Here is a 71,097-nt window from a genome sequence, read left to right as displayed (position 1 = left end):
CACTATTTGTTTGTTGTGTGTTGCATCACTCCCTCCAAGAGTTGCATCATCTGCTGCTTATTTTTCGCTTGATTACATAATAATAGCCCAGGACCAGGCTGCTGTTCCACATCTGTTTTATGCACATATTCCCTCTTATTAAGCAGATGGAGCGAGAGCTTGCTTTTAGGAGCATTTTGCTAAGAGAGCCTGTGTAGTCCCACACCTCACAGGGAGGGGTTTGGGTCCTTTCTCTTTTCCTTTTTATTATCTCCTGTCCCCACCCAACGCTCCTCCCACCTGCTTCATCTCTGGCTCTCGCTCCCCTAGCCTCTGCAATGCAGAGAAAGCCCAGTCCCACGCCAGCCAATGCAACATCTCTCACGCCCCCTGGTGGCTAACTTAAACATGGTATAAAACAGTGGGGACTCAGCATCCAGTTCTGCTGTCATATATTGGGAGTCCATGGCAGTAGCCTTAACTTTCTGCATCAAAAGAAAGATAAAGCAATGCACTGCTACTTTTTAACTTTAAAAACTGTATATTGTGTCTCCCAAGTGGTTGAAGTCTGAGGAGATCACCCAAACCAGTGGGACAGCCATAAAGATTGAGAACCCCAATCAGTTTGTGCCACTCTTCACCAATCCAAAGGAAGTACTGGAAACAAGGAACAAGGTTGAGAGAAGTACCATTTAATAAACAAAAAAAACAGTGCTCAAGATGTGCTTTAAGTGAGATGTGAGATTTGTACCCTCTCACTGCGGACCCCTCGAGGCAGTGTGTGTACACAATTTACTATCTGCTCCTTCACTGATATTGTTATCACTCATTATTCAGATTCGGCAGCAGAATCGCCAGGACATGAAGACAGCTGGACCCCAATCCCAAGTACTCGCAAGTGTCATCACGGACAACAGTCCACCAGTAAGGAATCGCACTCTGGGGAGGGAGAAAAGACAGCAACTATCTGCTAATGTGCTATATACCACAATGATCCATCCTCAAAGGGTAACAGCTAAGTTAAAGCTAACCTCTGCTCCTGGTCTCTTCTCCTCCAGTCCCCAGAGCCACTACCGGAGCCCAGCACCCCTGAGCCTGAGCCCCCCAACCCTTTCAACGAGCTCACGGACGAGGTGCTGGAGGATTATCGAGCGGAGGTCCAGAAGAAACAGCAGAGTGGAGGAGAAGGTATGACTGTGTGCGCTCACTAAGAGCCTTGCTGAGAAAATGACTCACTCACTCACAAACTACTCACCATGCACTAACACTAATTAAGTAATGGTCTTATGTTCATTTCTTTTCTAACTCTCCCACGCACTCACTGCTCACTGACGATCGCCCAGGCACACACTCACTCGCTTGCACTCTCACTCTCTTGGCTGGTCAAATGTGTCTACTTGCCCCACCTTTCCTCTGTGTGTGAAGGCCTTCTGTAACTGCACCTAAACCAGATCACAGCCCTGTCCTGTAACATGCACATCCCTACCTCTGCGCTCACACTTACATCAACACACACTCCAACTCAGTCACACGCATACGCTCTCTCTCATAGTCACATATACACACACACACACTCTCTCTCTCTCACACACACACACACACACACACACACACACATACTTTCTCTCTCTCTCACGCTTTGTACCCTGGCTCCTTACCCACTGTCCTGTGTCTCCCTTTGTTCCTCTGCTCCTCTCTCCCTGTTTGTTCTGTGCGTCTGTCAGACGGGGAGGAGGCCAAAGAAGCTGGGACTCCCCCAGCTTCCTCCCCCACAAAGGTCCCTTCCCCCAGCAAACCCCCTCCTGAAGGTGAGACCCAACACCATCACCCCCTCCACTTACCCCACCCCTACACCCACCACTTCCCCAAACTCGGGTGCATGTTGTCAGGACACGTCAGCATCTGCGCTCCTCTGCGGAACATTCTGTGGGCTGCATCATGATTGTATGTAGAGTAAAAAAAAAACACACACACACACACACACAAGACTTGCAGTTCAGCCACTTTTAACGTGATATTCAAGTTTGTGAATCATGTTTGACTTAATCAACATTTTAATGTTATCAGAATAAAAAAGGTTCACGTTAAAGTTGCTGCACAACCAGTCTAGTGTGTGGTTCTCTTTCTCTCTCTGTCTCTCTGTCTGTATCTCTCTTTTGTATGAACATTTTGAACAAAAGTAAAGCCAAGCACCAACCAGAACTGGTGTGTGTGTGTGTGTGTCAGTATTATTTCTTCATATTGCTCCATGCCTGTGCCTTATCAGCTATTGTGTTGACAACCCTGCTACATGTGCTGACATGTATGTGGTATGGGATATATAGGATGTCTTATATATGCGTATATGTATATATATTGGATGCTTCATGATCTGTCTGTCTCCCTATCAATGTTGGCGTGAAACATTTCAGTGCTCTTGTGTCATTCATCTGTCTCCACACCTGTGTACATGTCTCCCTCTGTTTGTCTGTCTGTCTGTCCTTGTTTATGTTTGTCCGTATTGAATTGTAGGGGTGTCCCCTGGTACTAAGATCTTGTCTGACTAGTAAGTACTGAATAACTGTAAGACCGTTGCACACAACTCGATAAAAGCATGTTTGACAACAGCTGCACTGCCTTGAGCACAGATGCTGTGTTACACAGAGATGTCCAAGTGATTTAAGCTGGTCCTTCATTGCTTTTCCATTCCCCACATGCTCATTTGTATTTATTTTTTTTGGTTTCGCCTCCAGATGGCTCGAAACCCTCCGAAGCCAATGAGGTGGTGAAAAACGGCAGTGCGGAGGACGAGAAGCAGCAGCAGGAGGAGCTGGAGAAAGGGATGAAGGCTCTGACCACCAACGACACCGCTCCCCCCACCACACCCCCAAACAAGCCAGCCGGCATCACCCCCGAGGGCTCGCCCTCCAAGTCCCCCTCGAAGAAGAAGAAGAAGTTCAAAGCTCCGTCCTTCTTGAAGAAGAGCAAGAAGCAAAAGGACAAGGAGAAGGTGGAGAAGGTGGAGACCTGAAGGGAACTCACAGACAATGACACACACACACACACACACACACACACACACACACACACACACACACACACACACACACACACACACTCACATATTCACATGCGTCATCTTCACATTGAGAATGTTGTAAACTCACTCAGTCGCACATCTTGGTATTCACCTCTTTCTTCATATTACTTCTTTCTCACACATACAGCTATTCATACAGCAATTACTCCCCCCTAAAGGAATGTTTGAATTTTGAGTTGACTTCACAACAAGCACGAAAAATAATGCAAACCGATGCACCAGGCAAGAACCATGTACACGGAAAACAGTAATGTTCCAAATTCACATTAACCTCTCATGGCTCAGCATAACCATGCACCTAACACTTATATTTTGAAAGAAAACAAAAGAATGTTAGAAAAAACACTCATTGTATGTCCATACTACTCAATCACTTGATGGTCACAGACTTAAGATGTGTGCTATACACAGGTCAGTGCAGGTATTATGCAGATGTAATCCTTTGCCCTTAAATGATAATTGAATTTCATGTCTGAACTGCAGGGAAAGTACAAATGAAATGAAATCATAATCTTGGGTTTTGTTTTTGGTCAAAGGAACAGAAACATGCAGTTTGAAAATGTCCTGAATGACTGAAAGCCCAACTCTGAAAGGCACTATACATTCCACTCTCTTTTCTTTTTTTCGTAAAGATGTATGCAAAGTGCTCCTCACAGCTGTAATTATTTTTATTGTCTGTTACTATTATTTAAATGCTTTTGTGTCTATATTTGCTGGGATAAAATGTTCATGTCATATTAGAATGTAAAGTGGTTACTGCTAGGTTCAAATGTACCAACCATTAAAGATGAAAGCAATCCAAACCGAGCTTGACTATCTGCTTCTGTTGTATTGATTCTTCAGGTCTCTTCGTGTAATCCCAGGGGTTTGTGCCCATTCTGAGCAGATGGCCTTTAGTGTTTTAATCTCAGTTGTCAGTTATCTACAGTATACTACATGATCTAGACATGATGCTGATGAGGTTTTGTTATTTTCTGTCTCTGTGTTTCACTAAACATTGGCTACTTCTATTTTTGGAAAAGATTATTTGAAAATATGAGTATGGTATTTCCTATGGACATCATTAAGAATACTGTAGAGAATGAATCTTAAATCTTAAAACTGTCTAAGACAAGAGTTATTTTCTACAGAATTCTTAATAACTGTTATTTTCTACAGAATAAAGAAAATAACAAAATATTTGTCTTAGTCTCCAAGACAAGTATTTTGAGACAAGTGTTAAAACGTTTGCCTTCTGTATCTTGCCCTCAAATTGATGGACAGAACTTTCTGATACTCTTGGATTACACACTAAATTTTCTTATATGGACCACTGGCAGTAGCATATGAATTAGTTTGAATAGTAGGCCTATTCCCAGTTTCAATATATCAGTGACTATGTAAACGTGCTTGCTTTCTTCAGGCAGTCATCTTTATAGTTTTCATTTACATTCAGTTACAGTGGAGCAATTATGGATTGTGGATGACTGGAGGAGCGTGATATTCAGAGATGAATCACAAATCTGCATTGGGCAAGGAGATGATGCTGGAACGTTTATTTGGTGCCGTTTCAATGAAAAATATAAAGATGACTGCCTGAAGAATACAACAATGTTCCCACAGTCAGTGATGACATGGGGTTGTACAGTATGTCACGTAAAGGACCAGGGGGGGATGGCAGTAATAACTTCTACAGTTAATGTACTATTATACATTGAAATTTGGAAACAATTGTCATTCCATTAATCAAAAGAAGTTTTGGTGACGAGGAAGTCATTGTCCAGGATGATGCTGTATCTTTCCATAGAGCAAAAAATATTAAAACCTTTCTTTAGGAAAGACATATTAGGTCAATGACATTGCCAGCAAACAGTCTGGATTTCAATCCCATTGAAAATGTATGGTGAAAACGGAAGAAAACTGTACTTGGTGTAAGGGCAAAATGTTACCAACGGCGGAAAACAGCTGACGGGAAGGTTCAGGTGTGTCAGAACTTTATGGGCCAGTAAGATGCATTAGACATCGTGAATATTGTAGAAAACGCTTGTAATCCGACTCCAGAATTAGTAACCAACCTACAATATCACTAAACCGTTTAAAAAACACCAAACGGAAGGGCATGGCACTTCAAGAGTTATATGTAGGGTAGATCAAGTAACAGTTTAATATTGCAATACACGGTAGCTTAAATGTTACATTTTTTAAGTAAACACAAAACCAAACCTGGGATGAAGTGAGAGAAAAGGGGAATGGAAGACAGAGACAAAGAGTTTGAAAGAGTAGATGAGCAGGGCAGATGAGAAGCCAAGCTCTCGAACACTCCCACGTGTTTGGTTTTATACACTAATTGCTATGCATTTGCCAGTGACCAATCCCTGTGAGACAATAAGATAACACTATAGCCTCATTAATCAAGGCCCAGCAGAGATCACATTGGACTAGTTGGGCTATAAAACTATGGCATATATTTCAGATTGTAATGAAACCATGATCAGACTGCTGCCCATTGGATCAATATGAATATTTTACATTAATACACAGTACACAAACTTGAAATACCACTCATCTTGAGTCTCTCTGACCCTGGTAAAGGGCTGGGTCAATATGATCAAAGGACACAGGATAGTGATCAGGCCTTGGGTGCCTCATATAAGCAGTCCATGGAGCTGGGAAGCTGTGGTGTGACTTGCCTTTTTGGCTTTCCCCAATTGATGCCATTGTCAGTTCATCTATGTAATCATTCTCAGAGTGGATTTTACCTTATGGCAAGGCTCCATCCTGCAAAGCTGATCTGTCAACTGCTATTTGACAATGTTGGAATCTGATTGATCAAGAATATCTATAGATTAGTGAAGTCCATGCCTCAGAGAAATCAAACCAAAGCCAGAGAAGGTGTACTAATTATGTTGTTTTAGGACTGTAATTCCATATTTTTCCCTCTGCACGATCTGCAAAATAAATTGCCTTAAATTACTTTTTTTGGTATTTTTCGTAGCTGTTTCACAAAGCCAGAATGTTCATCTGTTACAGAAAAAAATATTTTGAGGTATCTGTGGTCTGAGTCTTTTTTCTAACAAATAAAACAGCTGAGTGAACATCCTCCAAGAGAGGTGATTCCATATTTTGAAGGGGTTGTAGATCTGTAGTAGGCTCCCAAAGATTGTTAGCTCCTTGGTCCATCTCAGTAGATTTACCAGTAGGTGGCGGCAATACTACTTGGAAAGCCTAAGCACCGTTACAAAGAAGGGGGAACCTATTTTAGCGTTACCATTGTTTCCTAGTGGGACTATTTTAATGACGAAGGTCCGTCCGAGGGATCATTCTTGGAATTTCTTTTCGTCGTCAAAAACAAACACAAAACATTTCGTTCTAATATAATCCTGTTTTATAAAGGCGGAGCCATGGGGCGAAGCAGAAGCAGGACGCCTCCACGACGAGGTTTGTTTTAACGCTACATTACTATCGGTGTGAAAATAATCACCTGTGTTTTTGTTGCTGATAGCTAAGTTAGCTAGCTAATCGATCGTACGGCTTGTCATTGATGTTACTGTATGTAGATGTTTTATAATTAGTGTTAGACCAAGTATTGTCAATAATTAACCGTCACATCTTCCAACGTATTCTAATGTCACTGTTACTGTCCATGTGCGAAATCAAACAGCGTGTTAGCCAGCCAACGTTAAGGTTAGGCTACGTTTTCATGTTACGCATGGTTGTAGGATGCCATTTACGTGGTCATAATTCGGTTGTGGATAATGATGACAATTTAGTTTATGGAATCTATCGCGTAGTTGTTTGGTCTAGAAAATGATGAAAGAATAACGTTATCGATTAGTTTTTCTCAAACTAAGACCAGAGATGACGCCTTGTTTTACGCACACGCAAGTCTACATCACAGCAGTATCATAACATTTAGAACTACACCGAAACTTAGCACCGCCGTCTCGCTAGCCGGAGAAATAATCTTTGGTCACCGCTATTTACCAATTTCCGGCTCTCATTGACCTCCAACATGTAAACAAAACGTCAACTATGTGGTGGTGCGATTTGTAGGATTGTTAGCGAACGTTCTGTTGGCCAAAATCAAAACACTGGTGAACGTTCTCAAGACTACCAGACGCGAGCCTCTTCTGGGTTGCCAGATGTAATGAAGACTTAGCTAACGTTAGTTGCAGCTGCTTTAATGTTTCTCCAACCATGACCCAGCTACACATTACGGAAACAGTGAAAACAAAAAATACCTCTCTAACCAACGTAACATATTTAGCTGAAGTTAGCGATGCAGATGAAGTTTAGCATAGGCTAGCCTACCTGTTGTGGAGAAATATGGCCAGCTCGGCGTCAGACTTGATATGAAGACGTCACCATCTCAGGATGGAAGCTCCTCCGATGTCCACTTCATTTGTTTCTTGTTTTAATTTTGGAAATTTGCCTGCCTCTCGTAGGCGTTCATGACTACAACTGACAGCTGTTGACAGTTGGCCTTTGCTAATTTGGCAACCCAAATAGGAGGACGCGCTAGCCCATTATTAATACGATATTCTAGAATTAACCGTTCAAAACATAAACGAAGATTCCGCCCCGTAACTCATTTTTTTCATTGGTTTTACAGGTTAGAGTAATGTTGTCAAATAAGCCATTACTTCAATTTATCGTGTTTCCTTACTCTCTGACAACATATGGTGATCATTTTTGGAATGGTCACAGTTTATTTTCCATTATTTCCTACATACTGGTCCTAACGCCGCTGACTTATGCCAACAACCATTTCACTTTGATAATAAACTACATTTTGGTACAACATATATAGAGCAGGAATAACAGAATTTGGCTTAAGCAGTGAGGAAAAATGTTACGCAAAGTGTCAAGACTGCCCATTGCCTAAATTTGTGGTCGTTTAATATCGAATGTCAGAGTAATTACATTCCAAAACGTACTTGATACGCCACAATTTATAAAGGAACGAAGTTTAAAAAGAAAAACACAATATATCAGATGGATTACTCGAATAATTGACGAGGAAATACACGATTATTCGACGGTCGCTTCTTTTCTAATAAACATAATGGGCTACATTACATATTTCAGGCCACTAGATGGCGGCATTTCACTGCACTTCGGGCCTCTTTTGAATGTAAAAGCAAGCAGTGAAATGTCATCTGGTGGCCATGCAGCGCAATAGCGCTATGAAATATTTTTAACAGGAAATTACGGTAGAAATCTTGTAAACTTCGTTCATTTATAAATTGTGATGTAATATGAAGGTATGTTATTGAATGTATAACGGACGCCAAGGTAACCTTTTATACGTCAATTTCCTCCACGTTGCTTGATACAAAATCTGTTATTTTTGCTGTATATATGTTGTACGAAATGTAGTTTGTTATCAAAGTGAAATGGTTGCTGGCATAAGTCAGCGGCGTTAGTTATAGCAGAGAATGTCTAATAAGGGCTCTGGTTATAGCACATAATTGACGTTTTGTTTACATGTGTGGAAGTCAATAGCCGCAAATCGGTAAATAGCGGTGACCAAAGGATAGGATTTCTCCGATAGCGAGGCGGCGTTAAACTTAGCTGCAGTTAGATAATTTTTAGTTGTCTTCCTCCCCGAATTATTTATTCCAACCGTCGAGTCTTTGTCACTCGTTTACTAAAATAGTCGATTGTTAACGTTAATTGTATAGTTGACGACAATGCCATGAATGTACGAGTGGCTAAAATGGCTAATTCCAGAGATGCCATTGGTTTTGCCAACTACCAGTCTTTGCCATCTGTTTTGTCGCCCACAGTTACACTTGCTAATAAGTAATTTTATCAGAATAGATAAGTTATCTTCTTTCAAACAAGCAAGGATTACACCCTTTGCTCAAGAAAAGTGCACTCAAATCAGCTGATCTGAAAAACTATAGATCTCCCGTCTTATCGAAGGTTCTTGAGAAAGTGGTGTTCAAGCAAGTCTATGATTTCCGATCTCAGAGCAACCTACTAGATCCGCGAGCATGAGCGTTCATTCTTCTGAAACATCTCGTTTGTACTTATATACTGTATATCTCTTCTAGACAAAAGCAGGCTTCCCACGGTCATGGAAAACCAGAAAAAGTAATGGAATTGTAAAATCCCATTTTCCAGGCCTAAATCATGGTATTCAGTAAATTCATTCGAAGTTTGGGAAAAGTCATGACATTTAATTTTGTCATACCTAGGACGCATAGGCTTCGCTAGACGGTGACCCCCCCCCTTTACCGAACTACTGTGCTCCAATACAATCTCAAGTTCAGGTTCAGCTAGTTCCTGTATTTAGCAGCGACATTGTATTTAGATAATAACAGGAACTTTGGGAAAATAAAGGAATGTTGTCAAATCCACTAAGTCAAAGCAGTAAAAGGAGCAATGCAAAATTTAAACAGAGAGACAGATGGCATCCCAATTGAAAGAAATTATGTGAGTGCAAATAGTATGAGAGTCTAGAGTAGGCTTGATCTACACATAATTTAACAAATGACATAGGTGAACACAGGTCATTTGAAATGTTGTCAGTGAAAATAGGTGGGAACCCTGCAAAAGTGTCTGCCAGAAGCCATAAACATACACATAGTTGATGTTTATATGAGAGAAGTCAGTTTCATATCATGAGTTCATTGCCATGTGAAAAGCTTATGGTGAACTGTTCAGCTATTTTTAAAATCAGTACTTGTGTTCTGTGTTGGGATTTATAGAGAGGCGTCGGTCACGTTCAACTTCACGGGACCGTGAGAGACGACGTCGAGAACGAGAACGTTCCAGGTCTCGAGACAGGGACAGACGTCGCAGCCGTTCGCGGTCTCCACACAGGCGACGCTCTAGGTGAGTGTTACATGAAGTTGAAAGCATGTTACATGACTTAACTTTGGTAGCCAGCAAATCATCGTGGAGATATCAGTTTGAATGGTGATATGTCTATGCTGTGAAAGTAATGACCTCTGTAGCTCCACTATGCCACTTTCTTTCTTACTTAGGTCAAACAGAACTACCCAAGCCTTTTATTGGCCTGACTTTGCACTAGTATTTTATTGACTGTCTATGCACAATTTCAACCAAACTTTGCTGCTCTTATTTTTTCATTATTATATGTGCCCTCTTATTTACTTACTTTTTTGTTTACTTGAATGTTATGTTTGTCTGTGGACCTAAATTGGCAAAATATGTCTTGTCTTCACCGTGGGATAGTGAGAAACGTAATTTCGATCTCTTTGTATGTCTGGAACATGTGAAGAAATTGACAATAAAGCTGACTTTGACTTTGACTTTGACTTTTGAGCTGCGCCTGTGCTCTTTCTGAACAGGTCCCCTCGCCGCCATCGTTCCTCTTCCCTCTCTCCACAGCGAAAAGATAGACGTGACGATGACAAGAAAGACACAAAAGACAAGCCTGCAAAAGTACATCAAATATCAGGTGAGGAACTGTTTTCACTGAATGTGGTTTTTCTCAGTGTCGAGCAGAGCTTGTCCAACCCATATTTGAAATTCTCTTGTAAAGGGTCTACTTGGTTTTTATTTTATTTATTTTTTCACTCTTTCTGCACAGAGGAGGACATGCAGGGCAAGACCGAGGAGGAGATCGAGATGATGAAATTAATGGGATTTGGATCGTTTGACAGTTCCAAGGTGAGATGTTGATCTAATGAATGCTTTCTGTGATTTCAGCTACCGCACTACACTCTGGGGGCATCAACATGGGGGCTCACAAACATGCCCCCAGAGTGTAGCGCTGTAGCTGCCTGGCTGCTTTAGCTGCTGACTGCAGCAACTTGAGTAAAACCAATTTTTTTTTTTTTACTGGACGGTACTCCGTGACCTTAAGAAACTGAGATCAATGTGAACAATTTTCAGAGTTCTCCTTTAAAGCAACACCAAAGAGTTTTTTGTACCTTAAAATAATGTTTCCAAATGAATAACGTTTCCATCGTTTCAGTGGTTCATCAACTCGTAATAGGGTGAACGGCACTTTCTGCATTCGCTTCGCGGCCCTCTAATCGGCTATAACCGCACTATGTAAGTTTGCCGGATCGGGTAGCGGATCTGTAGTTCGATGGAATGAGACACGAGAAACTACTAATTTGATTTGCATCTGATGTCGCAATACATCGTACTTTCATAAAATCATGCAACATATTCTACTTGTCTGTGGAAATTGTTATTTGCAAAGCTGGTGCTGGATAAACAAATAGTGAGTGCGACAGAGGAAAAGTTCTTTGGTGTTGCTTTAAGTTGTAACTTGCAACATACTGTCTTTCGACTAGCCACATGGTGGCAGAATTAGTCAGAAGTAGAATTGTTTTGCCCTGCACTGAAGTATGTTTTGGGCTATGTGTGGACTATGCCATGCAAGGATAAGAAAATGTCTATGTACTGACTTAAAGGGAATGAGGACAATGCAATAATTGTACAAGCGAGGATGTGAAGCAACATTAGATGCTAGTATTGAACTGATATTTTGTTTCTAACTGAGCATCTTTTTATATTTTACAGGGCAAGAAGGTAGATGGATCAGTCAATGCCCATGCAATCAATGTCTCGCAGAAGAGAAAATACAGGTCTGTTACACCATGGCTTATCTTTTTAAAATCTGTCTTTGTGGAGTAAATCAAGAAAATCGGCTCTTATTCGCAACTGTTAGGCTGGCTAACACCAGAGAGTTCTTAATAGACAATCGCAGTTCAACAAAGTTTTGTAGGCACATAGCATAATATTTGTAAGCAGTGGTAGAGGGATGCCTGTAAACTAGCAGCATAGCCTACTACATTTGGTAAGATGAAGGCAACTGTCAAGGACAATAATATTCTCCTATGGCCATCAGTAAAATGATCAATGATCATACTCTGCCAGTGCAATTTGCTATAATGCCTATATTACCTATCCATCATAGCAGAAACACTCCTAATAAGACCACTATTGTTTCCTAATACTAATAGCCCAGTAAATAGAAAAAATTGTATGTCAAGCATTGAAACTATCAAGTACATTTTGGAGATATTGATTTGAGGTCTAATTCAACAATTTTGTTAACCACAGAAATCCAATATAACAAAGAAAGTTTGTTCGGTAGTTAAGTTTAGTTAAAAGGAAGGAGCAGCACAAATCATCTTGCTATAGGACTACATACAATAAATATATGAAATGTTTTTAAAGCAAGCATGAATAAGCATTTCTCACTTGATGTAGTCACAGGAAATACTGTATGCAGTGGATTGGGGAAAGTCCTTGTAAATCACATTGTGTTCTGTATGTCTCAGTGCAAGCCCTTGGGCTAGTTGCCTTTTTGGATGGTTTGACCATAGCCCACATTATATATTTAGTGTTATGGTTTTTCTGTTTCACGGGAGCAGGCACAGATCAAGTGTAAATGTTTTTTTGTTTGGAGAGCTCATGATGGAATGCTGAGCACTGTAGCAGATTTCTGGTTTAGGATATGTGTGTATTGGCGGATGTGCCTTGCCTTGGAACCGACCAATGCAGCTGTTCACTTCTAGATATCAAAATCATTGTGCAGGTCATCTCTGCACCCATCTTGCTCTTCCCAGAATTTGTTTGCATAGAGCAGTGTGGGTTTGTAATAATGTGGTTCTTTCCCTGAAGGGGGTTTAAAAAAAGTGGTAAATTCTTTTTGAACATACATGGGGAAGGGGGTGTATTTTCCTAAAATAACTTAACAATATGTCTGTTTTTTTATTATCTAATGAGCTTATATTTAGTTACTGGATGTGAACAAAGATTTGCTATTAGTACTTAGACCCACATAGTAATTTTTCCAATTGACAGGAGAAATCCTGAATCATTGGTTGTAGTCTTTAGATTGCCCCCCTGTTAGCCTTGAATATGGGATCATATGCCTTTGTTTACATTAGTCTTGTCGTAATATGAATTGCAGATAACATGAGCATGCAGATAGATTGAGCAAGATGGGGTTCACCTTGCTTTGTGGTACATAAGTATTGTCCAAAAGCTAGGTTAAGTGTTTTGCAGACTGGTTAAAGCGGCTGTATGTGCAAAAGTTTATTTGATACCTGACTAGACGACAGTCTTTATCACTGTAGCCAATCGCCTCAGCAGGTGCTTAAAAACTCCAGCACTCGGCATTCCCATTGGTAGCTGATGATGTAATGTATTGGTGCAGGGAGGAGATCGATGATGTAATCATATTTTTCTTTTTTATAGGCAGTACATGAATCGGAAAGGTGGATTCAACAGACCACTGGATTTCATCGCTTGAGCCTCTGCGGACAATGATTGGGTGTTTTTCAAATGCTTTCCAGGACTTATGAAAATGGTGAAATTAGTTGTATTTAGCTGTGTTTTATACTATTGTCTGTAGATATCCTCCTAGACCACTGAACGACTTGAACTGTCTGTACGGCTTAAATTCAGAGGCATGCAGGTGCAGCAGGAAGTTTTGTTTTCTTTTAAGGAATGACACTGCAGAGAGTCTCCTGTGCTGATGTCAACATATGTGCAAAGTTCATAATACAAATAAACCTAAAATCCTTGATTTCTTCTGTATTTTCTTCTTTGATATACTTCACATATGTATATTTTGTTTGCAGCCCATTATTTTACCCTTAAAATGTTTGCTTTGCATCAAAACTAAACACTTTACATCAATACTTTCCTAACCTTAACATGCTGCATTCTAATACTTCAAAACTTTTGTGAGGTTTATGAAGTAAGAATAATACAATATCTTCAGAAAAAGACAATGCTACCTCTTATATGTTAACCTGTTATAATACTTCCATCAACCACTTTCCCCTGATCCAACACATTATTGTTTGGTTTAATAGGCTAAGTTCAGTAATGCGACTTAGACCTCTCGAAAAGAAAACATTTGAAGCCACGAACCTAACACTGCTCAAATTATATATAATATCATATATCAAGATATTGATGTACTTGTTACAATTAGATTTTTCAGCAGACCAGTGAGCATAACAGAATCATTATCAACCAGCCAGCACACCTAATGCAGACAGGGGCACACTGAGAACAGGTAAATTGTAAAGATTGGGGTTTGCACATGTTGGGTGGAAATAAAAACCTGCAGCATCATCAACGTATGTAGGCCTGATGGACACCAGTTCTGGACTACTCTTTATAATTGGGTATAATTTCATGCGTAAAGGAATACACACAGCATGCGAATTTGACCTGCCGCTGAGCACAAAAAGTGTAGGGACAAACAGAAGAACATTGAAGGGGGCGTGGTCCTAGAAAACTTTATGGGTGTTGCTTTTATTAGCCAATCCCTGGTGGTATACAATGAGGTCTCACCTTAATCAAATTACGTTAAATAAATTGATAAAATAATTTCAATAATTGTGAGGATTTGGGTCGTTATTTCACTCTGACTAATTCGATTGCTCCTCAGCTTCGAGTCAATCGTGTTATTCCTCTCATGAACATGACAAGTAGAAGTAGTTTCCCATTTGTACGACACCGATTGGGCCACTTCTCCAACATAATAAGAGAAACTGACTGTGTATTTGGCCAATTGCGAAGCGTCTGACTGTCACTGCACCAATCGTAGTTCACTCCACATAGCCCATTGAAAGGTGTAAATTTCTCGCTTGCATTTCTGCAACCGGTCGACAGTGTAGGCAGTCTGTTGAGAAGCTTACCATTTTTTGATAAACAAACCGCTTGCTTGGTTGCAGGTCGCCTGTGCAGCTCGAGACCAAAAAGAATGTAACACGTTCGAAGTCTTGCATGCGATTTTATACCAGCCAGGATAGCTAGTTAGCTTCAAGTTAACGTTAGAGTTTTCCTCCTGAAATGACAAAAAGAAACGAATCTTATTTTCACCATTCTACCAGCTAGCTAACGGTAACTAACTAGCTACGCGTCTGCGACCAATTTTTAGGTAACGTCCAATAAATAACTGTAAAAGCTGGTAACATAAATAGTATAAAGCTAAATAGATCTGTTTAAACTTCAGCTGACTGGTTGTCTTCAACACTGCGAAAATTATCGCGTACATTAGCTGGAATCATTTGATATTCCAGAGACAGCTAACATTGCCTCGCTATCCTAGCAGTCTTCGGTAATCGTTTTACTTTTATTTCATTGACAAAAAGTCTGAGTACACGAGCAGAACAATTTATAGGTTACCAGCCGTTTCTGCCTGAGAATATCTTGTTTACTGAACTGCCTGAGTGATTGGCTACCTAGCCGGCTAGCCTGCTAACCACTCAGTCGAAGGAACCTGGCAATAGGTTGCTGCTAGCTCTCTGTCACTAGCTAACGTTACTCATTTGACAGTTCACCTAGGCTACCTAGCTGAGAAGAGCCAGCTTATATCAGTTGAAACGGTTTAAGTCTAACGTTAGTGAGCAAAGACTACTAAAACTACTTCAAGGAAGTTACTTTGGAACAACTATTCAAAATAGATTTAACTTGGATATGAACATTTCCTTTTTTCCAGGCACATAAGCTTGTCGTCGTCTTTTTTATCTTCCAAATCGCCAAATTTCCTCTTAAAGAGCTAACATTGTAGTGCAGTGGTTAGGTCTTGGTAACACTGTAAGGAATAATAGTTGAATGGGAATTTGTTCAGTTAAAAAGGGCATTCCCGTAGCAATCACTTCAAACCAGCAGAAGCTCCTAGGGAAGCGAATCAGCTAGCTTGTTATTAGCTACTTAATTTGACCGTGCTGTTTTCCTTATAAGCTGAAGCAACACATTGAAAACCCTGCTTGGTAGGCTTGAGACTGTATCTCGAAGCTTACATATCTATCACTTGTCACTGTGTGGCAGAAATAATAGAAAACATTTTATTTGTAATCCCCTCTAAGCGGAAACAGAGTGGCGAAAAAGCACAGTTGTTTTCTCAATTCTGACCCGGATTGTCATTTTATCGGTGTTATTGTTGAAAATGGCGGCGATTGGAATGGTGCAGATGTTGATCGAAGCTGCAGAATATCTTGATCGCAGAGAGAGAGGTACAGTAACTTACATACATTTTGCATGTTGTGTGTTTGATTATTGCTCATGTTGATCTCAAAATTATGGACCGAACAGCTCAGATAAACTGTATGTCTGCCAGCCATGAAACGACTCGTGTCACTCAAAAGAAGATTAATGTTAGACTGTCCTGCACTTTTTTTCTGTTTCAAACCCTTAAAACCATCAAGCTTTAGCAAGTAGTAATAACAATGTTTAGAATACACCCCCCTGAGCAGAGAGGCTACCAGCATTACATCCACCATCAACCGTGTTTTTCTGCAGGGGATTCTAACATGTTGTTTTGCTCAGCTTTCAAATCTTTTTCCAATTCATGAGTGATGCTCTTGCAATAAGTACAATAGAGAAAGATGGATGTGTAATGCTTTTCTTAGTTATTCATATTCAAATCCTGTTGCAACCTCTGTTTATTTTTTCCTGGACGAGACTAGCGCATCCCCCTCCCCTCAATCTGTTGTGGTTTGGCTGGCTAGCGGGTTTACTCCAGTTCATATGACATCATTGACTCGTGAACCATATATTCCCTTAAAATGTGTTATTATATGTATCTAGCAAGAGTGAACCTTTGAGTATAATTGTATTCGAATTGCATGTAGAGTTCATGTGTTCAGTGCACAATGCAAAGCCATCAGGATCTAATGCTGCTTTCCACCCTGCTGTTTTCCTTTGCAGAAGCAGAACATGGCTATGCCTCTATGTTACCCTTCACCAGCAACAAAGACAGGGACAATCTAAAGAGGAAAAATAAAAGCAAGAAAAACAACAGCAGCAGGTACTTTGACCTAATTATGCAATGACAAGCTGGGGGTTTCTTTGGAAATTCTCCTCCCCCCTCAGCACACTACAGTGACAGAATATCATACAACATTCCGAAGATGAGAGGTTCAGCTGGGCAACACCTATGTGCCGGATATGCACCGCACTTTGTTTGTGCAATGCATGGTTTAAGCGCAGTGTCCTTTCTCACAAGTATTCTGTAATGGTGGATCTGTGTAGGCAGTGTGGCACCCTCCATGGGCTTGATTTTCTGTGTTTACTGGTCTGCTTGAATGGGCAGTACCCCAAAAAGCTTGTACTTAGTAAAAGTTATCAGGTTTCATGTGTGAATAAGCACAGCTGAAAATAACTGTATTCATATAATACTATCAATTTTACTGAGTGAGTTACAGTGAGTCATCCCTGCTACAGAAAAAATAGTATTGGCAAGAAAAGTATCGCAAACCCAAAGTGTCAAGATGACTTCAGAGAGCTTATTGCCAGAGTGAAGGCCTCTTGAGAGTGTATGTGCCTCAAAGGACAGTGTTGTCGGCTGTTATCCAGATTAGGAAGATACCTAGCGGTGAAAGCAGCCACCATCATAATCTGTGTCAGGGTGTCTCTGTGCCCTGTAACTCTAGATAACTGGATATTAAACCTAAACCAGGGTGAAGGAGGGGTCGACCCTATTTATGTCTGGGCAGTATCCAAGGTACCCTCCTCTGTCTTTTGAACAAATCCAGTTTGGGTCGCTCAGTGAAGTCGTTCTTGCTCTTTATGAGATTGTGCCCAGTTTTTTCTTTGGGAGTTCTCAGATATGTTTGGGACTTTGTTTCTGACCTTTAGTAAAGGGCCTTAACTGGCTCAAGTTGAGGTTGCGTGTGCTTCGCTGTCTTTCCAGTAAAACTCTGCATGTGTTGCAGACCCCAGCTCTGTCCAGGTTTGTAATTATCAGCATTCTGGCCAGCATCCCATGGATAGAGTGACAAACCACCAGTTCTCCTTCTAATGGCAGCTCTCCTCAAGATGAATGTGGCGTTAGCCTAGTAAAGCTTAAGTGTAATGCCAAAATCTAACCCTCTAAGGATTACAGTATAGTCATTTCTTCATTTTGTTGTATGTTGAAAAAATTGTAGCCAGATATTGTATTTTATCAAAACGTTCATTAGCACTGTTTTTTGGCCCACAAACTTAACCAGTAGGTTGATCTCCGTTTTGCATGGTTGGCCTATGATGGACTTTCTTGTAATAAGGGGATCTGTTCCCCAGCATTTTGTTTGTAGACCTTTGTCATATGTAGGGCAGCCCCAATGGAAGACAGGTTACTGGTAGCTGCTGTATTAGAGCCTGCAGTCCTAGCTGGTTTTGTCTCCCTGTGGCTGGATGGGGGAAGGGATGTGTGTTAGTTGTAGTGCTTTCCCAGTCCCCTCCCCCTCTCTTCTGCACTCCACCAGCAGACCCAGGCCCACCAACGCTCCAGCTTCTTCATTATTGAGATGAGGTCCTCCTCCTCCTCCTCCTCCTCTGTTTCCCTCTCTTCTAGCCTGTACATTCAGGCATGCAGTCAAAGAGGGTCTCATAAAATCCCATTTAACTGTAGGAATCCAATACACATCTGTACTGAGAGTGCTGATTGGGCTAAAGCTGTAGGTATAGCCTAAATAAGAATGAATACTATGCAACATGACTGTTCTATGTGAAAGATCTCATTACCCTGTCCACGTAGTCCAGTAAAAATAAAACTGTCTAATTTCTTACTTTGCAGAAATGACTATGGCCGAGGTATTGGCAGCTAGCAATAACATAAAATATACATCACAGAAACTAGGAAGTGATGTGTGATATTGATCCACATGGCAGACACACTTTGTACAAAATGTACTTGTATGGCACGAATCAAATATTGAGCTGATTTTTTTTTCAATGCTACAGACCAGCTGTTTTATTTAATCCTGGCTTTCCTGTTCAGTTATTGTATTCAGGTGTCGTACACTCAGTTCTTTGTTGTTGACACATTGAAAGATGTAAGATCTTATATGAATAAAAATGTTGTTGCCGTCACACTAGATATGCAAAGACTACTTGTTTTAAAATCCCCTACTGCGTAGAGCTCCAGTTCAAAATGGTGTGTTGAAGAAGATGATCCTCCATGAAAAATGACTTGGGCATATCATGCACTGTCTGGACCAGTAAAATGGCAACCAGGTCTGAGGGACTGTACTCCCCTGACCAACCAAGATCTCAGATTTTGTCAGTGTATTTACACACATTATAGCTTTCCCAACCCCATGCTAATATTACAGAGCAGCATAGAAAGGTGAGAATTGAAGATGACTACGTTGACTTGCAGACTTCTGGTGGTGATGGCTGATACGCATCATCAGCTCTCGCCTTCAGGCGTTCCCCAGGGCTGCATCCTGAGACTCCTTCCTCCTTTAATCTCTGTACACACATGACTGTGTGGCAAGCTAATACGACCATTTCTACTCTCAGAGTTGCTTACCATGCCGCTGTGGAAGGCATTGTCCCCAATGGTGATAGGAATTTCAGGATGTTGTTTATTTAGAGGGTATTCCTGTGAAGGGAGTGGGCTGTTTCCAATACCTACGAATCTAACTGACAGGATTAAACAGACACTGCTCTGCACACAAGCACAAGATTGCTCATCGCTCTCGGTGGAGCTTCTCCCCCCAGGTCAAATGGATCCTAAGTAAGGATGTAGCCAAGGACCCCAAAAATGACCCCTGATCAACGCACACAAGCCATTTAATTCCATTTAACTCTGCAGTACCTTGATCTACCACTAGAATTCACAGGCACAGCAGAACAAATGACATTACAGCGGGGAAAATAAGTATTGAACACGTCAACATTTTTTTCAGTAAGTATACTTCCAGTGAATTTTTCACCGGACATTAGTATTAACTTAGGTAATCCACACATATATAAAAATCCAAACATCAATGTCTAAAAGTAGAGTTATGAGTAAAAAAGTGGAATGGCACAGGGAAAAAGTATTGAACACGCTAAGAAAAAGCAGTAAACAAAGTCAAGGAATGGCAACGAACGAACTGGAATTTATCAGTAATTAGAGAAATTATCCCTCCTATCTGTGCAAATTGATATAAGCTGGGTTAGTACATACTGGTGGGCTATAAAAAGTTTTTTTGTTACCAAGGTGTCACACAAGAAACATTTCATGATGGGTAAAAGCAAAGAGCCCTTCCAAGACCTTTGCAACCTTATTGTTGCAAAACATATCAATGGAACTGGTTACAGATGCACTTCAAAACTTCTGAATCATCCAGCAAGCAGTATTGGAGCCATTATCTGCAAGTGGAAGGAACATCACTGCATCATCAACTGGTCATGCACAGGATCTCCTTGCAGGATTTCTGATCAGGAAGTCAGAAGGATAGTCAGTAGAGTAGCCCAAGATCCAAAGACCACTCAGAGAAAGCTCCAGAAAGACTTGGAGGCAGCAGGTACAATTGTTACAGAGAAAATACATAGGTAATACATTCCACCCCCATGGCCTCTATGCACGCTCATCCCGCATGACTCTATTGCTGAAGAGAAACATGTCAAACCTCGTTGAAAGTTTGCTACACAACATTTGGACAATCCTATGAAATACTGAGAGAATGTATTCTGGTCTGGTGAGAGCAAAATTGAACTTTTTGGATGTCTACATACACACCATATTTGGAGGAGAAATGGCACTGTGCATCACCCTAAAAATACCATACCAACAATGAGGTTTGGAGGTTGTGGCATCATGGTGTGGGCTGCTTTTATCTCATGGTACTAGCAGACTTCATCAGTTGAAGGAATGATGAATAGAGTCATTTTGTTCCGAGAGAATCTTTACATCCACCAGGATGATGAGGATGAGACATGGCTAGACCTTCCAGCAGGACAATGATCCAAACCATTCAGCAAAGGAAACTCAATTGGTTTCAGAGAAGGGAAATCTAGGCCCTGACTTCAATTCAATTGAACAGTTTTGGGCGTTAACTAAAGATCTGGATTCACAAGAGGGACCCCTGGAATCTTCAATATTAAAGGACTATCTGTTTATAAGAATGGGCCAAAATTAGCCAGAATACTGTGACTGATTAGTTTTCGTCATACAGGAAATGCCTTGAAGTGGTCATTACGAATAAAGGCTTTTCCACAAAGTATTTAAGAAATTTCAGCAGGCGTGTTCAATACTTTTTTCCTGTGTCATTCCACTTTATTACACATAACTCTACCTATGGACTTTAATGTTTGGATTTTTTTATATGGGTGGATTACTATTATTAATAGTAATGTCTGGTGAAAATTTCATGCAAATAGCCTCATTGTAAGTATACTTACTGAAAAAAATGTTGATGTGTTCAATACTTATTTTCCCCGCTGTATATGTTGTAGTGATAAGTTAGAACATAATATGCACATCCTCATACTCTATAGATTTGTATAGTTGTTGCAAAATACCCATCCCCTATCTGTGCATTATGTACACACACAGCCTTGTAAACACTTGCAGTCTGTCTAGCCTGTCCGGTAGGCAAGCATTTCACTGCAAGTTGCATGTACATACACTTTAAGAGTAGTAAATCAAAACCCTGAACTTGAACTGACTTCAGAGGTAACGGACTCTCCTTTACACCTCTCTCAAAGTAAAGTCCAGGGTTAGCTGATCTTCCTCCAACCCTTCATTGGGCAATCCAAATCAGGCTAGTTATTCCTTGTATACCACAGCACGTCTAAACTAGCTTGTGTTAAGCCAGAGTTAATCTCGAGTAAATTACTTAGAGCATGATACAGTGCATAAAATATAACATAAAAAAACATAGAGCATAAAATATAACATAAAAATGATAAGGGACAAGATCGTGGAAAAAAAAAAGGTTTTCTTTATTTTTGTATAATGCTTATCATTGTGACCTACTGTTGATGCGTCAACGCATGCCAGTGGGTGTTCCCGACGGTAGCTATGCAAATGACTTGAAGTCTAACCGTAATTTGATTGGTTGGTGCCAGCCGTCGATTGGCTTGATTGGCCGGTGCCGTCTGTCGGTGCAGCAACAGCTGAACTTCTCAACGCGAGCGACGGGAGAAACGCGACGCAACGGACCCACAATTCAGTTCGGCAACGGATGACGTGAGCCCATGTAAAGTGAATGGGATGTGTCTCCAGCAACGCAACTCACGCAGCTGTGTGTAGGAGCCATTAGGGTGGGGAGCAGTGGTCCTGCAGTGAACATGGTAGTCATCTGGCCTGTTGTCACTGCTGTCCCCGTCCCCTCCCCTTTTACAGATAGATAGATAGAGACTTTATTGATCCTCAAGGGGAAATTCTTTCTATCTACAGTACAGTATGTCTCCGGTTGGAGACACACGCTTACCCAACCCGAGCAGGAGACCACGGACTGGATGGGGCCCCTCTGCCTCTCTTTGCATTCCTCAGCCACATGGCAAACCTGTTGCTCACCCCCCCCCATGCATATTTACCTCCATGTTGCCACTGCTGAACCAGTAAGCCAGGCCCACCGGCCTCTGTGCTGGGTGCCTATGGGGGCATGTTGCCCCCCCGTCCGTGGGGCCAGGGTGATTTATCTGAGAGCGGACTCGACACGAGTCCAGTAGTAGAGCGCAGAGATCGGGTATTTTTGGAGTGGGGGGGTCACTGGACAGGCTGGAGCGAGAGAGAGGGTGTCCGGGTCTGGAGGTGTGGGGGTCTCTTGGACGCTTGCTACGCAGTTCTTTTCCTTGCTGCAGTGATGTGATGTCTACCGATGTAAAGTAGAGAGAGTATGTAAAGTTGAGAGAGTGAAGAGACTCACTCTTTATTGTGGAGGATTCAAACCATATATGTCCCCCCACACACACACACACACCTCAGTCTGAGGGCCGTATTCATTCTGGGGTGGTGGCCAGGCAGGCATAGTCGTAGTCCTAGTACGTGCCTCACAGCTATCTTGTAGCCAAGCCATCTCGGTCCTGTGTTTTTAGTTACTGTTGCTAAGTTTACCCCCTGGGTCTCTGTGTGCATATATTTGTGTGTGAAACAGAGAAGGAAGGTATAGAAAGTCCATGTGTGCATAAAAGGGAGCTGTAAAGAGAGAAAGTGAGTGAATGTATATGATATGGAGATAACGCACAGTATACATACAGTACATGTGGGATCAATGGGGATCAATAAAGTATCTATCTATCTATCTATCATGTTCATATGCATATGAGGGATGACATATCAACAATGCGTAGATGTTGTAAGGGATGTTTAGAATTCAGATGTTTCCATTTTCAAATACAGACTAGTACCTACTACGGCTGTAGCCATCTACTTGAATGTCATCCTGTTTTATTTTTAGAGCCCCCAGTCAGACTGCTTATTAGCACGTAAACCATGACACTGCTATTGAATAATATTTTATTTACAGTTGTGAGAATAGGTTTACAAACCCATGCTAAAGTTGACTAAAAAGAGGAATAAAAAAATCATCTTTTGGAAATTGATCTTAATGCCTTAATTTAAAAAAATAGGAAAAATCTATCCTTTAAGCCAAGGACACCAATTTTATTTGTGAAATGAATAATGTATCTTAAATAAATAAATGTTTTTCCTTAAAATACAGGGGGCATAAGTATACACACCCATGCATGGTTTTATTTCAGTTAGCCCTATAGCTGGTTTGATTGGGATTGAGGATCTTATGGAAGGTACCCCATGCCAATCGTGAGATATGGTGAAGGGTGTGATGATGTGGGGCTATTTTAGTTCCAAAGGCCAAGGGAACTTTATCAGGATGCATAGTATCCTGGATCCATGAGATAACTGGCCTTTAAAAATAAAAATCTGCCTGCTATGGGAATTTAACATAAGGGTGTGTATACTTATGCCCCTGTGTTTTTAGGAAGAACATTTATTTATTTATTTATTCAATTTCCAAAATACCTTTTTTTTTTTTTTTTTTTTATTCCTCTTTTTAGTTAACTTTAGCACGGGGTGTAAACTTTGTAACGTGACAAGCTTCAATCGAACTGCAAATAAACAGTTTGTGTGTGTAATGGGGTGGCATGTATGAAAAGGAGATTGCGAAGAGTGTGTGTGTGTGTGTGTGTGTGACAGAGAGATAGAGGGAGAAAGAGAGTGAGATGTGAGTGTGTGTTTGCAGGCATGGCTGAGTGCCCTCTTCATTTCTTCTTAAAAATACCCCTGACCGACCGTCTCTGTGCGCCTCGCTCATTTAATGCTCTCTCGCTCCACGCTGAGCCTCCTCCGTCTCCACTCCCACACACTCACATCCCAGCTCCAACTGCCCTCAGTACACACACACACACACACACACACACACACACACACACACACACACACACACACACACACACAGACACTCTTACTCTCTATATCTCTCTAAACTGCAGGTCTCTTCTGTCTGAACTCCCACACATGGACACACACACACACGCTCACACACACACGTTTGTTAGAGCAGTCTGTAATACACATACATGTACACACAGATACATGTTGTACTTTGTTACCTCTTCACTCATCCTGCAGTCCACTGAAGAACCGGAGGGGGAGGGGGGGAGTGGATCTGAATTAATCTCTAGCATGGCGCTAGGCTCTGATTCATTCACCTTAGTGAGATTCTAACTTCTGCTCTCTCTCCTTCCCTCTCCCTCTCTCTCCCCACAGATCGACACATAATGAGATGGAGAAGAACAGGTAGGACACAGCCACGTGTGTGTGTGTGTGTATGTGTGTGTGTGTGTGTGTGTGTGTGTCTGCTTGTCTCGTTAGACTACATATCTTTTCCTGTGTCCACTCTAGTGAGGCTATGACATCATTAAAAACTGTGGTATGGATTGTATGTCTTGGTGTGTAAAGGGTTGATTCGGGCTGAATGAAAAGTTAATGAATATTTTGTAATGTAAAACAACAGTTTTGCTGCCTCATCTCTCTGCTACTTCTACTTGAGCCAAAATAATATGATCAAAAAAGCATTCATCAAATTGTGATGAGTAAGTTATTATGAGGAATGAGTGTACAAATAACAGGTAAATGCCACACTTTGTAAATAATGATATTACATCATTAATATGACGAATATGATTAATGGTGACGAGGAAGGATAGTATTAACTGAGTATCTTGGCGTGAACAGAAACAGTAACAGTGTGGGTTTTTTGCAGCGAGGTGTTCCATTTCTGGCAGTGGCAGCACTAATGATCAGGGCTGCCCCCCTCTGTCCCTTTCCTCTCCTCTGTTCCTCTCTCCTCTTTTCCTCTCTCCTCTGTTCCTCTCCCTCTGTTCCTTTTCTCCTCTCCTCTCCCACCTCTGCCCTGTTCCTCTCTTTACTCCTCTCCTCTCCCACCTCTCCTCTGTTCCTCTCCTCTTTTCTTCTCCTCTGTTCCTCTCCTCTCCACTCCTCTTCTCTCTTCTCCTCTCCCACCTCTCTTTTGTTCTTCTCCTCTCTTCTCCTCTGTTACTCTTCACTCCTCTCCTCTCTTCTCCTCTCCCACCTCTCTTTTCTTCCTCTCCTCTCCTCTGTCCCTCTCCTCTCCTCCCTCTCTTGGCCCATGTGTAGCCCTGCTCAGCTGGGCTCAGCCAGCAGACAGCCTGAATAATACATGCTAGCAGCAGCACGGCAGAGTGTGTCTGCAGCCCTTGCACACAGGTTCATCCGTGCCACACACACACACACACACACACACACACACACACACCCACTTAAACACAGACATGCATGGCTACACACTGTCACACATGCAAATGTACAGGACACCCGGGTCGATACATGTACACAGTTGCATGTATTTGTGCAGATAGTTTTCACACAGGCACAGCATACAAACACACACTTACACTTACACTTATACTTATACTTATACTAACAATGCATGGCAGCTAGCTTTACACACCGCCCTCCTGTCATCTTCCTTTGCCAGCCATCAAAAGGCTTAGTGATGCCTGCCCCTATCCATCTGCTGCTGCTGCCCGCCTGTCTGCCTGCCTGCCTGAACGCCCATCATATCTTAGACCCCTCTCTATGGAGTGTGTGGGAGACCAAAACAAACACAATGGCCTGAACTCAAACCCACACAAATAAAGTGGTGGATTGCACACACTCTTGCATGCACGGTACATCAGCTGTTTGACATGGAGCATTTCAGAAGACTGTGATGATAAATTGCTATACACCCAATTTTGAGCATAGTTTAAATATGAAATGCACCAATATGGAATTTTTATGCAGATGACTACAAGTGACTAGTTGTCTGTTATGGCTTTCTTTGGCACTGTTAAAAAGTTGCCATCCATATTATGTGTGGTGAAGGTTACATATGGAGCCATGCATTTATTTATTTAATTTAACAAATAAATAGTTCTTTAGGATTCACCATGTAAATAACATAAAGTCCTTAAAGGGGAAACATAAAGTACTTAAAGGGTTTCCGACGAAAAAACAAAAACAATCGGTTTTACCAAGCTCAAGTGGTTGCAGCCAGGCAGCTACAGCGCTACACTCCGGGGCCGTGAACATGGTGGCTCAGGAATATGCTCGAGCTAGGTTAAAATTGACAGTACTCGGTGACCTGGCGAAACGGAGATCTATGTGAAAAATCGCTGGATTTCCCTTTTAACATAATCATGAATGCATGTGTGCCGAGTGTATGCATTTTTACTTACTGTCTTATAGGAGATTACACTGCATAAGAAATAATGAACACCATATATTTTACTTGCTGGCACATCCTCACAAAATGTCTTTCTAAACGAGCATAGAAGTTGTTTTATCAGCTGCCAAATGACATGTAAATGCGGGAATTTTGCCTTCTGTGATGGGCAATTTTATAGAGCTGAAATTATGATTTAAACTCCACCGAAAGCTGTTGTTAAAATGAACCTAGTTGTACTCTGGAAAATGTTCACTAGTACAGTTCCATTTGAAACTTTTAATTGGTTGATATATTAATTCAGATTGAGTTGAGCAATCAGAGACTCCCTACCCTTTCACTGTTAATGTGGATGGTCACTGTTGTGTCACAATCATTCAGCCTCAACTGCATACACTCCTGGCAGGCTATTTCAGCCTTTTACAGTACAGCCTGTGTATTAAGATTCTACAAAACATCACTACATGTGCTACTTTTCTGCCTTAATATTGTGCCAGTCCTCTTTCTACTTGGCTCTAGCTTGATTCCCCACTTTTATAAATATGTAATAGTATTGTTCAGTGAATAATGCATCGACCACTGATATTCATGCACCTCTAGTAATTGCATATCAGACCTTCATGCTCTACTTTACTCGTCCCCCATGAGGGGTCCCCCTGAAGAGCATGGAGGCTCAGGTTCATTAACACGGCAGACGTTAAGGTTAAGACATTCGTTTCCATGGCCCAACCGTGCACAGTGTTAAGGGAAAGAGTTTTACACCTGAGGGCCTTGTGGACAGGTGCTTAGTTCTGCCCCTGGATATCTACGCTCTTGCATGTTTCAGCCTCAACTCAAATGCCACATACCTAGCTGCTTATTCAAATACTAGTGCAGAATGTGACCAACAAGGATGTGGGGCTTCATGCATTGACTAAAAGGACTGCACACGTGCAGCAGCTAGACTGAGATTTGAACATTCTAAGGACTTCAGACAGAATTTGAGACATTCTCTGCTTGCTTTAGATGCAGCACAATGAGCCCCAGGCCCTGTCTAACGACTCAATGCATTATGTATATTTGGTCTGAAAAAAAAAGAAAAGCCCAGTCTGCTTGGATGCCCTTAGTCACCAGAGACCAGACTAGGTTGGTGTTGGTTGTAACCAGAACCCCCCAGGGCCGCAGACCTTGCCCGGTAGGGTGGTCCTTATATGGGGTAAAAAAAATTTTTTTGGAAATGTTTAACTCACCCCCTAAATGTGTTAGGATATCAATAAAAACACACTGTGCAAAAATTTAAATTGTTCCCACAATATCTAGAGGTTGCTCAAGGCCTAGGAATCGCTAATTTTTGCAGAAATTGTACCATTTAAGAACACAAAAAAAAATTAAAATGCAATATTATGTTTAATAACACAGGCACTGTCGTAGTGTGGTAAACAACATACAACATCAAAATCATAGAAAGAAAGAAACAAACAATCAAACCAAAATCACTTGTCATGCTTGTATGACGTAATGACAGAATGTTGAACTCTACTATAGTATAGTATCATCATATTGTACAGTTGTACACCTGAGATGTCCATTTTCACTCTGGGCCAGAGGAAAGTCTCTATCTTCTGGATTCTTGAGATGAATGAGTGCATCCTGAAATGCAATATCAAACAGGTCTCCTAACTGGTCTACAAAGGCCTCTACATTGGACTGCTGAGTCTTGGAAGTTCTCTTGGCATTTTTCTTGGCTTCTGCCATTTGTCTTGAAGTGTTTCCAGTTGTTTTATGGCATGATGTTGGGGACGAACGGGAATCCTAGCCTTGTCCTAGAATACCAAGACTTCTTTTATCACCGCTGTTGCACTTTCATGAAGTTTTTTTTCAATGTTTTATGTGATACCCTTGGGTCTGGCCCTTGAGTCGTGGATCTGCTCGAGGTTTCTTCCTGTATGTATCTTCAATTCTAGGGAGTTTTTCCTCACCCCTGTTACTCATGGGCTCTCTTTAAATGTTTAACACTCTGTAAAGCGTCATGACGCATGAGTAATGTTTTGCCGCTCTATAAGTGAAATAAAATTGAAATTGATATTACAACACACATGAAACCTGCTTCTTGGAGGGTAACTTTATTCCAGTTATTTCAGTCTCTTCTGATCCGAAAGTAACCATATATAGCGGACTTGCTTCGTGTTGCTTCAGCCATTGTCTCAGTGTATATTGTCTACTGTGCTTCATTCACATTGAAGTTCTTGCTTTGAAAGACATATCACAACCAAAACAGGAGTTGCTATGAAAATTGCTCACAACACCATATTATTGGGAAATACCGGAATCAGCAGATGAGATCAGCAAATCATCATTGTAAATTTGCATGGACAATATGGAATTCCCATTTTAAGATTCATTAGGTGATGTAGGTAAAACCACCACATGTGGTCACCAATAATCAATACACATTGTCATTTATTGCATGGTCAAATAAGTCCATTGCTGTCATAAGCATATATTATTAAACAATTATACATGCTAGCACAATGTATCACATAAGACGCGAAAAATCCCAAATATATGCACATTGCACAATATGTGTTAAACTTCAAAGGTCTTGAGCAACCTCTAAATATTGATTAATATTGATAAACATTTGCACAATTGTTTTTTTTATTTATTCAAACATATTTGTGGGGTGAGAGCATGAACTTTTAAAAGTTGAAAAATAAGGACCACCTTATTGCCCGGCTTACTCTCAATTCTAGGGGCCAAGTCAATTACCCAGAAGTCAAAGTGACAGAGGGCAGGTGATGAAGGGAAGCCTACACTCGAATGTATAGCCATAGTCCAGATCACGGTTCTGTTGTGGTGGCCTAACTTTTGCAAAGTTAGCTTGAGGGTATGGCCACCAATGTTTGAAAGGTAGTTAAATCTCAGTGGTCAATGATGGGCATCCCAAATCGATTATACCCCCAGTATGGCTGAATATGTTAAGAGTTGTCTACTGTATGGTAACATTTTGTCTTAGCTAAGAGCATTTATCTTAGCTCAGAGCAGAGAATCAACTGCTATGTTAAATGGCGCATCCCTCCCATTTTCTCTGTCTCTGTCTGTCTCTCCCCCTTCTCATTCTGTCTCTGATCTGTGTATGCCAGACATACTGTAGTCGCGTGTGTCTGTGGGCGGATGGGACAGCCTGCAGTTTTTCTGTGTTTAACAAACACTAGGCTCCTAAGCCCTGTTATATCAGCCGTTCAGTGAAGTTGTCAGCAGTAAAGTTATGTAAAGCCTGTCTGGTGCCCTTTGGAAAGCAAGACAGGAGAGGACGGGGTGGAAACCTTCACCCCTTGCTCTTCGCTGCATTGCTCTTGGAGTGTGTTTGCGTGCCTTTGAATGAGGGTCAGGATTGAGTGAGTGACAGTAGTGTGTGTGTGTGTGTGTGTGTGTGTGTGTGTGTGTGTGTGCTTGTGAACAAGAGGCTGTGACCAAATTTGTGTGTGTGTGAGAGAGAGAGGGGGGTGGAGAGAGAAAGAGAGATGGATGGAGAGGGAGAGAACAAGGGACAGAGAATGGCGTTTGTGTGTGTTTATGTGTACTGTATTCTTCAGGTCTGTTGATCTTTACTGCCAGCCAACTTTCAAATCCATCAGTCTGGCTTTCTCACGCAGTTTCATATGCGCACACACACACACACACTCACACACTCACCTTCATTTATTTCTACTGTTGAGGGCCACCTTTCCTCTCTTGTGCTCCTGTCCTGTCATTTTGACTGGCCTTGAGCTGGACATGTCACCTGACCATAGTGTAGAGTCAGCAGAAGGTTGAACTCAAGAACAGCCAAGTGCCAATTCACACCCAAGTAAAACTTCATTTTCACACATGACTGGTATCAATTCACCGTTCACGTGAATTGATACCAATCATACCGATACTGAACACTCCCTCGGAAGACACATACAGTTTTTGCATACAAAGACACATGAAAGTTGCTTTCAATCTCACCCGAAACACACTGCCCTGAGCCACTCTTCAGTGTTGTGATTCATATATAGAGAGCGAAACTACTGTTTGTTCTGCATGGAGTGTACACACATACGCACGCACAGGCGCATACGCCGCACGCACGCACACACGCTCGCAGGCACTAAAAGCGAGAGGCTATGACCCCCCGCCTCCGTGCGTATACAGTGGACCCAGTGCTGTACTTTGGGGCGGTTGCATAACAGGCGTCATGTGATTACTGCCACCCACCACACCCCTAGCAGCTGCCAAAACCGTCAGCATAGACAGCACTGACGGAGAGAGACACTGAGCACAAGAGAGAGAGAGAGAGAGAGAGAGAGGGAGAGATAAAAGGTAGAAGCATAGAGCCATAGAGTGGTGCCACAAATAGAAACAAAAATGATTGGCAGCGTCTGACGTGAACCTCTCATTTAACTGAATAAATTGGTCACAGGAAAATGATGAGGGTATACTGTTGTCTGTGAGTGTGTGTGGTTGGCCTGTCTGCTTGTCTGTCTGTCTTTATGTATGTCTGGGGTATTCATTTCAACTCTGCTAATCTGTTTCTGTCTCAGGCGGGCACACTTACGGCTGTGTTTGGAACGCTTAAAATCACTCGTACCCCTGGGACCAGACTCCAACAGGCATACCACTCTCAGCCTGCTGATGAAGGCCAAGGAACACATAAAGGTGTGTTAAATTGTGTGTGCTTACAAGCACGAGCCTGTCAGCGGCCTGTTTGTAGATCAAGGCCGCAATAAAAAGCTGTACGTGTCAGTGGGTGGGAAAAGTCTGTTTACCTGATGTATGCTTGTGTTGCAGAGATTGCTTTTAGACGTTATTCAAAGCCTTAGCCCAATCCCTCTGATGGTCATTTTCTGAATCAGACATATACCACATATACCTGTTTGTGCTTGCATGGGTGGGTGTGTTCTGCTTTCATATATACATTTGTGTGTGTGTGTGTGTGTGTGTGTGTGTGTGTAGCGGTTGGAGGAGGGCGAGCGGAAGGCGCAGCACGCCATCGAGCACCTGCAGAGGGAACAGCGGCACCTGAGACGCCGGCTGGAGCAGCTGGGGGTGGAGCGCACGCGCATGGACAGCACAGGCTCCACTGTGTCCTCAGACAAATCAGACTCCGAACAGGGTACACACACACACACACACACACACACACACACACACAAATGTACAGACACCAGGGGATCCACGGTCTTCAGACAGGGAAGGATCACACAGACCAAGCGTAAACATGCATAATGCACACACACACACACACACACACACACATACACATAGACCTTAATGTATAGACAGCATGAGCTCCGCTGTCAGTTTGTTTAAAACAGACTCTTACCAAGGTACACACACAGGCAATGTGGGCTCCACCATTTCCTTAGGAAAAAGAGACCAGGGTAAACACACGCATACACACACATACATACATCTGGACACACAAATGTGCATTCATTCATTTGCATGAACATGGACAGCACCATCCTGTCAGCTCTGTCATGTCAGACAAGGCACACAGAGATATAGTTCAGCTAGGCAGCGTGATTATTGTCGTCAGCTCAGACAAATGAGCCCCTGATAAGGCTAAAGACATACGCACAGACACACCCCCCCTGATTTTAACCTTTAACTTGACACAGGCTAATCCCAGTGCAGTGCAGTACAATAGTGCCGTGTGCTACTGTCCTCTTGAACGTTATCAGACATCTAGTGTTCTAGGTCAAACTCTTGGAGTGAAAAAACTGTGAGTTGCTCTTAAGGCTGCACTGGTTATGCGTCACTTATAATATTTTTTTTATGTGTTGACTTACTGTGCCGTTCTCTGTCTACTTCTGAGACATACGCCGTGTGTCTGAGTCCTTTAATTCCTGTTCAAATAGTGTCACAAAGGCCACAATGAGAACGGCCACATAGTTATGTTACCCATTTTATGTCAGCCGAGATTCAGTCATGCACTGAATTCCTTCCCTAAGTATGACCGGCTGCCTGTGATTTATTTCTGTTTTTGTCTAAGTTTTTTATTGTAAGGATAACAAATGTGAAATCCCAAGTGCTCTGTTGATTACATTTCTGTTGTGAAAAACCCTGGTCTGGTCTGGCCCTTTAGCCTACTTTTCTGTATGCATTTCATCAGAACAGCTCAAAATTCTAGGAATACTTAAGCTGCCAGCATAGTTTAGTGTATATAGAGTAAACTTAGCACAGGTTACAAAGGCATTAACAACATTTGGCCTTTAAGATATCAGCCATTGACACAAAGCCTATGCAATCGAACTAAAATTACGTCCTAAAATCACACATAATAGGTGGTGTTTGTTATAATAATGGCAATATATTTGAGTTTCCTTGATAGAAAGGTAATGCTTGTTGATGTACATGTATGTTAACTCCTTTGTGTGTGCGTTACAGAGGAGCTCGTGTGGATGTGGATGTGGACGTGGATGTGGATGTGGAGGGTACTGACTGCCTGCTGGGCGACCTGGAGTGGAGCAGCTCCAGCGTGAGCGACTGGGACGAGCGGGCGAGCTGGCGCAGTAGCGGCAGCGACGAGGGCTACTCCAGCGCCAGCCTGCGTCGCCTGGCAACCCCTCAGGAGAACAGCCCCAAGAGCCCTGTGCTGGGCAGCCTTTAGGGGCGCGTCAGAGCATCTCTGATGCCCCACACTTACAGCCCCCCCCCCCCCTCCCCCCCCAATCCTGCCCATTTGCGCACACACACACACACACACACACACACACACACACCCACCTACCCCCCGAAGGCCCGATCCCTACTCCTGTACGCCGCCTCATGCACTTCACTCGCTCAGCTTCACTCAGCCCTTACAGCTGCTGCCAATGCCAACAACCTGTCAATCAGTCCAAGGTGCCCCCGCCCTGCCCACATGCCCACATGCCTACATGCCTAGCAGAACTCGCTGCCACCCGTCACCATCAGAGCCAGAGCACACCATCAGTCTCGTGTGTTTGTGTGGGACCTTATCACCTCCGTCCCAGCCAGACGCCTTGAGTGCTAGGAGTTAGCTCCTCCTGGTCAGAGCAGAGTTGTTTTTGAAGATTCAGCTACTCCTGTGTTGTTTCCCAGCCAGTCAGCTTGTAAGAATCTCTCCGCTCCCTTCCCATAGCCAACCGCCTGCCACCTGTCCTTAACATGCAGGGCTTCAGTTGCTGTTCATTTCTGTTCGCTTTCTCATTTGCACATTTTTTCCCCAATACACACACACACACACACACACACACACACACTCAGTCACCTCATCTCCTCTTAACTGCTTCAGTCAAAAACAAACAAACAAACCAAAAAAAACATACCTCAGCCAGAGAATGTGATCGTTTCTTTCACTCACTGCCTGTCTGCCTGTCAGTGTGTGGGGGCCACATCTGAGCCTCTCGGCTTCAGCCAGCACTAACTTCCTGACCGCCTTCCCATCCTCGCCCCCCCCCCTGTGCTGACCCCTGCAAACCCCACAACGTCCTATCCCATCGTCCCTCAGCTGCAGGTGCGGCACACACAGGGCTGGGTCACCTGACCCGCAGCTGACCTATCAGAGGATGGGATTTTGCACTTAAAAAAAGTAGAGTACTCTTAAAAGAGTACGGGAAGGCCTTGTCTGGGTCAAGAACTGTGCATTTGTTGTTGTTGTTGTTGTTTTTTAATTTACTCTTCGTCTCCTATTTTGTTTTATGTTATCGTCTCTGCAAAGGGACTGCAGCTATTGTAGTAATGCACTGGGACATAGTGTTTTTAGCTAGTCTTAAAAATGATCTACCTGCACTGTCCCTCGCCCCCTTCCCCCCCACCTCTCTCCCATGAGAGTTTATAGACTCTAAGCACCAAGTGTGATGTCATCGCCTCCTTCAACCACTAGATTGGTGTTTCCATGGCAGCAGCGCTGCAGCAATACACACCCACCAACCAGGTGTTTTTCTTGAGGTGGATCCCCAGTTCAGCTGAAGTGTACTTTGAACTGCTGAGAGATGGCAGGCCTGTTTTAACCTCTTTATGATTTATCAGTGGTTCTTTTGATGATTTCAAACAAATTATCATCATTTATTATATTTAATGTTGCCTAACCCAGTGCTTTTACACACACTCCCACTGTTGAGAAGGCGTATTGTTTTTTGAGAACTGTGTGCAGCATGAGATTGTAAAAGAGCATTTTTTGGAGGGGGTGCGGGAGGATTTGGAATAGGGCTTAACATTTTTTTATCAAGGTGCTCCATCTCTTTCTCTCCTTCTAAAGACAGTGACGTTTGTGTGTGTGTTTGTGTGTGTGTGTGTGTGTGTGTGTGTGTTTTTTTCATGTCATCTATCCAATGGATAGAGGAAGAGAAGGGAAAGACTAAAGCAATCTTAAAAGCACATTCCACATCTGACTGAAGAGGGAGCAGTCAAAATAACGAAAGTATCATGGTGGGTGAGGACGTGTGTGTGTGTGTGTGTGTGTGTGTGTGTATGGTCGGGTGGATGGTTGTATGTGGTGTGATAGCTTACAGTAAATGCATGGGGATGCAGGAATCGACAGAATTCACCCAGAGGTCACCCAACAACACAAAGGGGACCGCTGACTTAACTTTGTCCTTAACTTTGTCGGTAGCTGAGGCTCAATGTCACTGTGTGTGTGTGTGTGTGTGTGTGTGTGTGTGTGTGTGTCCTAAAAGCTGTACAGTACTGCACTGCAGTACCACTCTTTCTGTCCTGCCCAGACTGTTCGTTTGTTATTTCTAAGATAGTCATTTTTATGTAAATAGTTTAACAGAAAGAAAGAGAGGATATATATATATATATATATATATCAAAGTATTTATATTTGATCAAAAATACAAAAATCAAATATCTATCAAAATAAATTCATATATATAAATATATATGAATATTTATATATTAATATTTAAGTAGGAATTGCCTCAGTAGTTTTGTTTGTTGTTCCAGTTGTGAGGTTTTTTATGTGAAACTTATTTTGCACACAGCATTGTGAATCTGTTTGGCATTAGAGCTGTTTTAAACATGGAATATTTGTGTACATCTAGAGCTAGAACCCAGTGCTCTTTAGAATAAAAAACATTTGATCAGTTTTGTTGATATTGAACGTTTCCTACATTTTTTTTTTTTGTTCTTGTACACAAAGGATATATTACAAAAGTCCTCTCTAACAAAAAAAATTGCAAATAGTTGAAAAACGGAGACTTGGGGCGAAAAAAAGTTTATAAAATGGGAAAAGGGAAGCCTTGTTTTGGTGCAGTAGGTGATGCTGCTAAGTAAGAGTCATTGCTGGGTTGAGGCCCTTTTAGAGTGCCTGAGAGTGTAGAACAGGAAATGGCTCCTCATTTGCTGTTCCTCCCCTTAGTTTTGGCAGTGTGTAAAATGGAGGACACACGGGGATAGTGATGAGAGAGAGAGTGAGAGGAGAAAAGAGATTCCGTATCTGAATGTAGTTAGTCATCCTCTCCCCAACTCATTGCCAGTGGGACCTCACTCAGCCTGCAAAATTCTCAAGAACTTGAAAGAAATGCACCAAAAAAAAAAACAATTCTGATGAAAACTAAAATGTATTGCTATTATTATTATTATTATTATTATTATTATTATTATTATTATTATTGTATTAATATTATTCACTATTTGTGTGTGGAATGCTGCTTCTTGTGTAGTTTCTTTATCGAAAAAAAAAAACAATAATATATTGAAGTTTGAAAAGTAAAGATGTAGCCTTGGGAATTTGGGATGTGTCAATGGCATTAGTGGCGGTTAGCATTAGCTTGCCTGATAATGTGCGCCCAGCTCTTGGGTGCGTCGGCATGATTTGTATCATCTTGTTGAAATGTGTTTGATTTTTGTGCGCGTGCCGTCACTGTCTAACAGAACGAGAGAAAGAGCCCCGTTGGAGAGGGGCGAAGTTGAGGGAGAGGTTTTTTTTTTCTTTTCATTTTTTTTCAATGCCATTTCTGTGAATATGCTTGGTGTTCTTTTTACTCGTTACAAGTATGGAAAAAAAGGTGCAGAATCAAACAAAAAAGGCTCTCACTCTCAAAAGCTCTTCGGTGTGAAGCCATGTCATGTCTTAAAGCCACCAATGCACCCTCCTTCCACGTGAATACCCTGCAAAAACACACACACACACACACACACACACCCATGCGCATTGTTATGTGTTCCACACACCCCCACCCGCCCCTTTGTTAGCGTGGTCCGTCCTTTTCATCCATGGTGCAGAGAGTCAGGTTTAGCTTTCCCCAGCCTCTGTAGACTCCTTTGGAAGACCTTTTTGGTGCTTCGACATCTGTCCTTTGTAACAGATGTGGGATCTTTGAAAAAATTACTACTGTATTTATTAATGATGGAAAGAAATATACATGCCCACAGTTTGCTATCGCTCCGTCCCATCACAGCTATGGATGTCACCGTGGGAAGCAAATGTCATTTTGTTCTCTTCTGTTTTTGTATATATCGGTTTATGTGCATAGGGTACAAAATGGCTGATGCCTTAAAGACACACACAATGTATGGGATGAATATAACGTGACAAAATATATGTTTATGGTTAGCAAACGGATGTATATCAGAAAAGGTCATTCCTGCCTGAGACTATGTCTCTGCCGTGTTGCTCTCTCCAGATGCACACATGCATACACATACACATACACACACACACACACACACACACACACACACACACACACACATACAAATGCATAGACACAGGTCGGAGCAGACTCAGGCCTCAGTCAGATGTGAGTCAGATGTTTGTGTCTGCTGTAGAATCAAAGATGGACATCTTTTTGTGCTGTCACTTTTTAGAATTGGACAATTTGGATGTTGAGAAAAAGAAATTCAATAAAAAAAACATGTTTAAAAAAACCTCTGTTCTTATTTATGAAAAAAAAAGCCAATACTAGCAAACTGGAAAGTTCATTGATTCCAAGCACTTGCCACTTCATTCTATATTATGTTTAACCGTTAATATCCTGGATGTTCAGACAACTGCTGTCAACCTAGTGTCAATCAAGCTGTTGTAGGGATTCAGGAATTATAGGCAGAGCATATTCGGACTCCAAATCCCTGGCAGTGGGCAGGTGAAGTGTCCTTTGCTCATTTGCTAGATTGGATCAGGCATGGCTGAAGGACAGAAGGCTTGGTGAGAAGTGTCCTCACTCCCTACTCCATGTGATAGACAAGTCTCTGGTACCCATAGATAACTCCATTAGATTCACCTTAGCAAGACCACACTTGTATCACCAGAGTAGATTGAAATGGACATGATGGTTTTGATACAACAGTACTATTCTCCCTCAAGCCCAGCAGATGGCTGTTTGACCACCACTATCAGCTTGAACTGTTGTGTAGACACAAACCTGTAATGAACCATGCATTCGTGTTGAATACATAATAGGTCACAACAGAAAGTGATATTTGATGAACCAGCTGATGGCTGGTTTTTCAGGACTGAACTGTTCATCTTAGGTTAGCCAGTTCTCCATGTGCTTTAAGGTTTAGGTGTTAAGCCATCAGGAGTAGAACCCTGTATAAACTTCTGCTGGTGTGGTCTTCGGTGTCTGGGATATTCTGATGCATGCGGCTGAACCTCTTGACTGCTTGACAATGAATCTGTACATTGAGTAGCTGCAACATGGTTGGCTTATTACATTTGCATTGGCAAGCAAATGTACAGAACAGGTGTGCCAAGAAGCACACCTGTATGTGTGACTTAATGTGCTTAATTTGGCCAACCACACCAATGTGGTGGTACCAGAGGGAGGCACAAAGGCCAAAGTTATACAGTAGGCTACATAAAAATGATCAAAGTTTTATTTAGCCTATTCACAGCAGTAGACCTGCATCGCTGTATGAAACATGAAACATGACATGTACAGTATTGTGAAGTATTCCACTGAGATGAATGAAGATGGGCGCAGAACTGTAGAATAATATGATCAAATTAAATAACTTGGTGACGAACCGTTTACCACAGCAACTACCGGCTAACATCATTTAAAAGCTGAGAAAAAGCTCTTTCATGTGATGTGATACATGTGATGTCTGTGTGATGAGTATGCTACTTCGCGAGTAGTTTAACAGAGAAGAATGGGTGAATTTGGACATTGCAAATGCCTGATAAAAGTGTAGTGTATTTGGGCCAAACATTAAGTAACATTTGTTTTTGACATCACTCGTTAAATGTGAATCTGGAATTCTTTTTTTCCTAGAAGTGTCATGATGATGCTGTTTGACATCAGCCCGTTTTATCTGACACTGTAGTAATAGGGAGAGTGAGTGAGTCAGTCTGTGTGTGTGTGTGTGTGTGTGTGTGTGTGTGTGTCTGTTTACACAGGGTCGCAGAGGTCAGAGTGCATCGGTGCCTTTCAGGTGTCTCCCTCTGCCAATGGAGCTGTCTCAGATTAGTCAAATCCAGCAGCTTATCCTGTGCATGCAAACTCCAGTCGAGAGTGACCTTCACCCCTCCGAGCTGTGGTGGCCACTGCTGCTGCTGCCGCCACCAGCACATGGCTGGGTTACTCATCTCTCTCTCTCAGGCTGAGATGTAACATGCTGCCCACTGCTGCAGTTGTCCTCATTTTTTATCTCAGATACAATAGGGTCTAGGATGGCACTGGGAGTAGTGACAGTCAGACAACGGTGCAGACAAACCAACTGTGAGACAGCAGGTCATCCGAATGCACACCAAGCACCAAGCAAGCATGGGGTGTCAATTATGTGATGACTATGTAATATTTTCAGGTGTCTTTGCAGTTCCAATCAAGATACAGCAAAAATGGCTCTGAACATCTTCAGCTTTTGATGTTTCTTTCAGAACCTTATGTAAAATAAGGTAATGAGCAGATCTGCACTTTCATATTGTCATTTCTTCATTTATTTATTTATATGGTCTGACAGTCTCACCAATCCACCTCAAACATAGCCCATAAGACAGTCACCTATACCCTCAGCTGTGGACACAGACACACTACAAAACCATACAGACCGCATTGTTCAGTGATATACTTCACATTCACACTGAATAACAAAACTGTTATGCAGCCATAGCACGTGGAACATAATGAACCTAGTGACAGCAAACAGCACAGAATGTGGATGTAACACAACTAATCCTCTTCAGCTGCTAACGAGCCGTACTCGACATAGAGGAGTGCAGCAAAGCCACGGGGCCTACTGACAGATGGAGCCAACAGACCGACTCTTCCCCGAGATCTCCAGGGAGCCAGGGGAGGAGAGCAAAAGCTCCTTTGAAGATGAATTTGAATCGCCTGGTCACGTTGCCATATTTAGGACAATGCACTGCTTGGGAGGATTGAGTTGAGAGCACAGGCAGAGAAGCTTATGATTTATGTTGGGAGTCCTGGCTGCCCAATTTCAGAGAGGGTTCCAGTTCAAGATAAAAACAAATAAAGGAAAAGATGGGTTGGGGGAATAATAAACATCAGCTGGTTCCTTGTGACACTAACTGGCAGATAATGGATTGACAATTTTAGGTAAGGTAAAGACAAGGGTTTCCATCCAGAGACAACCACTATTGGTAGTTCAGATTTGGGAATATAGACACAGTGCATATCTCCAGCTCCCCTGATTGAACATAATGTGACTTGCCATGTAAGCCACACCTCTATGAGCTCTCTAAACAGACCATGCTGGCTGTGGCGGTGGTATTATTTTAATCTGTCATCCCGAAAGGCCTCTGCTCTCTCCACAGTCCACCGGTCAGGTTCCAGTCTAGCAGCTCTGAAATCCCGCGACATGACAAATTATAGTGCCCTGACATGTTGTGTTAAAACACCTCCGCTATGCCTCTACTGGACAACCAAGGAACTGAGCAACACCTCCGCTATGCCTCTACTGGACAACCAAGGAACTGAGCACACACAGAGTGCGTTGCTTAGACGTAATCTGTTACTTGTCGTTAGCTGCCACCCTGTGGCGTCTCTCAGAAATGTGTGCAATGAAAAAAGGGGAAGGAAAAGGGAAAAGATCAACGAATTAACCCTTTGCGTTCCACATATTCTGCATAGGCTATTGCATTTACTGCAAGTCAGCTATTAAATATTAGTCGTTTGGTTTTTAAAGAAATTATGACTGAAAATCGATCATTAATTATTATTTGGCAATGAAGAACGTGTAGGCCCTACCCCTTTGAAGAGAAAACTACATAACATATCCATATATGATATATATCGTTATACCTTACCTATATCGTTGTATAGGCCTAGTCATCATAAAGGCAACACCCTTTTCAGTAATAACATAATAAAACTGTAATATTAAAACAGCTGTTTTTTAGAATAGAAGATCTATAGGCTATACTTGATTTATAACTTTTTAACTACAACCAATAATTAATCTCATGAGTCATCTACACAGGTCTTATGTGTTGACGCCATCTCTTGCCATCCATAACTAGGCTACATGCTCACTTACTTTCTGATCATATTTGTTGTAAATTTACCGTGGTTATTGTGCCATATCCAGCTCGTCAGATGCAGCTGAGGTCTTTCATGAATGTTTTATGTAGTCTGCACCTAAAACTCCTCTGGCAGCCTCTGGCTTTCTCGTGCAACATGCGAACTGACTAAGCAGAATCGGGTGCATTGGTCACTGGGACATTGCAGTGGTGGGGATGTCTGGACTGCGGCTACGGAGTGCACACAGTGCGCGGCCTACAAGAGCTTGATAAGGGGTTGCTGATTGAACGCTTGGAAACCTGCATTCCCTGGAGGGCCAGTGGTGTGATGTGCTGCCCTTGAACAGGGCGTGGCTGGATGCTCTGGCTTCCTCCCAGGGCGTGTTGCTGTGCTGTGATATCGCTGCCTGCATGGGAAAGACTGTTCTCCTGGGTTCCGTGCTGGTGTGATGATCAATCTTGGTGTTGGTTGACAAAATCAGAGTTGTAAGTGCAATTAACAAATGCAAACATTCAGATTGGTCTAAATTATACTGAAAGGATAGGCAGGATAGGAAAGATGTATTCTCTATATGGTTTGTGGTGGTTTGTGTTTGTGTGTGTGTGTGTGTGTGTGTGTGTGTGTGTGTGTGTGTGTGTGTGTGTGTGTAGCAACAACATCTTGTATTTATAACTCTTTATCAAGATACCCAAAGCGCATAGCGTAAAAACATAGTTCACACGTGAAGGCCCTTCATGCTGCTGCTAAAGAAATCCAACGTGAAAGTCCACATGAGACACACATTGGTATTAAGGCCATGCATCTTGTTGGGTTATATGGTGTCCATGGTGTCTCATTTCTAATTCAGTCAATGCGGAATAGTGAGTGCGGGGTGGCAGCACCTGCATTCCACCAGTGTCACACACACATACAGAGATAGTCTGACACGCCTTTCTGTTGGCGCACATGGGTCGATCACCTCGCATCTAATGTGCTGTTGCAGCTTAAATAACTAAGATAGGACAAAACACAAAACTCTAATAATTCTACAACATGGCAACTAATGTCTAAAGTTGAAATGAAAAATTTAACAATATCTAGGAGACTTCAGCAGACAACGCTGGAATAATACAGCTGATGAAAGTATTTTCTTATAATAGACTTGAATAGTTTATACCGCATTCTATTTTTCCACAGTGAATCCTTTGAGAAATACATTTCAATGTATTGTAGACCACCCGGAAAACATGTATTTTACAGAAAAGGATGAGTTGCCAGAAATAAAAGGCAGGACAAGATCAGCATGAGTGATTTTGCCCTCCCAGGGGAGCTTGGCTTTTTGCAGGAGCTTGCAGGTTTTCCCCTCTCTCCTGCTGCGTCTGCGTCAGATGATGCTCAACTTTCAGGCCTATATATAAGCAGCTGGCTGAACGGCACTTGCATCTCACTTCTCTCATCCTACCTCTTTCTCTACCTCTCTCTGTCTCTCTTTCTCTCGCTTCGCTCGGGTACTGGAGATAAGGAAAGTGAAGACCAGCATTTGATCCACCCTCACCATGAGTTTTTCCGAGTACTCCAGCAGTTCCTATCGGAAGATATTTGGAGATGCCCCTCGCCACTCCGGTCGCGTCTCCGTCGGCAGCAGCCCTTCTCGCGTGTCCTCTGGGTACCGCTCTGGAGCTCACCGCACCTATGGCTCTCCATCATCCATGCTGTCCTCCAGCTACCGTAACAAACTCGGCTCCGGCCGCAGCGGTTATCCATCAATGTCGGAGTCCATGGATCTGACGCAGTCCACAGCCGTCACCAACGAGCTAAAAATCATCCGCACCAACGAGAAAGAGCAGCTGCAAGGTCTGAACGACCGCTTCGTGACATTCATCGAGAAAGTCCATAATCTTGAGCAGCAAAACAAGGTCCTGGAGGCTGAGGTGACTCTTCTCCGCCAGCGCCACAACGAGCCATCCCGCCTCCATGACCTGTACGAGCAGGAGATCCGCGAACTCCGGGCACGAGTGGAAGAGCTGACCCATGAGAAGAGCCAAATGCACCTCGACTGCGTGCAGATGAACGAAGCGCTGGACCGGGTGAAGGAGAAATTGGATGAGGAGACGAAGCTCCGGGAAGAAGCCGAGAGCACCCTGAAAACGTACCGCAAGGACGTGGACGACGCCACCCTGTCCCGATTGGAACTGGAGAAGAAAGTTGAGTCCCTGCTGGACGAGATTGCTTTCCTCAGGAAAGTCCACGAGGAGGAGCTGCAGGAGTTGCAGGCGTCTCTGCAGGCTACACAGGTGCGCAACTTTCTTAAGTCACGCATCTTTCCTCCATGTCTTCATAGGCTACCTAATTAAGTGGGGAAAGACACGCACATTTTCTAGAACTTCTGAGCAGCAAACGAATTTTCTTCTTAAGCGGTTGACAGGAGTAAGTGTAATATTATGATGACAGGAGACAGAATTGTAATATTATGATGTTTTTACATTTATACTACAGAAATACAATATACAGCTGCCCTAAAATATTTAAGAGGTTCGAAGGTTCAAAATACAGAACACGTTAAACTAATGTAAAGTCTGACGCGCAATGTTTAATTCAACAGAGCAGTATATTAACCAATACGAGTGAAATTGTTAACAATTATTGTTACTTAAATAGGCCGGATGGCGTGCCTTTCTTTGCATCCCAGTTTTTAGATCTCACGTTAGTCGTGACGCGGCTTTTTGGTAATTTACAGCACTGCAGTTTCCCAAGTGCGCATAGCAGCACCCCGGGAAGTTGTCTGCAGTGCACCATCATGAGTTGTCCCGTTGCCCTTCACACTAAATATCTTGACAACAACAATCATACGCAGACGAAAATATGAGCCAAAGAGGAATATCAGTCCGATTCGTAAACATCAAGAGAAAATTATATACTTCCCCCCAAATTATGATGGCAATGCGATTGATGCAGGGGATGGAGAGAGGGGGTGGGGAAAGGCAACCACTGTGGTGTTTGATTGTAACGCATAATTTGAGGTGTGGCTTTCCCTAGATGTGGTAGACTGCAACATCGGTAACTAACAGCCACATATGATAAACCTTAAAAAGCATCACTTAAATAGCCTATGTTTGTAAGGGAAACAGTTAAGTAAAGTTTTTTTGTGCACCGCAACACTAGCAGTAAACATATAGCTATCGGTATGGTTAGGTCAAATATTCATGAAAAGCAATGTTTTCCCTCGTTAATTGTCTGTAAAGAGGAAAACGCTTTGTGCAAAGGAATTCCATTCTCGCAGAGAGAAAAAATGCACTCTAGGGTATTGACATCTTCACTCACTTGGTGTGAGATGCCTTACTCAGCGGTCAATACATCAGCTCCAAGCATTCAAGCCTTATTTAGACTACACTCTCACTTGGGAGCTCTTTTTCCTCCTCACTAGTGTTACTGGGCAAAATGTCTCTGCAAGTTTCTAGACAAATTACAAATGACTTCAAATGATTCATGTTGGAAATTCAGTTTAATAATTTAATTAAATGTTTGACCCCCTAAATATCATCTAGAGTTATGGGAAATATATGGGAAATATATGGAAAGCAGATTACTCTAAGCTTTGAAATGTACTTATATGAAAGGCTGTTCAATGTGAAGACTTGTAGTAGTGTCCCCCCTCATCTTCAGTTATTTTCCTGTTATTTAATTCTTTACATGTTGGTGTATGCATCTCCTTCGATCAATCACCTAGGTGTCTGTTGAGATGGACATGAGCAAGCCAGACCTGGCCGTGGCTCTGAAGGACATCCGTGCCCAGTACGAGCACCTGTCAGCCAAGAACCAGAACCAGGCCGAGGAGTGGTACCGCTCCAAGATCGCTAGCGTGAGCGAGGCGGCTGCCCGCAACAGCGATGCCATGAAGCACACCAAGGATGAGCTGAGTGAGTACCGCAGGCAGGTGCAGGCCCGCACCCTGGAGATCGATGCCCTCCGGGGACACAACGAGGCCCTGGAGAGGCAGCTGGCCGACATGGAGGACCGCCATGGCAACGAGATCGGAGAGATGCAGGTGAGAAGGAGGTGATCAATTAGACAGGCGTGCAGGGATAGTTGAGATGTACACAAAAAAATACATTACCAAGGCAAAGAAAAACCAAACTGCTCAGATAAATGCACTGTAATTATTTGATCTAAGTGATACAACAGTAGAACAAACAAACCTGAAATCAATTGAGATAGAGAATGATGTGTCTCTTTAATAGAGACTTCATTAATTATTTGTTAACTCATTCGTGTGTGGCCCAACCCAGGAGACTATCCAGCAGCTGGAGGGCGCCCTGCGCAGCACCAAGGGAGAGATGTCCCGCCACCTGCGTGAGTACCAGGACCTGCTCAACGTCAAGATGGCCCTGGACATCGAGATTGCTGCTTACAGGTCAGACATGCAGCACCCCCCCATGCATCATCTCACAGTGCCTTTACATTATGTATGAAGAGGAGACCTGGACTCAAGAGTTCTGAAGATGTCTCTCCCTTTCTTTCCATTTATCTCCCTCTGTCTCTCTAACTCTCTCTCTTTCTCCCTATCTCTCTTTCTCCCTCTCTGGCTCTCTTGGTCTCTGTTTCTCCCTCTCTCTGTCTCTATCTATCTATCTATCTGTCTTCCCTCTCGTGGAATGCAGGAAGCTACTGGAGGGTGAGGAGTGCCGCCTGAGCACCGTGGGTGGGGCAATGCTGCAGTCCGGCTACTCCGGCATGTCCTACACCTCCCGTAGCTACGCCCTGAGCTCTTCTGCCCCCTACAGGAGGCGTGGCGCGAAGCCCGAGGACGAGGAAGAAGAGGCAGAGGACAAGGAGGAGGAGGAAGAGGAGGGAGAGGGAGAAGGAGAGGGAGAGGAGGAGGGAGATGAGGAAGATAAGGGAGAGGAGGGAGACGATCAGGAAGAGGGAGAGGATGAGGAGGGAGGTGATGATGATGAAGAGGGAGAGGATGAGCAGGAGGATGAGAAAGAGAAGCAGAAGGAGAAGGAGAAGGAGACGGAGAAGAAGAAGGGAGGACCAGCCAGCAAGAGCAGCAAGTAAAACTGCTCCTCATGATGTGACACCCTGTCCCTCTCCACCGTCACACTCGCTCACTCATACGCTCACTTGTACACTCACTCAGTCATACACTCATCCCAATCATATGGTGCACTCTCTCTGACCAAGTTCATGAGAAAATCCTTCTCTGTCACATGGACACACACACACACACACACACACACACACACACACACACACACACACACACACACACACACACACACACACACACACACACACACACACACACACACATGACACACACAGAGACATGCATGCATACAGAGCACTCACAAACACAAAACAGTCTTTTGTCTCACGTTTCTGGTTTTGCTTTTCGAATGGAGATGGCCTTGTAAACACAAGCTGAAAACTAGTCTTAGAAAGGGGCACTTCTCTATCTCCTTTGTGGTACAAGAGAGGAAACTACAGCAAGCTTCTTGAGCAGGTATGGAAAGTGATGTCTTGCCTATGTAGCACATAGAGGGATAGTACAGGGACCACAAAGAGACCTTTGAATGTTCAAATGGCTAGGAACAGAATGCCTTAAACAGATCACTTGAGGAGGTATTGAGGCACCAGTGTGCCCAGAGATACCCATTTACAATGTGCCATTATTGCCAATATAGCAGTGTGGATCAAACAACACTTGAAGGTGGTTGTGGGGTTTTCATTTGGTAGCCTATACGGCTGACCATACGTGCAGAGATCTGGTGCAAGAGGACCGAATTTAATGGTCCCAACTCTTAGGTGCTATCTGGTTTTCAACAACAAAAATAAGAATGGGAGATCATGTAAGCATGCAGTGTCATCAGAGAAGCACTTAATAATGCTTGTATAGTGAATGTTAAAGTGAAGAACCCAACAGAGATGCAAATCATCCCGTGGTTGGTGGAATAATCATAATTCAGATGAAACCCCTATCACCTCTGGCCACACAGCTTGTTACCACACCGTTGTGTTTGTGAAATTATTTATTTATCTGCCGCGTGAGAAAGATGGTAAATGTCTCATTGTACCATGTTTGTTTTCCTTTTCTCTCTTTTTTTTGATGCACAGCAAACATGCAGCCATGATTTTATTGGGTCCATTCCATATCAATCCATCTCTCTCCCTGCGATGGTCACAGCACGCCAAAAGTGGCAACTTGGAATTTCGAATGAAAATAGGCAAATAAAATAGATCTATAGTTTATTTGGAGGGCACAGACTTAGCATTTGAAGGCTGGTGTATTTTCGCAACAATGCTCCTGTGGAATGATAAAAAAAAAAAAAAATTAGAAAATTAAAAAAAACATTTGCTGCTATATATTGTCCTATACATTTTCTGTTTGAAAATGACTTCCTCTTGATTGATTCATTTGTCACTGAGCAGTATTTCAGTGTTGTCCTGAGATTTGTTCTTCTTTTCCTCCCCCTCTCTTTCTGTCGTCCCCTGGTCTCAGATCAGTGGTTGAAATGGTTTTACTCACCGCCCTATGGTAGACCAGCCGAACGGCACCCCCGTCACTGAGCCCCAGCCAGGTAGCCAGAGTATATGTGAATGTGTGTGCATGTGTCTCTCTTTCTCTGTGTGTGTGTGTTTGTGTGGTAGTCTGTCTCAGACAGGGTGACGGCTGGTGGCTCTCATGGTGTGGCAGGTGGTGGCGACGGTGACAGCACTCCATCCTCTCTGCTGGTGACAGCCAGACGAGAGGTGACGCTGTGGGGTCACCGTCTTATCGTTCTGCACCACAGTTAAGGGCTATTCAAAACCATTACCATCCCCTTTACCACTCCGTGGTTCAAGCCCAAATTCATAAGGTCAATGTGGACATGGAGATGAATGAGTGACAGAATAACACTACAGAGATACAGTGTGTGGCTGTGTTAAAAAAAAAAAGAGAGAGAAAAAACTTGTTATGGGATGAGTAAAAATAGCCATTGAGGACAGCTCATTTGTCTACAGATTTTGGCCAAATTCCTATAGGATCCTGTGGCAAATGGAATTTTTCTCTGAGTTATTCTTATGATCTCAGCAGGGAATCTGAGAAAGAGTGTCTATAATTTTTGAACGTTTCGGAAAAAGGGATTGGAAACACAGTGGAGGGAGCTTCCTTGTTCACATTTCACTCCCCCTGACTTTTACTGATAGGTGAATGAATCAAGAGCAAGTAGTTGCATGGCCTGATTCTTGGAGCTTGACAAATAGGAGAGGATGGGATAAATTTGCTTGTTGTGTCTAAAAAAAATGTAAATGCCTTAACCATGAACAAAAGCAGTCTTCACTTTGCATTGTCACATTTTGGAGGTGGTTCAGGAGTGCTGACACTTTACAGACCGTTCTGCTATACTACTGTGACTGTATGTGCTATGTCATACAGTGAAAGTCCTTCCAAAGCCAAATAAAGCCATTTATTAACCAACATTTTGTGTCTTGTATTCATTTTACTGTGCCATGTTAGGGGGATACATTTACACCTGGATACATTTACCTGGATACATTTACAACATATTTTCAAACCAGAGCAAATAACTATTTTCACAGAATAATGAAACTGATTAGAAGGAAAAAAAACCCTCTTAGGGTTTTTTTTAAAACCCTCTTAGAACATGCAGGAAGTAAAAAATCACAGAGGATATAAAGCACTCCATGTGTAAGGAAAACACTATTTGCATTATCAGGGAGCATTATGAATGACCTCAGTCCAGATGATTTCAAAGCAGAGGTATTCCTCTCCGCACCTGTGGGCTGTGATAGGGCATGGTCCATGATGGCCAAATGGAGGTATGGATGGATGGGAGAGATGCATGGCTGTTCCCCTACAGTAACCTGTACAGCTGTCGGGGTTAAGGCTTCATTATCTCCACCATGAGAGATCACATCAGGAAGGACAGCACAGTCATTTATAACAGACAAGAGATCAGAAGGTGACAGAATAAAAGATTAAGACATACACACATATCTTACTGAGCCACCGAGATGAAATAACTTTTTTCTCACAGGAAAGACTGACATTGAACTGCACTTATGACAATGACATATTAATGTTAATAATGAAATGCATTGCTTAGTTGCAATAATTAGATAAAATACACTTCTTAAATGCTCTTATGGGTCAAAATAATGTATTTCAAAGCAGCATTACCTCAGACAAGTGTACTTTTAGAGGACCATTCCTCTTTTGGTGAAAATTGAATTGATGCATTCTCCGGTCTCTCAGAGAATCCAACATGCCGTAAGTGCCAGGCAAAAGCAAGGTCAGTAAAGTTCTTGGCTGTCAGGCGTCCACTGCCACAATAATTCAGCTTTAAATAGAAATGTAATTACGGCCTTGAGGTGGCCCATCAACATGGCGTGATGAAGGAGGCTGGTAGGGCGGATGGTGGCAGGATTTATCGTTTTATCACTGCAAATCTTAGGGCTGGCTGAGAGATAGGCCTGATCAATTATGCATGCCTCTCCAAAACGGCAAACCTGCTGACGGCATCTCTCCCCATACGGCCAGACGAATCAAAGAGGTGGCTGCCTGCCACAGTCAGAGGGTGCTGGGTGGCTCACGCTGGCTCATTTTCTGCTTGTTTTCCCGATAAATCTGTCTGGTCTGGAGTGCTCCTCTTACAATTTTAATCTTTAAGACTTATGCCTGAGTGAGCAATACCACTGCCTGCCCCATCCCCATCCATACACCCACCCCTTAATGTTCTTAATGTTCTTCTTCTGAAAAGAAAACTCTTTCCTTAAACAAAACATTTCGGATGACAATTTGGTGTAAATTATTCAAGCTCTTGCTTTATTTATTCCTTGTCTGTCCTTAAAAAACTGCTGTTGAACTCAGTCACCCTGGGCAAAGATGTTTTGTGAACTAATAACTATACGAGAATTGGGACTGCTGACAACAAAGATATTTATTTAAGATTTTACAGAATACAACTAGAGAATTTATATCTAACACTCCACAAAATTACACTTTGAAATTAGAAAATTAAAAACTTTTAATATGCTCTTCAGTTACACATTCAATGAAATTGATAGCAGAGACTCAAAGGCATAACCTAAACAAACAAACAAAAACATAACCTGGATGCACAAATACTTATGAGATATTCCCTGGGAGCTTTATTTGGATTAGTTACTTAAACGTAATTTCATATTCAGTTCAACTGGTGATTGATTTAACAGCCCATAATACCATATTAGTTCTATTATGAAATTTATTTCATGCTATGAAAATATTCTATCATGCTCATGTTATACTCAATACTTCGCTCTCTCACTCTGTCTCTCTCCCTCATACTCCCCTCACCTACTGCTATATATAGACTTCTGCATTGCAGATGTCCCACAACCCAGAGCTGGAGCCCCGGAGTCCTGTGGAAGCTTACGGTTGGGCCTCACCCAAAATCTGCCACTTCATGGAACAGCCCATACCCCTCCCCTCCCTCGCAAGCAGCACCCCAGCATGACACAGCACACAGACAGAACCAGTACGCCATGACAACAGCAGAACCAAAACCGGTCCTCAGTCTGAGAAGGACAAAGCTCCCTCTGGTGGTAGTTTTTTTAGAATAAAGCTGTGCTCTATATTTTGTGCATGGTGCCAGGTAATCTTGAGTCACCTGTTAATAGTGTCTATCATACAGTACTATCATACTGTGGCTGTGACCTCTAAAAAGATAGACATATGTTGACAAGTCTAATTCAGCAGAACTAGGTGACTGGTCGTGGCCTGCTCCGACTGCCAACTCACTGATACAAGTCTGCCACTCTCACTTACACTAACGCTCACTCATTCACCTCTTCATTTGCCCTCTGATTTGCCTGCGGGCACATGCATCTGCATGCGGCTGGCATCATGCCCGTGCACTGCTATACAGGACAATCCGATTACGGGAGCCTGACACAGCACCGCGGTCCGGTTGTCCGGAGGAACGTGAGCCCTTTTCACATGAAGGAGAATCTGCAGACACCTTCAAAGTGGGCGGAAGGGGGGGGGCTTTTGTATGCAGAGTTGCTTGTATGGCTTTACCCATGTCAGCACAAGTCAGGTCCTCTGCGGGCCATAAATTGCCGCAAAAGAGTGGGGTGACCTATAGGGTCTCACAGCATTGGCTGAGCCCCTAGCTAGATTTACTGGAAAAGCAATTGCAGTGAACATAAGATTTACTCCTTGCCTGCATGCCTGCAGCACAAGATCTTGGAGTGTTACATAATGCACAAAACAGCTGAGACTGTGACTGCTGAACTGGGGTATGCACTTTGTCTTAAAACAGACCTTCACACACAATTTATGGCCAGTGACAAAGTCGTTATCACTGAAGGAGAGGTATTATTTGCTGTATTTTGGTACACTATGTCATTTGTTACAACTATGAAATTTGAGAGGACTAACATGGCTTGTTTAATACACACACCAAGACACTTCTGCCAAAGGATTTTATTTTGGCTGTGTTCCAGTACATGGCTAAGATTTGGACTCACAGCAAGGCTTAACTGAACAGATTAAAGAGCATTGTAAAATCAAACAGCTTAGTCATTCAACATTAGTCAATAAATAGTAGATAGACCTATCCCCTAGATTCACACGATAACCAATAAAGGGTTCACAACTAGAGTATGATAAAGGATGCTGATTTTCTATAAAATGCTGATATAATCCCCATGAACGCCCAGGCATTATTTCATCATTTCTGCCCGGATGTGTCATGGGCCATGGGCTATAATTCAACAAAACACAGAAGAGGGGAGGTGCCTGCTTGATAACTCCAGCTCATGAAGGCTGCGCTGATGGTGATCCTGTTTTTGCGCACAACAGTTGCTTTGACAGTGATTTTGTTTTTGTTGCTTTGATTCTTTGATTGGCCAGGCTTCTGGCAGAGCATGTAGCCTAGTACCGTGAGGGAGGACCGTCTCATATCCTGGGTAGGCCTAGGTGTGTTTGTGGCCACGGCCAGCCGCCAGCCAACTGTGCATTGTGTATCCTGCATCATGTTGTGCAATGTTAAATAGGCGTGGTGTTTGACTGGCCATGGTGGGAAATCCCTACAGCACAAGGAATTTACCACCTCTCCTGTGTAGGTTTATGTCTGAAAATAGGCCTAGGCCGATGAACAATTATGCAAGATGTGAGCAGAGATTCGTTGTTCCTCTAATGAGCAGTATAGCCTACCAGATTTCATGTGTTCCAGGATCATTTTGTCTTGTTTCTTGTGTTAAGCTCACAGATCAGCTCAAACTACCACAACACAATTATCAAGGCAGACCTTATGGGGTGCTGAGTGGGCCCACACACAGCCTTCCTGATGGGTAACAAAGGCTACATTCATATGTCATGTTACATATCTGAGTAGACCTATGTTCTTTATGACAGGGTTTTTCAACCTTTTTTGTGCCACGGCACACTTTTGACACTTAAAATGTCCCACGGCACACTAACAATACTGTATGAAGAAAAAATAAACATACCATAGCCTACAATTTCAAATAATACACAGATATGGCCTTATTATGGCTTCTATGCAAGACCTGCTCAATAAAACAAGCACCCTCTGTTTCATTTGTAGGTGACTATATCTAATTTAATTGTTGTTATGAACTGGATATGTGATGATTCTGTGAATACTGGATATGGGGCCCCCGTTGTACAATGCCTGCATACCACAAATAGTGCAATCAAACAATCAATGAGAGCATGTGGATATTAATTCTTTGAAGCAACAGTTGCTTTTCTGGACCAGTGAGTGACATTTGGGTAATTTTCTGCGGCACACCTGATGATCTCTCACGGCACACTAGTGTGCCTCGGCACAGTGGTTGAAAAACACTGCTTTATGAGACACATATAGCCTAGGTAGGCCTACAATCAAAATCTAATCTGAAATCCAGTAGGCCTAGTTTCGGCTCTAACCGCCTCTCCTAAAATCTCTAGATCCAGTCACTAGGAAAATCCAGTAGGCTAACCGGAATTGATTAGCCTATTCTCCGGATATTTGCTTTTTTTTTTAATGTAATTTTTCAATGAAATCTTGGTGGCAATTGTGTTAAAAATGGGAAGCATATCATCCTGCTAAAGTGAATAAAGACCCTGAGGTGTTCAGATCCATGGATGGAGTTATACCAGGGGTGTCAAACATAAGGCCCGGGGGCCAGATCAGGCCCGCCAGCAAGATTCAGGTGGCCCCCAGAGAAAAAAAAAAGATATTCACATCCAGTTGCGTAATAAGCAATATATGATATGATAAATTAACCATCCTCAAGAAGGAAGTAGCTGAAAAAACTGACATGGAAGTAGGGTATTTTAAGAGGAAAACAGTGGTATATGACAGCAGTACATGACTTGTACTAGTTTGCTCATAAGTGGGTATAGTAAAGAAGTATATCATCTATCAACACTCTTATACCCATGCAGAAGAATGATCATGACCACGACAATGACGGCCCCCGTGAGGTCTCATTCCAACAAGTCCGGCCCACTGATATGAGTTTGACAACCCTGAGTGAGAGGCCTAATGAAGAGTTTTGCTGTCATCTAGTGTCCGATTTTAGACACAAATAACGGAACACAATTTATTAGGTAGATTGACTAGAACTCGTCTCATGGTTCTGACTCTTAGTTCGGAAAGAAACCATTTGCATTATATTCTAATTTTAATTTTGTAATTCGTGGCTATTTTGTTCATTCCATTTTAGTCTACTTGTTAGCCTCTGTAGTTGATGGAACATACTCCCATGCGAGTAGGTGGGGCATGGTATGGACCAGTAGAGTAGTGGGCCGTCGAACGTGACGAGGATGTCAGTCAGTAAACTACAGCAGCTAGCTAGCCAGCTAGCATCTGCCTGAGTGTATGCTTCAGGGAATTCTGTAAAATATAGCCAACTTCGTTCGTTTTTGTGAACCCAACATTGGACTCTTTGTTGTGTGACAGACAGACAAGACAAAATGACAGAACTACGGCATCGCGGCACCACGGAGAACGAGTTACAGCATCAACAATCAGAGGACAAGGTAACAGTTAACACGATAGCCAGCTAGCTTACCTTGAATTTACTGTGTATGCCATAAGTCGAGTTAGCAGCTAGCTAATGTTAGCCAATGGATGTAAAATTAGTCATTAATTCGGGTTATTTTAAGCCCACGTCTGGACACAGTGGACAGCTCATACAATCGCTTTTTAGGTAAAATTGAAGGCATTGGAGTAATTGTTTACGTACACGACTTGTATTGTTTGAGCTAGTGGTCTACATACACTTTTGACTTTAGGGAACCTGTCCGCAGTCTTATAACGTTAAGTAGTCTTGGTGGGAGTGTTCTTATCGCGTTTGCAAGCAGGGTTGCTTTGCTAGCAATTAAATCATGCCTATGTAGCAATGGCTAGATTCAATTAAATGGATCGTGGACGTTTCCTGAGGAGCGACAGGCTTCTGTGCTTATCCAATATGAACCACTGGCCGTGAATTTTAAGTGGCTAACGTTAGTAAACTTATTAACGTTGGCGAATTACAATTTGTAAGCTGTCCCCACGGACGAACAGTCCGCAAAGTTGTCAACATACTCTCCTGTAGGCGAACCGGGTAGACCGCTCGAGGTGACTTGCTGCTATATTTAAAGTAGTTAACTATTATATGTGTCGTGTTCTGAAACCACGAAAATATATGTCTTAATTGGTTCAACCTGGTTGTATCACCAAAGATTTCAAGATGAAGGTTACTACTCTAAATATGAGAAGGGGCGTGTTTCTTGTGGTAAGTGACTTCACTAGTGAAGGCTGAGATGACATCCACTGTCGACCCAATGTTTATTCAGAGAATTTTTAAATAGTCTCTTGTTTACCTTAGCCACCACTTTACATCTGAAACTCTGAACCCACCTACCAATGTACTTACTGGTTTAACCAGTAGATATGTAACTAATCAGGCTGTCACTGATGTAGTATGTTATTGCATGAAGTAGTACTTCGAAGGCTGGACTGTCCAAAGATTGTCCTAGTCCACACATTTTTGAAAGTTGTGGGCAACAAGAGTAGCCTACAGATTTTGACATTCAAGTAAGCTCACTATCTTATTATTACAGTATTCTATCTTGAAGAGATTTTGAAGTTGACAGAATATGTTGTTTGTGGCATCTTGTACCGTGTTGGTTTTGAGTTTGTGGCAACTTTGAGTGAACACTTTCACCCCAGAAAGAAAGAGCTCTTTATGGGTGAGGAAAATGTTCAGCCAAATTAGTGCATCTGTCACACAGGGTTCTGTTTGGAGTTAATTCTGTTAGCAGCCTATGAAGAGCCATGCCTCTTGGGTGTACTAAAGCAGTTTTGCTTATCACTGAACTCACTGCCTAGTTGGGCTCTCAACGGGGCCCTCTGTTGCCTGGTGCAGTTGGTATGTAAACACACGTAGTAGGCTTATTTAGGTAGAGCTTATCAGGAGTGGACGGGGGATCATCATGCACAACAGGCACGTTGATCTTTATCAGTGTTTAGATGTTTCATAGTGAATAATCTGGACTATATGGGTTGTTGTCTTGGCAGTGTAGGAGTTTAAACCAACAGGGATGCAGTCGGATGCCTAAGCCCTGTGGTCATGCATTCATCACAGTTGACACTGACATGGCTATGGCTGTGACACAGCTTCTGCCCCACCAGCTGGACACTATGTTTTTGGCTCCCAAGGGCAATGAAGGACTGTGGGGCTAAAACAGTCAGAAGCTGATAATTTTCCAGGTGCTACACTGTCCAAAGTTCAGTCTTTGATTTCTTTTGAGAAGTGAGGAGATAGACAGCTGGTCTTCCCCTATCGAGGTATGTTGCTGGAACAGGGTAGGAGATTTTTAGAAAACTTCAGCATCAACATCAGATAGTGCAGAGACAGCCTAGCCTAGAAATGTGTGTCAAATGAGTTTAAATACACTATCTACTCCACCATCAGTTGTGCAGTTTAAGCAGTCAGGTCTGATCCATGTCCAATTTGACTCAGAAAATAGGGCATGTCTTGCAACATCAAGCACTTGAGGATTCCTACACATGAACGATGCCTTCAGTGGAAAATGTGTGTGTCTTACATATCAAAGTTGATTTGATGTTTTCCAGTACCTGTCAAAGCAACAGATGGACAGTCACCAGTATCCCTCAATGACTCATGCTTAAGGGCACAATAGACGGACAAGGAAACAGACATGACATCCCTCGTCCAAACTGATCAGTGGGAGGACAATGCTAGGCCTCACATTGTTTCTCACACACGACGCTTGCCTTGCCTTGCCACGCGCTGCGCATGTGTGCACAGACTGACTATTCCCAATGACAGGAAGCCCATAAGGATCCCCTCAGTTCCTGGAGTGCTATTTGTGGTTTGAGGAGAGCGGAGTGAGTATGGGGGAGGTCTATTTTTAACTTGGGCATCCTGAGTGACAGGATGTGGTCTCCATGGCAACCACTGAGCCTGGAGGTCCCATCAGTCTGATTGAGTGTGTGTGTGGGTGTTTATGTGTTTATATAGCACTATTGGAGGGGGGAGAGAGAGAGAATTTAAAATCTGGGCTGTGCTTGAGAGGGTATAATTTGTAATAGGGGGGCAAAATCCAAGACAGATCTTACAGGAGTGAAAAATAGACAGCAAGGCAGAAGAAGCATGACTGAGATGAAAGCGAGAGGAGATGTGGAAGACGAAGAGAGAAAAGGAGAAATTAAATGAGGGATGTAGCAGCTGCACATGACTGCTTTTCTCTCTGATGACACAGTTAGGCGGTTGCCATGGAGACAGAGACAGAGACAGGGTCATCTGGATTCATGCCATCAGTCTCTGTGGAGCAGACCATTTTAAATGGACCCCAGCACCATCAACACATTTAAAATAAAGCACCATCAGATCCAGGGGACTGAGGCGGGAAATGTAAATGTAAATAATATTTTAACTTTACCATTTTGCTGGGGTGATGGTATCAGAGGGAGCTTGAAAATTCCCCACCTCTAAAGTGGGGAATGACAGCAAAAAAGTTAATGAATGCAATATGTTTTAGTAATTACAATCAGCATCATTTTTTGCAAGGTCGTTTCCTCCTTCCCACTCTATTTTTAGGCCTCCTCTCAGATTGAATCAAGCGACCAGTCGATCCCTAATCTCACGCATATATTAAGCACTGCATTAATGCTCATGTGCGGTTTCCTCAGGTGTAAACCTTTCATCTAATAGCACATCTCTACTAATTGCTTTTCATTTCAGCCTCAGTTGGTGAGGCTGTGCATTTATTAGTTTCAGAGCCTGATAGATTTGTTGGACAGTTGAGATGCAACTCAACTTGAGTGGCTTATGTATTTGTAGAGGTGTCTAAGTGACACTCTTATTTGTCAGTCATTATGAGTGTATATTTCCCAAACTCTCCAGTACTGTGACAATAGCACTAAATGATTTGGTTGGCATGTCTTCTCTCTGTGCAGGGCTCAGACACAGAAGGACGGGCTGATGGTGCGTCAGACTCTGAGACCAAAGCCGATGCGGGCATGCCTGAGGTCCCCGCTCCTGCTGACGACACACCGGAGGTCCTCAACAAGGCCCTGTCAGGACTGTCGTCAAGGTGATGCCTTACATTACATTTACATTTATTAATTTATCCAAAGTGACTTACATATCAATTGTATTACGAGGGCCATTGTCACTGGAGCAACTCAGGGTTAAGTGCCTTGCTCAAGGGCACAATAGTGGAGGGCAGGAGCTGAACCCACAACTTTTCAGCCTGCTGCATGCTAGCCCAGCTCCTTAGCCACTATGCTATCACCGCCCCACCAATGCAAATACGTGGCACCTCCGAGTGGTGTGTCACTGCTCATGAAGAGTGTGTGTGTGTGTGTGTGTGTGTGTGTGTTCCCTCAAGTGAATTGGGTGTGAAATTACATGCTATGTCCTCTATGAAATGTTGCTGTTATTTATATGAAATATGGCAGACTTGGTGTGTTGTGTGATATGTATCTATCAGGCCTGACTCTGCTTTAAACTGACCTGCTGTTTTTCTGCTGCTGGGGTGTTGATTATCTGCTCATTATGTTGAAATACTGCTCATCGTACTGAGCCTGAGTGCACACACACACACACACACACACACACCTCACCCGACGGCAGCGCTTGATAAATGGAGCCATCTCTCATTGAGCTGTCTCTTCTCTTCCCTTCTATCGCTCTCCGTTTCTTATTCCCTCCATCTTATCTGTTAGTCTCCACCTCTGCCTGTGCTCTGTCCACCCCTTGAAGTCTCTATTTCTCCCTTCTCTCCTATTTGTATGCCACTCTGTCCTCTCGCTCGATGTCCGCCTCCCTCTCCTTTTCTCCGCTGCTGTTATTTTGTGCCTTTCTTTCACTCCTTCTCTGTAAGGGGTGATGATACATGGCGGAGCAACTTTTTGAGCAGTGTTACTTGACAGTTGTGTGACCGGTTCTTGTTTATGTTTGGGTGATTGTAACAAATTACCCACTGATTAAAGATCTCCAGAAAAAAAAAAAGTGTCTAAACATCACTCAGTAACGTTGCCTGACAATATTGCTCAAATGCTGTTTAAAAGACTCATCTGTTTAACTTGTATCTAACTGATTAATTCTTACAGAGTAGTGATTTGTAAGTGTATGGCTATTATTATTACTGTTTAATGTCATTTAGCCTATTACTCCTTTATTTAGGCTAATAATGTTAATGTAATGTTTATTGGTGTCACTTTGGACAAAAGTATCTGATAAGAACTATAAACATAAACCTAAACAAACAGTTGATCTGTTTGGCCCAACTCCCTCCTCTGTGTTTTTCTCTCTGTGTGTCCTTAGATGGAGGAACTGGTGGGTGCGGGGCATCCTGACTCTGGCTATGATATCCTTTTTCTTCTTCATCATCTACCTGGGCCCCATGGTGCTGATGATGATTGTGAGTGACCGCAGGCGCCCTGCACTCTCTCACACACAGGGAGGGAGGGTCATTAACCATGGCAGCATGGCCTTTGGCTGCTCCATGAAAAACAACCTAATTATCAGCCCACGCCTGATTAGTAGTCATGTGTAATTATTCTGTGCTGTAAGGGTGATGCATATTGGCAACAAAGAGTAGTGAATGGTTTCTGTAGTGCAAGGAATGATGAAAGCTGTGGATGCTGAGTATTTATTGTGGCTACTGAATACCATGACATTATAGTGACTATTTTTGTTGGTGTTAAAAATGCATTGTGAGCATTTGACATAGTCACAGTTCAGGTTTACTCGGGTTCCTACAAGATCAGGGGTACAGTTAGGCACGCATCGATGACTCACTGTCAGCTCTGCAATGTCAGACTAATCAATTAGAGCAGAATGAAAAAAAAACATTCACCCACACATATTAACAGACATTCTCTCTCTCTCTCTCTCTCTCTCTCTCTCTCTCTCTCTCACTCTCTCACAGTCTCCCTCTCATGTTTTCCCTCCCCCCTGGTGTGTAAAAGGCTGTGCCAGTGTGAAGATGGCGGTGTGATTGAGCTGCTCACTGGGCCATGACTAGAGGCCGCAAGAGAAGGAATCTGTTCTCTGTGTCACATGATGCTCTTTGCAGTCCAGTCAAACTGACCCCCTCAGTCACCATTAGACCAGCCTGAAATGGAACCTCTACCTCCGAGTTGTCTGTCTGTCTGTCTTAATTTATCCTATGTAGTGCTTAAGAAAAAAGCTATGGATTGATAATTAATTACTCTCCTTCAGTTAGTTACAGCCCTATAAATCTTTTGAAATTGAAACATCTGGATATTTGCACATGTTGCATCTTGATTGCAGCTAATTATTCAGTAAACATCTGAACATTTGGATGCATTGTTTAGGTTAGATATACAACTGCACTTCTTCTTCGTCCTCTTCTCTGTAGTGAATAGTTAAAATCACTTGGAAAACTCATTGTGTCTTTCCAGCATGGTGTGTGTGACCCACATAACACTGTGTTCCCTGTGCAGGTGCTGTGTGTCCAGATCAAATGCTTTCAGGAGATCATCACCATCGGCTACAGCGTGTACCACTCCTACCACCTGCCTTGGTTCAGGACGCTCAGCTGGTGAGGCCTCACCTTCTGTCGTCTCTTCACACCCAGCATCCCTCTTTCTCTCTCTCTCTCTCTCTCTCTCTCTTTTTTTTCATTCTCTCTCTCTCTCTCTCTATCTCTCTTTCTCTTTCTCTTTTTCACACACTCCCTCTCTGTCTGGGTCTCTCTCCGTCTGACCTCTGTGCCGTCCTCTCACACTGGGGTCACAAGAGGGCTGGTCTGCTGAGGCTCTGTTGGAGTGTAAAGAAATAACAGTAGCAAGGCTATGGTCACATGTTCACACTCTCCAGGCAGTTTCTGACAGGGTTGGGTTGTGGTATGAAGAACACTATAGTCAGTTTTCATATAAATGATGTAAGGGTTACACAGATAAAAATAGTGTTTTCTTCATGTTTATAATCATCATGTTTATAATTTTCCTCTTCACTCAGCTGCCTCTGTTTCCCCCAGTAAAAAGGTAATGCACATAGGATATAAATGTCCTCCAGATGTGTAGAATTGGTCTTCCCCTAGCTGTTGAGTGCTTCAACCCTTTGACAACTTAATTGAAATGTTAATTGTAGGAATTCCTTCAGAATTAGAACCATCCCTGTAGGCTACGCAGCCACTCTCTAGAAATGTCTAGCAGGTTTGAAGTTATACCTAAAGAATTGAAGTTGTTGTGTGGTGCCATACACTGTGTATATGTGCTGTGCTCACACACACACACACATGACGTGTGAGCACACAAAGTGACCGAACATGTTGTTGAACAGCCACCTGTGATCTTAGTGGCCCATTCGAACGGGCGGCTGCTGACGTCTGACTCCCACCCCCCCTGACAGGTACTTCCTGTTGTGCGTGAACTACTTCTTCTACGGTGAGACGGTGACGGACTACTTCTTCACACTGGTGCAGCGCGAGATGCCGCTGCGCATCCTCAGCAAGTATCACCGCTTCATCTCCTTCGCCCTCTACCTCACTGGTGAGCCCTGCCAGTGGACTATTCACAAGCACACCACACGTGATGCACTAATACATACACACACACACACACACACACACACGCACACACAAGCACACATGCACACATGCACACACACACACACACACACACACACACACATGCACACATCCATGGTATTCATGGTAAACTCCATGGTTATTTATAGCACCTATCTACAGAGATTCTGCCAGAAAACTGACACTCAGTGGCAAAATCAGAACTCAGACCTTATTTGGCTAAAAGCATAGCATTTTGCTCAGTATTCAAGGATGTGATTAGTGCATCAATTCTGTTTTCCCTAATGGAATGACAAAGCTATGTCTTAAGAGACTAAGCTTTTAGAAACAGCTTAAATAGCGTAAGTTCAGTGTAGCCGTTCTAGAGTGTGTTAAGAGTGTTTGATGTTATCTTTTGTGTGCTGAGGCAGTGTATGGAGGGGGGTGGAGCAGGATGCGGTCAGCTGCTCTGCTCTGCTGAGCGGTGTGTGTGTGTGTGTGTGTGTGTGTGTGTGTGTGTGTTTGAGCACGGGTACACGACTCTGTCTGAAACCTCAGGAGGCTGCGTCTCAAACCCGCCCTTCTCTCGGTTTCCTCCCTTCTGCAGATTTCCTGCTGTCTCAGATCCTGCTGTCTCAGGCCTCGTGCTCCCCTCACCTGTCTCCCCTTTCTGTCAGCCTGTCTCACTCCTCTCCAGTCCCTCACTCATGTCTCACTTCACTCACTCCATTTTGAAAGATCTAGGTGTCAGTCAGTGTGCCAGACATGTCTCTCCATTCACTCCAGCACTTACTTACGAATGGGTCATTCTGTGTCAAATCAGATAAGGTTGTTGCTGCACCGTCTCAGATTTTGTTCAAACCTTGTCTATATCAAGAATGGGTTCCAAAACCAAGGCCTATAAAATATTTCTGTTCAAATCCTATGTCTTCATATAATTTTCAGTCCCTGAAACTACCTGTTTTACAGCCTGAAAACCACATGGTCTGGTAAGCCTCCATAACAAGGCATTTCTGAGAGTGTAAAAATGATACAACATCAAGGGTGAAAACATTGGAGTTTAACAAAAATAGGTCTTAGTTTTAGGACCTAAATATTAGGTAGGCAAACTTTGAGTAAAATCTGAGGCGGTGTAGCAACCATTTTCCTGGATTTTGTCTGATTTGACACGGAATTACTCTAATACAAATAGAAAACCTAAATTAGTTAGTTATCTAACTCCTTTTTTACATCCATTCCCTGTAATTCCGACAGACATCTAGATGTGCTATGATCTCAAATCTGAACGCATAATGACTGAGTGATCCTAGCTAGTCTAAGATGTCAAATTTGGGCTCTGTTTGGAGTTCTTTTGTCTCTGCCTCATCCTGCTAATGTCCCAGTCTATAGTTCCCTCCTGCAGCTCTCTGTAATGTGCAGTGAAGGCTGCTCTAAGCCAGCCAATTGCTGCTGTTACGGTAATGATGCTGTCAGGACATACAGGCAGTTTGTTCTTCTAAAAGAGCCGCGCTGATTAATTTCCTGTCTCAGCTTTCTCTGCCCATTGCTGGTGTTATTGCGCTTGTGTAATTGAGTGGAGAGAAGTTTTTTTTATGGTTCTTTCCGTATAGAGGTGTGTGTGTGTGTGTGTGTGTGTGTGTGTGTGCATGTGCGTGCGTGCGTGTGCATATAAAGTGGTGATATCAAGGATAAACACAAGGCTTGGTTTTTCTGTCATCTGGACCGGATGGTTGGAGAGATGTCATCTGGATGAGGAAAGGATTCTTGGCTTTTATAAGCTGCTTTGTCTTGGGATTTGTATCTACTGCCACACAGTGATCTGTCCTTTAGCGAGACGGTGGGGGAGATTTTTTTCTCCCTTAATGCAGAACGGCCACAGCTGGTTCATTTGTCTTGCTAAAAGCTCTGCTTACATTCTCTGAGGTGTAGAGATCCTATGTCTGAACAAGAGTCATTTTATTCTGCATTTGTTGATAAATGATACTGGAATGCTGGTACGATAATACATATGGAGCAGATTACACTATTAATATAATACATATGGAATACAATACATATGGAGCAGATTACACTATTAATATAATACACGTGGAGCAGATTACACTATTAATATAATACATGTGGAGCAGATTACACTGGAGCAGATTACACTATTAATATAATACATGTGGAGCAGATTACACTATTAATATAATACATGTGGAGCAGATTACACTATTAACTGATTGATGGCTGTAGTGTTGATGCACAGTGAACACTGGTTTAGAAATGAGTGCTACAGGGATGAGTCAGTAGTTCATACTGGGAAGTATGACACCGGTGTTACATCTATGACCTTTTACACACTTAGACATTCCTGCTGAGCGACACTGTTTTCTTGTAGCTTAGCTACAGTAACTTTGTAACCTTCATATAAAGTTGTTTGGACGTGCTGTGCCAGATTTGATAAACAAAGCCAATCTAGGATAAGACTGTCAGTTTAAGTGATCCAGTTCTCCTAAACCAAGTGCATCTTTCCCCATCTCTATTCCAGGCTTTTGCATGTTTGTGCTGAGCCTGGTGAAGAAGCACTACCGCCTGCAGTTCTACATGGTGAGTGGTGGATGCTGCTGCGTTATTGATGGTGCTCATAATAGCACACACACACTCTCTCTCACACACACACACACACACACACACACAGGGCTTGGCTCTGGCCCAGGAGCTGCAGGCCCGCCATCATGCAGTGAAGGCCCTGTAAACCAGGACAGGAGCATACTGAGATAAAAAACACAAACATACGCACTGACTTTGACCTTCCGTCTTGCATGCACAGCCCACACGTAAGTTGTACAAGTGCAGGTTTCTCGATCAATTTCACAGACCCTTTAATACCTGAACTTGTGCTTTTAATTGCACACACACGCTACATGTCACAGTAAACTTTTCAAATGTATATATAGCAGGTACTAGAGCCCACTTATTCACATGATTGCCCCTTATTTTGCATTGTTTCACATTGACTATATGCCCTTGTCACTGTGTCCCAATTCTTTGGTATGTGATTCACCTTTCTCTTGAGGAAGGAAAAGATTTTGACACCATTGTTAACACTCTGCCTCTTCCTCCCTCCTCTCTTCCTCTCTCCCGCCTCCCCTTCTTCCATTTTTAACCGCCAGTTTGGCTGGACTCACGTGACCCTGCTGATTGTGGTTACCCAGTCTCACCTCATCATTCATAACCTCTTCGAGGGAATGATCTGGTAAAGTCCTCATTTCACCCTCTAACGCACACCTGCATAGATAGTCGTATTGGTTATAATGGATAAATGTGCTCCTGGTGTATATGTTATATGAAAACAAATCACATCACTCGGTCAGATCGATTGTATGATCTCTCCATTTGAATGGTTGACCAGGCTAGTAGAGTTATCAGAGTAGCAATTTGCTCTTTTGTGGTGTTCTGCTCTGGTGATTCCTGTTGTAACTCCTCTCTTGTCCTCTTCCTTCCAGGTTTATTGTGCCAATCTCCTGCGTCATCTGTAACGACATCATGGCCTACATGTTTGGCTTCTTCTTCGGACGCACACCGCTTATCAAGGTAGAGGAATGATCTGGGCTCTGTGCATGGCTCACACAAACCTGATTAATGTCTGACTATTGTCAGTCCTGATGTCTGGTAAAGATGTGCGCTTTTATCTGTACCCTCCACTGGCTTATCAGGGCTTATTGTTGACTCACTCTCCTTGTTTCTCTCTCTCTCTTTCTTTCCTAGCTGTCTCCCAAGAAGACGTGGGAGGGTTTCATTGGAGGCTTCTTTGCCACTGTTGTGTTTGGGATTCTGGTAAGCAGCAAAGGCCTCAGAGACGATAGTACGTCAGACTGCGAGAGACACTGCCCTCCACTCCCACACAGTGCCGTTCACTATATACCGTTTTTCACCAGAAAAAGCTCCACTACACAACGGTGAAGAACAACAGAGGGCTAGTTAGACCACACACAGAGTAGAATAGGGAATATTTACATAGAGTAATGAAAACATTTCAGTCAATTTGCAGGAACAAGTAGCAAGTCATGTCGGGTTTCCCTTGCTAACTAAAATGTAAATTATTTGGATGTGTTATTACATTCTAGCTGAATGTGCCTGATAAACAAAGTCTAATTGTTCTCTATAGATTTTGTGAGAGTGCCTGGAATCGATATAAAACAAATTAAGAAGTAATTTGTTCTTGTTTCTTAAAAGCAAGTAAGAAGAAGAAGAAAAATGATATATTTTCTATGTTGTGTCTCCTCTTGCCTTTGGCTTTCCTATGTGATAGCGGATTACAGTTACTTTGTCTCCTATTGCCTCTAGCTTTCCTATGTGATGGCGGGTTGTAGTTACTTTGTGTGTCCGGTGGAGTTCAACAATGACACCAACAGCTTCACAGTGGACTGCATTCCCTCTGAGCTGTTCCAGCTGCAGGACTACACCCTCCCCACTGTCCTGGAGTCCATCACTGGCTGGGTACGGAGTCCTGATACAGCCCCCATACACCATACTTATGCTACATACATGATCTAAGTAGTATACCGGTATTTTCACTGGTTTGCAGTCCTGTTGATTTAGTTTGTTGTCACAGCACGAAAAAACTTTTTCTTATTTTTCTCAGTGAGATATCTACTAGTTATTATTTACTTCCTGAGGTGATATTTTGCCAGAAAGATCTAAAACCATACTTATACATTTTGAATGAATCCTTTCACCTGTCAATATTTTCAAACCACATATCTCCCTTATAATCATCTTCTTGTCTCCAAGGACGTAAGAGTTTGACGAGATGTTCTAAAGTCCTGTTTGTGTGATGAACTAACGAGCCTCGTTTCTCTCTCCACAGTCCACTGTGCGTATGTACCCGTTCCAGATCCACACCATCGCCCTGTCCAGCTTCGCCTCCATCATGGGACCCTTCGGAGGCTTCTTTGCCAGCGGCTTCAAAAGGGCCTTCAAGATCAAGGTGGGTGATCTCTCCTTCATCTCCAGGAAGTCCTTGGGCCACCCTGTAGAAGTCGAGCACTTACAAGTGACTTTATTTTTCCGCTCCAGTCCCAGTTCACTGCCACAGCATACCTCTTAATCCAATCTAGGTACTCTTAAGAGATCTACTCCCTACTACTTAGTCCTAACCCTAAAACGCATGGCCCCAGTGGACAGATGTTCCCCTTTGATTCGATAAGTTGAGTCAGGTGTAGTGTAGTGTAACCTGATTACTGTTGGCCTGGAAGTCAACTCTGCTGCTCTGTGGATTTCCAGTTGGAGGATTGGGCACACCGGTGTTGCCTGTGCTCTTTCCCAGAACTCCTCTGTAGGGAGTAGGGACTGTCCCAGTTAGCTCTCGCACTGAGCCCTATGTATGTGTGACTGTATGTCTGTGTGTATGTGTGTGTGTCTGCCTGTCTGTCTGTCTGAGTCTGTGTGTCTGTGTCTGTGTCTGCGTCTGTGTGTCTGCTTGTCTGAGTGTCTGTGTCTGTCTGTCTGAGGCTGTGTGTGTGTCTGTCTGTCTGTCTGTCTGAGTGTGTGTGTGTGTGTGTCTGCCTGCGCACTCCTATCCCAGTAACCAACTTCAGCGATTCCCGCCTGTCCCACCCTCTCTGCTTTCCTGCAGGACTTTGCCAACACGATCCCAGGCCACGGTGGCATCATGGACCGCTTCGACTGCCAGTACCTCATGGCCACGTTCGTCAACGTCTACATCGCCAGCTTTATCAGGTACCACTGGTGTCACTGATGCTCATGATGGGCTTATAATGACATGTCAGTTAGGGGATTATCAGGTGAATGAATGAATCAGGTCAATGAATGAATTATGTGAATTAATGAATGAATGAGTGAATGATCAGGTGAATGAATGAATGGATAAATAAATAAATGAATGAATGTGTGAATCAGGTGAGTGAATGAATCAGATGAGTGAATAGAAGAGGTAAGTGGATGGATCCTGACCGCATCTCTCCCTTTGGTTCCGTCTCTCTCCCCCCAGGGGACCCAATCCCACCAAAGTGATCCAGCAGCTGCTGGCCCTGCGCCTGGACCAGCAGCTCTACATCTTCAACTCGCTCAAGACCCACCTCACAGAGAAGGGCCTGCTGCCTGCCGGGGAGGAGGTGGCCTAGGAGGCCCAGGAGGTGCCCTCTCGCCTCAGGGTGGATGGGGGAGGAGGGCGGAGGAGATCATGAACACAAACGAAGAGAGAGGCAGACAAGTCTGACCAACACCCCCTAAAACCAACCCTTAACTAAAGCCTTTGGGTCATTCCATTTAGTGTGTGTGTCTGTGTGTGTGTCTGTGTGTGTGTGTGTGTGTGTGTGTGTGTGTGTGTGTATGTGTGTATGTGTGTGTCTGTGTGTATGTGTGTGGCTGGCTGGCTGTCAGGAGACCCATGTGGTCACGCCTCCGTCTCTGAATGTGTTGTCTGAATGTCTATGTTGTTTGTCAGTGTTTCTTTGGTTATTTGTCAGTGTTTCTTTGGCTTGTCACTGTATATTTTTGTGTTGATGTTTCTTCCATATGTCAGGTAGAGCACAGTATATAACTACAGTGCAAAGTGCACAAAACACGCGCGCTCCTGAAGTCAGCTATACATTTCCACACGTATACAGTTACAGAACAATATAATATACTCCTCCTATGTGTGAAATATTTTATGGTACATTGCTTTTATTTTTTACCTTTGTTTTAATGCACTGCTCCACAAGCCCACACCTTCACTGTCTTTGTTCAAATTTTATTTGCTTTGTGCTCCATTTTTTTGTTGTTGATGTCAAATTTTTTGTTGTTGATGTATTAGTTTGGTCAGGGATTTTAGAATCCAGTATTTTCTGTCCGTTTGGTGAGCTAACTGTCAAACCTCTTGACCTCTGTGACTCCCTGTTACTCTCTTTCTGTCTTGTCTTTCACACAGTGCTAAGAGGTCCTAGTCATGTCTGTAGAAGAGCATCACGTAGCTTCTAGTGAGAGGTTGCGTTCATTCGGTTCATTCGGTCCATTCGGTCCATTCGAGGTTGCGTTCCTTCAGGCTGTAGCAGATTCACTAAGCTTTGGAGTCATGGTGGATGAGCATAGATTGGTTAATGTTATTAAGTAGCATAATGGAAGTGTTGTGCCATGCTGTGCTGATGGACAGTGCTTCTTTCTGGAGCACTGATGCAGTGTTAGACCATTGAGCGAACACCAACTGACATGAACAACACATAACTTGATGGAAATCTCGTCCTGACATGGGGGTTTTCTCATCTGTCTCCCTTCCTTCCTCCCTCCCTCCAGTCGTAGCCCCACCTTCTAATTAATTTTGTGAAGGAACGATAGCAGGATGGTCTCTCCCATTCCTCCATCCTCCTATTGTTCCTTCACAAAATTAATTAGAAGGAGGGGCTAAGACTGGAGGGAGGGAGGGAGGATAGACAAAAAGACAGATGAGAAAACCCTATCGTTATGTTTTATGGAGGTGTCTTGCGTAGCATGTATCAGGGATGTAGCGGTGGAAAAACATCCACGTCTGTTGCTGCGGTGTTACAGATTTGCAGATGACTCTGTGCTGACCAGATTCAGGGATGCTCTCAGTCGTGAGATGGAACTTGAATGTAAAGAGGGAGATGACGTTTGCGGCCCTGGCCCTGTACTCAGACTCAGGGGTCATGACCCCGAGTTATATCTAGTGTTGTATCTGCAGTTAAGCTTCCCTTGTATCAGATGCTTGTAAGTGTTAGCGAACTTGCCTGTCATTTCATTCATATTTATTACGAGTGAAGATCTATTTCTACTGATCCATTCAGAAAGAATAGTGTATGTCATTAAAATGTCTTGTTTACATTAGATATTTTTAGTTCATGGGTCGATTTATTTTTTATTTTTATTTTTTAAATTAGGATAGCTAACAGACAGTTACTACAGACTACCTAATATATATACTTATTTATATATGTGATGGGTGAAACCAAGAGACATGTATATGGCGTTGAAAATTGCTTCAGCCTCTCTGTAGCTGTATAGCATGTGCTATAAATGTGTTAGCTGAGCTGAATAAGATTATGTCGCCATCATATGTTCTGTACATTTCTGAAGGGACCATTCTCCAAACTATCCAGAGGCCCTGTGAATCCAGCCCATGGAAATCGGATGGCTTGAATGCGATTCAGAAGCCCCCAGGTTCACACGCTGTCTTAATGACCCACTGTGATCCTATGCCATGTTAAAGGGATGATTGTCTCAGCGTGAACCAAACGTGATCTTAAAAAATGATCCCCACAAATTTCACTGCCATACGATTAGTCTATTTTTACAGCTAGTATTAGGATCCACTGCCACTTAACAAAATGGAACCATCCAGCATGTATCCTCTGTGTACTAGGTCTCAAAAGCTATTTACCACTGCCCCAACTAACTTCAGTCATCAGTCATGTTTGCCAGACCAGTCTGTTGAGCAGGTGTTTTATGGGGTTTGTTGATCTGGATGAGATTTTGTGTGAGAATGCTGCATGCTCACTCATTTGCCTCAGTTGTCAGTGAAACGGAAAGAGTTGCAGTTACACATTTAAGCCAGAGCTTGTAGCTAATGCTGATGTGTAGCCAATGCTTTGACTCAAGAGAGGAGACGGTAAAAAAAAAGAAATGTGGCTTTGTCTTTTCTGTTAGTGCAACAAGGCTATTAACATCAAGAGGCAGCTTTTTGACTCAGGATTGTTCCCTGATTTAAGAGATGGGCAACGTGAGGTGTTGAAAATAGGTGTCATAGGACAGTTTCCCCAGAATCTGTATTTTGTTGTTACGAATTTGTTTAGTTATTTTTGTATAGGTATGATGACTGGGATTCATCTTTCCCTCCCAAAACAGCAAGCCATAACTTAGCAAGGGTTGGTTGTGAGACGTTTTGTATGTCCAAGAATGATTCTGCCAAATAATCCAAGTCGGGGGATATTATTTCACATGCTAAGAACACAATTAATTTGTTTATTAATTGTTCATTTTCTGCCACCTAGATTATGAAGACGTACTATGGCTAACAAAGGGTAAGCGCCTTGATCATGGCCATCTCTCTCGCAACTCATGTGCTTGGCAAGTCTAGGACGGTCATATTGCTTAGCAGGGCGGCCACAACGCTACAGGTGCGCACAGAAAAAGGCCTGGTTATTTTACTCACTGGTGTACCCCACTGCCATTCATACTGTATTTACAGAGAAAATATCAAATGTTTGTTCTTATTTCAATATTATGTTGATTATTAAGGTGTTATGTGCTCTTTTCTTTTTTGTAAACCTTTAAATGGTGTAAGGAAATCAACATGTTATTTGTGATTATATTAAATGGGTTTTTAAATATGATGGTGCAGAGATTTTTTTTCTTTTTCAGATTGTGTGGCTTATTTGTTCATTGGTAATTTTGTTGCTATTTGCATTTTGTTGGGCAAAATTGTATAGCAGAATATATAGAATATACTATAGAGAAATATTTATATGTCCTTGTATAAAGTTATTGCTTTTCTGTTTGTGGTTATACTGTATGTCTAAGTTGAGTAATTTTTTGTGTTTTTGCAACTCTGTGATTTGTGCCACCTTTGTCAAAGTGCTATTCGGTAGCAGTGTCATGGATTAATAAAATAGAACTTTTGATGTAAGTTCATGCTACTTAAAATGGCAAGTAAATACTTGAGGGTCACCGATATATAGGCAAACTTTAGTAGGAATTGATATGACACTGATGGTTTGGGAGCTGATAGCAGTGGTTTACCCATAGATCCCCACTAGGAGGCAATCTTGCATCCAGAGAGACTACTTACTACAGCATCCAGCAGCACCGCCATAGAGAGCTGACATGGTGGTTCAGTCCCTGCAGATATCTTTATGGACACGTTCCCCATCGTAGTGTTGTATGTGTTCTGAGGTACACTGTCTTCTGCTTGCTGGAAGTGTTTATACCTGAGTATTTAGCCCACAGGTATTGCTTCAGATGTTTTCAGTTAATTTGAACAAGTGAAATATTCCATCATGCGTTCTCTGCTTTGGGTTAGACTTAACATCGGTTGCCTTTGTGAGGGGGTGATCATTTCTGTTTTACACATTAAACATTATAATTATTCTCATTATTATCATTATTATTATTATTGCTGTTTATTATTATTATTATTATTATTATTATTATTATTATGCACATTGTGTAAACTGTGCTTTCCCCTGCAGTACACTTTTTTTC

At 42.7% G+C, this 71,097-nt stretch overlaps 5 protein-coding genes across 19 annotated transcripts in view; all 5 read left to right on the top strand.

The window, feature by feature from the left end:
• add2 (adducin 2 (beta)) overlaps positions 1-3,865 on the top strand; it is a 15,168-nt gene extending 11,303 nt beyond the window's left edge. For 3 of the 11 annotated variants that reach the window (XM_048243179.1, XM_048243176.1, XM_048243182.1), the window contains 5 exons: positions 538-654; positions 817-903; positions 1,038-1,167; positions 1,704-1,787; positions 2,712-3,865. In XM_048243179.1, coding sequence (XP_048099136.1) covers positions 538-654; positions 817-903; positions 1,038-1,167; positions 1,704-1,787; positions 2,712-2,989 — 696 coding nt within the window. In that variant the 3' untranslated portion in view covers positions 2,990-3,865. Of the gene's footprint in view, positions 1-537; positions 655-816; positions 904-1,037; positions 1,168-1,703; positions 1,788-2,490; positions 2,525-2,698 lie in introns of all 11 variants that reach the window. The other 8 variants (XM_048243181.1, XM_048243180.1, XM_048243177.1 and 5 more) reach the window with 7 other exon arrangements.
• A 2,452-nt stretch (positions 3,866-6,317) lies between these two features.
• On the top strand, positions 6,318-13,562 carry snrnp27 (small nuclear ribonucleoprotein 27 (U4/U6.U5)). The gene is made up of 6 exons (XM_048244477.1): positions 6,318-6,475; positions 9,754-9,880; positions 10,360-10,469; positions 10,602-10,681; positions 11,546-11,610; positions 13,232-13,562. Exons 1-6 carry the CDS (start codon positions 6,439-6,441, stop codon positions 13,284-13,286), a joined length of 474 nt encoding a protein of 157 aa, XP_048100434.1. The 5' UTR covers positions 6,318-6,438; the 3' UTR covers positions 13,287-13,562.
• A 1,084-nt stretch (positions 13,563-14,646) lies between these two features.
• On the top strand, positions 14,647-33,141 carry mxd1 (MAX dimerization protein 1). 5 transcript variants are annotated; one of them, XM_048242484.1, is made up of 7 exons: positions 14,647-14,893; positions 15,862-16,008; positions 16,703-16,802; positions 24,483-24,512; positions 31,011-31,125; positions 31,423-31,582; positions 32,860-33,141. In XM_048242484.1, exons 2-7 carry the CDS (start codon positions 15,942-15,944, stop codon positions 32,952-32,954), a joined length of 567 nt encoding a protein of 188 aa, XP_048098441.1. In that variant the 5' UTR covers positions 14,647-14,893; positions 15,862-15,941; the 3' UTR covers positions 32,955-33,141. The 5 variants fall into 5 exon arrangements, with proteins under 5 accessions (XP_048098441.1, XP_048098440.1, XP_048098439.1 ...); XM_048242483.1 differs by having other exon boundaries at positions 14,647-14,930; XM_048242482.1 differs by having other exon boundaries at positions 14,647-15,765.
• Positions 33,142-42,273: 9,132 nt separating this feature from the next.
• zgc:65851 (uncharacterized protein LOC321113 homolog) lies at positions 42,274-48,303 on the top strand. The gene is made up of 4 exons (XM_048242480.1): positions 42,274-43,135; positions 44,569-44,886; positions 45,128-45,252; positions 45,500-48,303. The coding sequence occupies exons 1-4, from the start codon at positions 42,398-42,400 to the stop codon at positions 45,897-45,899; spliced, it is 1,581 nt and encodes a 526-aa protein (XP_048098437.1). The 5' UTR covers positions 42,274-42,397; the 3' UTR covers positions 45,900-48,303.
• A 5,222-nt stretch (positions 48,304-53,525) lies between these two features.
• On the top strand, positions 53,526-67,125 carry cds2 (CDP-diacylglycerol synthase (phosphatidate cytidylyltransferase) 2). Its single transcript, XM_048243758.1, has 13 exons — positions 53,526-53,883; positions 57,311-57,447; positions 58,683-58,779; positions 59,828-59,925; positions 60,738-60,877; positions 63,428-63,486; positions 64,053-64,135; positions 64,386-64,473; positions 64,648-64,716; positions 65,227-65,379; positions 65,750-65,869; positions 66,518-66,621; positions 66,893-67,125. The coding sequence occupies exons 1-13, from the start codon at positions 53,818-53,820 to the stop codon at positions 67,023-67,025; spliced, it is 1,347 nt and encodes a 448-aa protein (XP_048099715.1). The 5' UTR covers positions 53,526-53,817; the 3' UTR covers positions 67,026-67,125.
• Positions 67,126-71,097: the final 3,972 nt, after the last annotated feature.

Source organism: Alosa alosa, chromosome 5 (assembly GCF_017589495.1).
Source record: "Alosa alosa isolate M-15738 ecotype Scorff River chromosome 5, AALO_Geno_1.1, whole genome shotgun sequence".
Classification (NCBI taxonomy): domain Eukaryota; kingdom Metazoa; phylum Chordata; class Actinopteri; order Clupeiformes; family Clupeidae; genus Alosa; species Alosa alosa.
This window is presented reverse-complemented; position numbering and strand designations above follow the sequence as displayed.

Coding starts and splice junctions, on each gene's coding strand:
- snrnp27 (XM_048244477.1), top strand. CDS start 6,439: ATGGGGCGAAGCAGAAGCAGGACGCCTCCACGACGAG. Junction 9,881..10,359: donor CCACACAGGCGACGCTCTAG/GTGAGTGTTACA, acceptor CTTTCTGAACAG/GTCCCCTCGCCGCCATCGTT. Junction 11,611..13,231: donor TCGCAGAAGAGAAAATACAG/GTCTGTTACACC, acceptor TCTTTTTTATAG/GCAGTACATGAATCGGAAAG.
- mxd1 (XM_048242485.1), top strand. CDS start 15,942: ATGGCGGCGATTGGAATGGTGCAGATGTTGATCGAAGCTGCAGAATAT. Junction 31,126..31,422: donor AGGCCAAGGAACACATAAAG/GTGTGTTAAATT, acceptor GTGTGTGTGTAG/CGGTTGGAGGAGGGCGAGCG. Junction 31,583..32,864: donor CAAATCAGACTCCGAACAGG/GTACACACACAC, acceptor GTTACAGAGGAG/CTCGTGTGGATGTGGATGTG.
- zgc:65851 (XM_048242480.1), top strand. CDS start 42,398: ATGAGTTTTTCCGAGTACTCCAGCAGTTCCTATCGGAAGATATTTGGA. Junction 44,887..45,127: donor ACGAGATCGGAGAGATGCAG/GTGAGAAGGAGG, acceptor GGCCCAACCCAG/GAGACTATCCAGCAGCTGGA. Junction 45,253..45,499: donor ATCGAGATTGCTGCTTACAG/GTCAGACATGCA, acceptor CGTGGAATGCAG/GAAGCTACTGGAGGGTGAGG.
- cds2 (XM_048243758.1), top strand. CDS start 53,818: ATGACAGAACTACGGCATCGCGGCACCACGGAGAACGAGTTACAGCAT. Junction 57,448..58,682: donor CTGTCAGGACTGTCGTCAAG/GTGATGCCTTAC, acceptor GTGTGTCCTTAG/ATGGAGGAACTGGTGGGTGC. Junction 65,870..66,517: donor AAAGGGCCTTCAAGATCAAG/GTGGGTGATCTC, acceptor GCTTTCCTGCAG/GACTTTGCCAACACGATCCC.